At 49.9% G+C, this 71455-nt stretch overlaps 1 protein-coding gene, 1 long non-coding RNA gene and 1 pseudogene across 2 annotated transcripts; 1 reads left to right on the forward strand and 2 right to left on the reverse strand.

Annotated features, from left to right (window-relative positions):
* The first annotated feature begins 6551 nt into the window (after nucleotides 1–6551).
* LOC149367167 (uncharacterized) lies at nucleotides 6552–7891 on the forward strand. The gene is made up of 2 exons (XR_016284534.1): nucleotides 6552–6820; nucleotides 7307–7891. It is a non-coding gene; the product is annotated as an uncharacterized LOC149367167 (long non-coding RNA).
* Nucleotides 7892–17584: 9693 nt separating this feature from the next.
* Nucleotides 17585–46476, reverse strand: LOC149367168 (acetylcholinesterase-like). The gene is made up of 4 exons (XM_089554431.1): nucleotides 46358–46476; nucleotides 22491–22765; nucleotides 19372–20588; nucleotides 17585–17831 (listed from the first exon to the last, which is right to left on the reverse strand). Exons 2-4 carry the CDS (start codon nucleotides 22755–22757, stop codon nucleotides 17690–17692), a joined length of 1626 nt encoding a protein of 541 aa, XP_089410557.1. The 5' UTR covers nucleotides 22758–22765; nucleotides 46358–46476; the 3' UTR covers nucleotides 17585–17689.
* Nucleotides 46477–65129: 18653 nt separating this feature from the next.
* LOC149367169 (uncharacterized) lies at nucleotides 65130–68201 on the reverse strand (annotated as a pseudogene).
* Between the last annotated feature and the right edge of the window lie 3254 nt (nucleotides 68202–71455).

Below are 71455 nucleotides of genomic sequence, written 5' to 3' on the forward strand. Positions count from 1 at the left end.
TCGCCGGTGTGGTGGACTGAGTGTCCCCACTCAGGTCTTCGCGCGCGCATTTTATCGGTGCAGAGAGCTCCGCTTTTGGCGTTAGCGGGTGCTTATTCCACGACTAGCACGAGGGCGCTGCAGATTCTTCTGCACGCGCCGCCGCTAGCTCTCGACCTGGATCGGCTGAACGCGGAGTTTGAGCTTTTTGCTCTTAGCCGCAATGTCTCTTTTGGTGCGAGACAGTTCATTGCGACCGAGGTCGAGAGACCGTATGATGACTCTCTCCAGCATCCGGCGGCGGTGGTTGCTTTTCAGCACGTGCGGTTGGATGTGCGCGCTGCGGCGATGATGGCGTCGTTGCCGGGCGTTCATGTCTACACCGACGGATCTTATACGCCGACCGCCGCGGGCGCCGCATTCGCTGTTTTCGCGGCCGGGCTTTGCATTCGGGCTGTCGGTCGGTTTCGTGTTGAGGGTGCCTCTAGTGCCTATTGCACGGAGGTGGTTGCCTTCAGGGAGGCGCTTGGGCATGTGCGTGAGTTGCCTGGAGAGTCTGCCGTTTATGTTTACACGGACTCTCTCTCTCTCCTTGCGGCACTCTCGGTTTATCACACCACTGATTGCCGGGTGGCCGACCTGAAGGATTCTTTGGCCACCATTGCACGGAGGCGCCCCATCAAAAATTTTCACGTCCCGGCTCATTCGGGAGTCTTGGGCAACGAGGTTGCTGACATGGTTGCGTCGCGGGCCAATCGTTCGCCGCGGGTGAGGTTGGCGCTGCGTTCAAGGGCAACAGTTCGTCGTGCTTTTCGTGAAGTCGTTAATTTGCGGTGGTCAGTGTGGTGGCGAGAATCTAATGCAGGCACGGGCATTTCTGAATGGGTGCCCGACGTCCTTCATTTGCCTGCATCTTTTCCTCCTCCTAGACCACTTGTGACTTTGCTTACCGGTCATGGCCGTTTTCCAGCTTACTTTCATCGTTTTGGTCTGGCACCTTCGGTAGAGTGTCCTTGTGGTCACTCTGTTGGGGATGTCAGCCATTATCTATCCTCATGTCCAATCACAAGGGATTTGGTGCAGCAGCTCCCGGGTTTTGCGGATCAGAATGCTGGTCGCCACACTGTTTGGCGGCGGTGGTTAGATGATCGCCGTGCGTCGGCAATTCTGATCCGTATTGTCTGAAATCAGTCGCGCTCTACCAGACCGAGTGCGGGCGTCTCGAGCGCGACCCAGTCGAGACCCAGTATTAGTAATCCCTGTCGTTTATCTTCAAATTTTGTTTTTTTATTATTTTTCCGTTTACCTTTTCTTTTTCCACTTTCTTATCTCTAAAATATATTTTTTTTTTGCTCGGGTCTCGGCTTATTCTGTTCCTTCATTATTCCTTTATTGTATACAGTTTTTACTTTTTCCATACCTTGTTCTGTTTTGTTTTTTTTTTTCAGGCAAAGTCTACTGTCTTGTCTCCTTTGCCTTTAACAGGTGTTTTTGGCGCGCGTCCTGCAGAGTGGGATGTGTTTTCTTTTTAGTCGTTTTGGGAAAAACGGCGCGCCTTTAGTTGCCACAGTTTCGTGCCTGCTCGGGGGGGCCTTTCTGGCCATACGAGGTGGACATTTCTATGTCCGTCCTTCTGGCAGGTGCGTGCTGTGGTTTGCTGGGTGTGAATGTGTGTGTGATTGGTTATCTTTTCTTTGTGTGTTTCTTGTTTCTCGTTTTCTCTTTTCTTATTTTTTCTTCTTCTTTTTCCTTCTTTTCTTTTCTTTTCCCTCTCTTTCTCTTTTTTTTTATTTATCTTTCTTTTTAGCTCGTCTTGTCCTTTTGTTTTCATTTCTAGTTTTTTTCTTTTCCGTTTTATATATTTTCTTTATTTCCTTGCTGTAGATATCATATTCCTTCTTGTTTTTTGTGCACGTAAGGGATTTCATTTCTTTTTATTCTTGGTATTGCTCTTTTTCTGTTTCTCTGCTGTTTACCTGGGATTATTATTATTAATTTTTTATTTTATTTTTTTTCCGTTTTTTCTTTCTTTTCTCTCCTTCTTTTCCTTTTCCCTGTCCTTCCTGTTTTCTTCTAGTTGTCTGTTTTTTGTTTTGTATTTCATTTTCACTTCCATTTCTTTGTAGTTTTTTAAGCTTTTTTACACTCATTTCTTTGTTTGTAATTAATGGACGGGGTGGTTCTGCATTGCTTTTGGTCTGTCTTCGATTCTGTTTCTGTTCCTGTTTTTTGTTTTTCCATTTCAGGTTGACTGCTTCCTTTTGTCTTTCCCAGTTCATTATCAAGCATTTTATTGACCGACGGATTAGATACCTCATGCTCATTCTTTACTTTTTCTTGTGTTTTTTTATATATATTTTTGGGCACCTTCATATCTCAATAAATTTTGTTCATTCATCAATAAATCAGCTCACGCGGGGATCCTTCATCCCTCTGTGCTCGTTGCGCCCTTAGGACACCCATTCAGTTACCGTGCCCACATTTTATTTTTTCGATTGGCTTTTTGCACGAAATTACTCTTTTTTGCCACATGGGTCCTGTTCGTTTATTTTCGATTGGTTTAAGCCTGATTAATGCTTCACAGCAGGTTAGGCTCTTTCTCATTCCGCTTTACTGTTGCCTTTACTTTCGATTTGAGCATGGAATGAGACTCCGATTGGGGCAGTACGCTCTGAGCCGCTCGGAGCGAATGTGTGCGGGAGCGGGAGCTCCGACGTGCCTGTCGGAGCTCCCGCTGGCCCGAGCTGAACTGTGACCTCCCCCCCCCCCCCCCCCGAGCCCCACCCATCTGGCCCCTGGGCCCCCTGCTGGGGTTTCGGGGCTGCATTTTGCAGCCCTAACTCCATCGACGTCCCTCCCATCGAGGTCCTTCACGACTGCGAGCGGTTTTTTAACCGCTTTTTGCGGTTTTTACCGCAATTTTGTGGTTTTCTACTCAACCGCGGTCGTTCTTCACCGCGGTCGTGAAGGAGGAAGAAGTCATTCCACCGGCTCCTTCGAGGCTTCCAGTGAACGGAAGACCAGCGACCACCTGTGCGAGGACAATAGCTGCCGTAGAAGCCGTTCTACGATCAGCGACAGCGTTCTTGTGTCCTTCTTCGCCGGAGTCCTGCTGTTCGCTCTCCTCCCCGTTCGTGCTGCTGTTCCACGGCCTGCCTCTGCGTCTTCTGGCCTGTCTTCAAATTTTGGTGAGGCCGTTCCGCGAGTGGAGGATTTGGCCTCGTCTTTCGCCCTTTGGATCTAGGTTCGAAGGCTCTGTAGGTTTTCCGCCATGGCTATGTCTTGGTTGCCCGGACGGCGCCGGGCCGAGGGCCGTGCCGGATGGCTCGGGTGCCTCTGCCGAGGAACCTGCGGGCGCGGGAGCCAGGCTCGACCTGGCATTCACCCCAATGCCCGACTCTGCGGTCGTCAGAGCTTTTCAGGAGCGCCTCACGGCGTTCCTGAGCTCTGACAAGAACAAAGTCCCGGTTCACGCTCGGACGAACATCTCTGAGATGTTCGGAGAGCTGGAGCTTCGCTGCACCGAATACTGGGCGCTGGCTTCCGATGCCAGGGGCCGGGCGGAGGTCCTCTGCACCATGTGGAGTGCGGAGCGCCGCGACGCTGTGGAGGCCAGGTCCCGGGCGTCGATGGTGCAGACCAGGTTGCGTGCTGGCCCGGTTCCACCCGCTGCGCCGACGTTCGTCGGCGCAGCGGAGGACAGGACATCATCCGAGCACACCGGCCCCTCGCCTCGACGGTGACCGCGGAGTCTTCCCCATCGCCATCCACAGTCACCAACCAGAGACCGCAATCTGTGAGCCACGTCGCTTTTCTTACACCCATAACACCTGCAACAACATCGGCTCAGCTGACACAAACCATCAAGTCCAACATCATCCCTGAGGACGAGGGCATAGGCCCCGTTCAGTTCAAACAGTGAACGGCGTGACGGTCATTGCAAAAAACCGCGACACGTTACAGAATTTAACAACAGCGGTTAGGAATAACGCGGTCACCAACAATGCCATGGCGGTACGGGCGGCGAAGGGACGTCGGCCCCACATTCCCGTGTTGAGCGTTGATCCCGACGTCGCTGACGATGCCGTCGTGGCGCAGATAGCGGCTGAAAACAGGGACCTTGGCATCGACGCATTAACGATGATGCTAAGGCGCTACACGTTCCGGGCCAGGAACGGCACAAAGACAGACGTGCTGTCTGTAACCCCGGAAACATTCATGAAAATCACAGCTAGGGGGCGACTGACCATAGGTTGGTCCTCGGCCCATGTCGAGGAGGATCTGCACGTGCCCCTCTGCACCTTTTGCGCGCAGTACGGGCACTCCCCGCCGAAACTGCCGCCTCGCGTCGGACGCGACGAGGGCTGTGTGCACGAACTGCGTTGGCGCACACACGTATCGGCGTGTGCCGCCTCTGGTGGCGCTACCGGCGTGGCTTGCGCCGTGTGCAGGCGTGCGGGGTGGAAGGGTCCTCACAGCGCCGGGGCGAAGGAGTGCCCCATCCTTGTCGAGAGGATAGCAAGGACGCGGCTTCAGACTGACTACGACACAAATTGAACACTCGCACTTTTCGCGGGGCGGAGGACCGTGCTATTCCTAACGAAAGTACTGGAATTTACACGATACCCAGCTTTCATAACAATCCCAAAACGCTTCCTCCGCCGAAGCCTCTCACCACTACGGGACACGGCAGATTTCTGTCGTACTTCCATCGTTCGGCGCGCCATGTGGTCAACGGAGAGGCGAGAGTCCGCTGACGCCCCAGGAGCGTGCATTTTCTGCCGAGGCGCGCCACTACGTCGCCGGACCGCCCACAGCGAGGCCGACCTTTCCGGACGTACTCAGGGGCTCCCGGGGGTCCTCCGGCGCTCGGTCAGGTCCTGTGGCCGGGACCGACGACTCCGGCGGCCAGCGGCCACCTGCGCCGGCTGATCGGCAAGTAGCCAACCACGTCGCTTTCTTAACTGCGACCACACCCGAAACCACCACATCGGCAGCGATAATTCAAACGATCAAGTCCAACATCGTCCCGGAGGAAGAGGGGATAGGTCCCGTTACACTGCGAACCACGGCCGCCGGGGTCACGGTGCTCGCGCGGGTCCGTGACACTTAACCAACCTCCGCGCGGCGGTCCCACAGAACGACGTCACGCGCGCCGCGGTAACCATACGAGTGAGCGTCGCCGTCCGCACCTGCGGGTTTGATGCCTAGACCCCGAAGTTGCGAACGACGACTTGTTCAGGAATATCAATGTTAAAAATCCGGCTATTCACTCTGACCGCCAGACAACCGTCCGGCTCTACTCCTACCGCGCTCGCGACGGCACAAAGCCGCACATCATTTCGATGCCGGCTGTGGCTGGCCCGTTTGCGCTCCCGCACAGATTATGGCGCCGCCTAGTCGCGCGACTTTCGGAGGAGACACGGAAGGAGTCGGTTCTTTCCGTCCTATAATTTCGTTCCGTGCGCCGTGTCCCGTTTCGCGACGCGGGCACCGCACCGTCACGTTGCATTTTCATTCCATTACACTATCATGCACATCACGAGCCATTCTTTCATTCCAACGCTCTTTCGCCAACACCAAGCGTCCCACCACATTCACTTCTTTTTCGTGTTTCTTCGTTCTCACCGTCGGGCCTCGCTCATCCTTCGAGCCCGGCTCCCCCCACACGCCTCTTTCTCCAATCTCGTGCCCGTTGTTGGCCCAAAGCCTGCGCCGACTTCTGCGCCCTAGCCTACGACGTGCGCATCCGCGCGGAGTCCTTCGGGACATCTGGGATGGATCGAAACACGCGGTCATCCTCCGCGGGCGGAGGCGCGGCTCGAGGTTACGGGCCGGACGCCGGCCTCCATGTTCGCGAACGGTAAGCGTGGCTCGGCAGTGCCATCTTCTGTGACTGAAAACCTGATGCCCCGGCAAGTTCAACCGAATCGATTCGCATTTCTCACGTTAGCGCCCGCCTCGCAGATCTCGCCGCGAGACTTGGTCGCAACATTAAAGCAGAATTTAATCCGGACGATGCGGGCGGCCCGATCGTGTTGCGGCTTACCGCTAGGCGCGTTACTGCTGTCATGGCGCGGGATCGCGCATCGGTCGACAGTCTCCGCGCCGCGGTTCAATCCAATGACGTCTTGTGTTGGATCATATCTGTGTGTGTCGCCGAGCGCCGAGGGCCGCACATCAGGAGCTACGGCACTGATCCTGACGTTGCGGACGATGCGGTCGTAGCTTAAGTAAACGCGAAAAATCGCGGCGTGGACTTGTGGACCCCGCAACGACGACGCGACACACTACGCCTTCAGAGAGTGCGACGGCGCGAAGACACCAGTTGCCTTTCGCGCTCGATGCGTTTCAGCGCTTATAATTGCGAGGCCGCGTGGCGATAGGCTGGTCCTCAGCCTCGTTCGTGAAGACATCCACGATCATACCAAGTGTGTCAAGTGATCGAGCATGCAGTGGTACCGAAATGCTTGCGCACTCACGTCGTCACGCTGGCAGCGCATGAGTGCACTCTCCGGCTCTAAGGGTATACGTGAAAATACAGCCAGTGTATTAAAGATCTTATTGGCGCGGGGTAACCAGACTGACTGTCCCGTCTTGTGATGCGTCAACGAACCATGCCAAATGTGAGCATCCCTTCATTAGGCTGGATGCCTCTCATCTCTACATCATTTCAGCAGCTCAGGGTGGCGGTCGACATTATCAGGCCTTCCTTTATGCCTATCCTCTCTCGCAGGACGATATGGTGCATCTCCAGTGCGCAGCCACGGGAACCCGAATGTGCCTAGCGGCCGAGGGATTCGGCGATCGACACTGCTACCTCGAAAACATTGCCGACAAGGTAGGCGTGCACTCCGCTGTCCTTGCTACCAAGCAATAGCAAATGCGGCAGTCTCAAGTGCGAATTTCTTTACACCAGTATACATTTGCCTCAAACAATACCTGTTCACCGCGCTTGTGGCATGCTTTGGAGACGCGATTTGGCTCGTGCTGTGCAGGAAGCTCTGGAGCGTTTCATTATGAGTCGGCAGGAAAAGCTATTATTTCTGTCCCTCTCAGTGATCAAATGTTTTGGTGATTTTAATTGCAGGGCTAATAAAGCAAGGAATCAACAATTAATGATCTTTTCAGGCTGCAGTATGTACTAAATGAAAAAAGGAGCAGACTTGCAACTACCGTGGCATAATGAAAAAGATTTCAGCTGATTTTATGCGACTTTTAAATGTCTGACCTTTACGCCTGAGGAGCCCAATACAGAATTTCTACAGTTTTTTTAGATAAAAATGTTTCTCTCTGAAAAGCATTTGTGTTGGACGTGTCATCCCAGGGCTGCGAACGATTCGTCAGGACGCAGCCGCCCGGCCCAGAGCAAATCTCGGGAATCTGGAGCTGCCAGAAAGCGCCCGGCAAGCCGCAACAAACTGTCGCGAAGCAGCGGAGGAAAAAAAGGGCGCTACCGTTCTTGATGCCGATCGCGATCCAGGTTCTCCGTTCCCAGCACCGCAAGCAAGCCTGCTGGGAATAGGCGTCACCGATCGCGCTCGATGTCCTCAAGGCGCAGCACCAGTCAAAAACGCGGCTACTCAAAAGCCTCGGAAAGCGCTAAGGCAGCCAAAAAGTAGCAAAGCAAGGAAGGCACCGGGGAGAGCGATTCCAACTGATAGGCAGAACCTCAATTGGACAAACCATCCCACAGCGACCATCAACCGCTCAAGTATCCTTTCAACAGCCGCGCGTTGCACTGGAGCCCCATTCTCCAAGAATCATGAGCCGAATACAGTGACAAGCTGAGGAATTACAAGCTGAGGAATCCGAATACAGTTCGACTCAGCAAGCCCATCCACGTGGGGGAGCTAAAAAGGTACTTCAAAAGGGAGGTCGAAGTGCCGGGGGAAAATCCGACCACGCGAAATCGCGGGAAAAGGGCCTCGCACGGGCCCCCGCCGCTAGCACGGGGGCCCGTGCGAGACCGCCCGGTCGACCATCTGCGGCAAAGGGATCGCGGGCACTGGCCAAGGAGACGACAGAACCAGCCGGCGCTGCGGACCCAAAAAGCACCACGGCCGCGGCAACACGGAGGCCCCAGTGCAGCAGGGCAGCAGCCGGCGCCGCGGCCCCATGCAGGACCACGGCCGCGGCAGCACGGAGGCCCCAGTGCAGCAGGGCAGCAGCCGGCGCCGCGGCCGCACGCAGGACCACGGCCGCGGCAGCACGGAGGCCCCAGTGCAGCAGGGCAGCAGCCGGCGCCGCGGCCCCACGCAGGACCACGGCCGCGGCAGCACGGAGGCCCCAGTGCAGCAGGGCAGCAGCCGGCGCCGCGGCCCCCCACGCAGGACCACGGCCGCGGCAGCACGGAGGCCCCAGTGCAGCAGGGCAGCAGCCGGCGCCGCGGCCCCATGCAGGACCACGGCCGCGGCAGCACGGAAGCCCCAGTGCAGCAGGGCAGTAGCCGGCGCCGCGGCCCCACGCAGGACCACGGCCGCGGCAGCACGGAGGCCCCAGTGCAGCAGGGCAGCAGCCGGCGCCGCGGCCCCACGCAGGACCACGGCCGCGGCAGCACGGAGGCCCCAGTGCAGCAGGGCAGCAGCCGGCGCCGCGGCCCCACACAGGACCACGGCCGCGGCAGCACGGAGGCCCCAGTGCAGCAGGGCAGCAGCCGGCGCCGCGGCCCCCCACGCAGGACCACGGCCGCGGCAGCACGGAGGCCCCAGTGCAGCAGGGCAGCAGCCGGCGCCGCGGCCCCATGCAGGACCACGGCCGCGGCAGCACGGAAGCCCCAGTGCAGCAGGGCAGTAGCCGGCGCCGCGGCCCCACGCAGGACCACGGCCGCGGCAGCGCGGAGGCCGCGGGCCAGCGGGGCAGCACGCTGGCTGGCCGCAACGGCCTAACCCCCGCCGCTAGCCTACGGGGGCCGCGCCCGCATCTCTCCCCCTGAATCCGGCGGCTGAGCGCCGAGTCCCAGCTCCGGCCGGAGCAGCCGGACCCCGTAGTCATTCCGTCTCCACGTGGACACATCAGGCCGCCGAGGCGCCACCACGCTCCTTTGTGAATGTGGTGCGGTGGGACCGGCAGCTGCAAGTGGAGGCGGGCCTGGTGCTGGCGCGGGTGCCCGCGATATTTCGCAGGTGCACCCCTCGGACCACCTGGCGGCACACCCGGCCGCCGGAACGCCACCACACCCGGTGGCCACGTACTGTCCAGAGTGCGGAGGCCTGGAGGCGACCCGGAGCGCCCTCATCGCCTCCCGCTACCACCGGCCGTACCAGGGAGGAGGCGACCTAGACGCCGAAGTGGAACGCGCATGGATGGCTCGGGACCCCGTGTTCGCTGCCAGGGTGCTTCGGATGGAGAGCGTCCCATCTGCCCCTGAGCCCTGAGCCGTGGTCGCACAGCCCGCGCCGAAAAACGAGCCTCCACCTGTGCCCCCTTCCCCGGAGCACCACCCCTACAGGACGACGACATAGGGGTCATGGTGGTCGACGTAGATAATAAATAAATAAATAAAAATGATTTATTTGAAAAATTACATTGTGCAAATACGAGCCTTCCCAAGCCAACAATGGGCTAGTGGGGCAGTGCTCGGCAGAATGGAGGAATCCAGAGAACAGTACAGTCAATCAATACTGCATAAGAATCAGAATAAAACTAAGGAAAGGCAGTAAGAAAGGACGGGGAAAAAAGGAAAAAAAGAAGACAAGAAACAAAATTGCACATACAAATCAAAGATAGCAGCTTTCACTTCTTTCCGTGTGCTGAAAGATAAAATATTATCTGGCAGGTCGTTCAACACATCTGGTACATAAAAGGTTCATACTTTCAACTGCGCAAAAAAACGGACACAAGGTAGAAGGCACGACACGAGCGCAGTGCCTTCTACCTTGTGTCCGTGTTTTTTTGCGCAGTTGAAAGTATGAATCCCCACCAACTCGCCCAGTTTTTCGTCCTTATTACATAAAAGGCACGGACACGTTTACCATATTTTGTCCGTACTCTGGGCAAGGTAAAGCGGTCGCGTGGACGTAATGCTCAGCAGAAACATACGGGAGGCACAACTCATTGCATGAAAAAAGATTGGAATTTTTAGTAATGTGCACACCATACATCACAGCCCGAATTGTAAGTAAAGAATTAACTTTGTTGCGCCAAAACACTGAACAGAAATAAAAAGAACAGATTCCATATCGCAGCACACTGTACGCCAATGCATGTGCTGTTTCCTTATGTAAATTGGGCATAGTGCTTTAATAGAATATAAGCAGGCAGGCTATTTTGCGCAGCCTTTCACAAACGTTAGCCAAATGAGTGTTCCAGGACATGTTAGAATCGAAATGGACACCGAGATAATTGACACTTGAGAGGTATGGAATAGGAGAGCAAGAGCAATTGTTACACAGAGGAGAATGAAGAAACACTGGAGTGATGACAGAAACAGATTTCAGCGGATCGTGAAAACAGGCTAATTTAGTTTTATTTTGGTTAAAGGAAATTATAGTGTCTGTAATTAAGCTACGGCTTGATGGTAATTAGTATGACGAGATACTAAAAGCGTGTCATCTGCGTATTAAAACACCCGACAGTGAAAAATTGCTTGACTGAGATCATTAACGTACAAGTTGAATAAAAGGGGAGCTAAAATCTACCCCTGGGGAACTCCAGTGGTCAGCTCTTTAGGTTTGCTTTTAAGATTTCCGAAAACTAATACTTGGATTCGACCGTGCAAATAATTCTTAAGGAAAGTTAGGAAGGGCCCTCGGAAGCCATAGCTATGAAGTTTACGAAGCAATATTTCATGGTTTACGGAGTCAAAAGCTTTTCACACAGCTAGAAACAATGCACAAGCGAATGCACTACTTTCGAGAGTACTATTAAAGAAATCGGTTAATTCATCTAATGCTAACCTAGTGCCACGCCCGCAAGTAAATCCATATTGATTAGGCGACCGTATGTTGTGAAAAATCTTTTTCAAGTATGAGAGCAATGCAGGAAAGTATCGAAATGGGTCTGTAGTTTGTGACAACATTAACCTGTCCGCTTTTGAAAAGAGGAACTACAAGCGCTTCCTTTAGGCCAGGCAGTATTACTTGCGTGGCTAAGATGTTATTAAGCATGAAATGCTTTTAGCTCCCGTTGTCGGCAGTGTGGTGACGTCACGCCGAGACCGAGAGCCATCATCCGGGCACTGAAATCCACTCATCCGGGCACTGAATTCGAGTCATCCGGGCACTGAAATCCACTCATCCGGGCACTGAAATCCACTCATCCGGGCACTGAATTCCAGTCATCCGGGCACTGAATTCCAGTCATCCGGGCTCTGAAGCGAGAACATCCGGGCACCGTACGAGACTTAACGAGATTTAATGAGACTCTCTAAGCCCTCCTACGCGACCGGCATGCAAGCGCCGGTTGGTCTCCAAACGAGACAAAAAATAACTGCTGCCAGTGCTTCTCAATGTTTATCAAGATATCAGTGGAGCTGTGGGTTTTGATAATGCACGGAATTATAATTTCCGATTTCTAATAACGCGTGCAAAAAGCACATAAATGCCACGTTACACTTCGTTGTCATACGTGATCTCTTAGGGGCTTCGAGCATCGAAGCAAAGGCGCACAGGGGCCCGGGGGAGAAGCGCTGCGTTCAAAGGGCAAGGCATCGCGCCGAACGGGTGGTTGCGTTCCTCCCTTCCTTTACGGTGCGGTTCGGGTGTCCACCGAGATGGCAGAGAATTACTGCGCCATTTCCTTTCCTCAAAAAACCTTGCGTTCAAATGGCAAGGCATCGCGCTGAACGGGTGGTGGCGTTCCTCCATTCCTGTACGGTGCGGTTCGGGTGTCCACCGAGATGACATTAGGCCCGTAAACATTTCATGCTTACTCTACTCTCGTTTACGGGAGAGGCAGAGTTTTTTTATAATTGCTAAAAGAACATTCTTCAGGTCCTCGAAATTTCTGCGAAGAACGTTCACAGACGCACCATCTAATCCAACCGACTTGCGCTGTTTGAAGTTGAATAAGATATGACGAATATCATCTTCAGTACACTCAGGCAGGAAGGCAGACTCAACCACCGATTGTGGCATACAATAACTAGCCGTATTACCGGACCAGCTTGCTGCAGTAGACGAGAAAAAGGAATTAAATTGGTCTGCTAACGTTATAGATGGTGGACCGATATTCTTAGCAATAGTTTGGTATGCGCCTTTCCGGGGACGACCCCTTAATTCGTTAACCACAGACCAAGCCTTGGACGGGTTATTTCTAAATTCAGAAAATTTACCTTGGAAGCCCTTTCGCCTGGCACCTCTAAGCACAGCAGTGACAGATGCTGATTATTAGGGGAGCGACGACAACGCGCCCAGGCCAGTTCTTTTTCAGTTCTCGCGGTTAGAGCCTTTCCATTTATCCACGGGCATCCCGGCTTTCGTTGCTTTAAGACGACTACGTTTTTGCAAGAGTGCACTGTCTGCGTATAAACGGTAATAAAAGATTCATACAGGTGACTGGCAGGAACTTTTGCAAGGAAAGGTTTCCAATCATAGCGTTGCAACAACAAGTCCAACAAGTCCAGATCTCCTGGGAGATATTCAGTCTACCGCCCGCTGAACTCAGGAGACGTTCAGTCTTTAGGGAAGAGGAGTGTGGGCATTTCGGAACGCGGTACCCTTCCCTGGCAGGCGAGGCGCGCCGTGGAGACGGGGGAAAGCGGACTCTTTTTCCCCCCTCCTAATGGGTGAGCAACCAGTGGTCCAATCGAGAGCGCTGCGCTCCCCTTTTGCCCAAACTGGCCACAAGCGCGCACCGCCAGGCGCCACCGAAGCGGTCGCTGATTGGCCGAAAGTGACAACGGGCAAGTCAGCCGAGGTCGGCGGGGGCCGGCTGCGGCCGGAGAGCCGCGACAGCGAGAGGCCGTCAGGTGAATACCTTCCATTTTTCCCTCTTTGTTGTCGTCATCTTGCCCAGTCAACCGCACGACCAAGCCAGACGCAAGGGTCGACCATCAAGCATCCAGCTGCCAGCGATTAAGGAGAACCCTAGTAAACGTTTGGCTCCGGGCAAATCGTCCTGTTCTGTAGTGTGTGTCCTCATTCGCATCGCTCCATTATCCATTAAAGTCTTTTTCCTCCTCCTCATTCGCATCGCGCGTGGTGTGCGATACCTGGAGCTCGGAGTTCATGGCCTATAAGACCTTAAAGGAGGCTCAATGGCCTAGTAAGAACCCCCACAAGTGGCAGCTGAAGGCGCAGGCCGGTGCTGCCAAGGAAGTCAAGGACGAAGACCACAAGAAGCTAGCCGCATTTGTCGCCACCCGAAGTGGCAGCTGAATTCGTAAGCCTGAGGGCGGAGGCCGGTGCGGCCAAGGAAGCCAAGGACAAAGGGTAAAAGAAGCCAGCCAAACTTGCCACCAAAAGTGACAGTTGGAGGTGGAAGCATGAGGGTGGAAGCCGTTGCTGCCAAGGAAACACAGGACAAAGAGTACAGGAAGCGAGCCGCACTTGTTGCCGCCCGAAGTGGCAGTTTAAGGCGTAAGCCTGAGGGCGGTGACCGGTGCGGCCAAAGCAAAACGCTCTAAGTACTGCGCAAGCGCGACGCTACAGGTAAAGCTGCACAAATTTTTGCTGCCCTATCGCAATTCGCCTCAAGGAACTACTTAAGAATCGCCAGCCGAATTATTTTTGAGGCGACCTTTTCGCAGTCGTGTTGTTGCTGCGAAGTCTTCAGTGGGGAAGAGAGTAGCCCCCAAACAGTTTAATCAGGCAATAACTCGAGCGTTTCGCGACCATCTTTTTGTTGTGGGTGAAAAAGTACTGACTCGTAATAACTCGGGAAAGCATAAGTGGGTCCCCGAAGTGATGGCTACCCATACAGAAGCAATCTCAAAGTTCGTGCAACCACTGCAAGAGGCACCTTCACTTTGCGCCGTCAAAACGACAGCAGTTGCAATTTCCTGCAGATGGCACCCCTCCTGCTTATGGAACCGCTGACGAAGCTGATGCCAGTGAGCTCCTGGCTTTTTCTGCAAATGGCACCGCATGTGCACCTGGGAGGTCACCACTGTCTACGAGTACTTCGGCCATGCCTGGAGTAACTCCAGAATCAGGGACAAGACGTTATCCCACACGAGATCGGCATCCACCGGAGAGGTAGCAAGCGGGATTCTAATTACAGCAGGGTGCAACTAGGACAGGATGTGCAGTGTCTGCGCGCTGCTGATAGAATACAAAGAGCAGAAGAGGCTAGCCACACCAGTCGCCAACCGAAGTTTCAGCTGAAGGCGTTTGCCATAGGGCGGAAGCCGGTGCGGCCAAGGACAAAGAGTAGAAGCCAGCCACACCTGTCGCCACTCCGAGTGGCAGGCGCAGGCATAAGCGGAGGCCGGTGCTGCCAAGGAAGCTAAGGACGAAGATTAGAAGGAGCTAGCCGCACTTGTCGCCAACCGAACTGGCAGCAGAAGGCGTCAGCCTGAAAGCAGAAGCCGGTGCAGCCAAGGAAGCCAAGGAGAAAGGGTGGAAGTAGCTTGCCGCACTTGGGAGGCGATGTAGCAAAGGAAGCCAAGGACCGAGAGTAGAAGAATTTAGCCGCACTTGTCACTACACGAAGTGGTAGCTGGAGGTGTAAGCCTGAGGGGGAGCCGGTGCTGCCAAGGACAAAGAAGGACAAAGAGTAGAAGCTTGCCACACTAATCGCCAACCGAAGCGGACGCTGAAGGCTAAGCCTGAGGGCGGAGGCCGGTGCTGCCAAGGAAGCTAAGGACGAAGATTAGAAGGAGCTAGCCGCACTTGTCGCCAACCGAACTGGCAGCTGAAGGCGTCAGCCTGAAAGCAGGAGCCGGTGCAGCCAAGGAAGCCAAGGAGAAAGGGTTGAAGTAGCTTGCCGCACTTGGGAGGAGATGTGGCCAAGGAAGCCAAGGACAAAGAGTAGAAGAATCTAGCCGCACTTGTCACTACACGAAGTGGTAGCTGGAGGTGTAAGCCTGAGGGGGAGCCGGTGCTGCCAAGGACAAAGAGTAGAAGCTTGCCACACTAATCGTCAACCGAAGCGGACGCTGAAGGCTAAGCCTGAGGGCGGAGGCCGGTGCTGCCAAGGAAGCTAAGGACGAAGATTAGAAGGAGCTAGCCGCACTTGTCGCCAACCGAACTGGCAGCTGAAGGCGTCAGCCTGAAAGCAGGAGCCGGTGCAGCCAAGGAAGGCAAGGAGAAAGGGTTGAAGCCGGTGCTGCCAAGGAAACTAAGGACGAAGATTAAAAGGAGCCAGCCGCACTTGTCGCCACCCGAAGTGGCAGCTGAAGGCGTAAGCCTGAAAGTAAAAGCCGATGCAACCAAGGAAGCCACGGACAAGGAGTTGAAGCTTGCCGCACTTGTAAGGTGGTGTGGCCAAGAAAGCCAAGGGCAAAGAGTAGAAGAATCTAGCCGCACTGTCGCTACACGAAGTGGTAGCTGGGGGCGTAAGCCTGAGGGAGAGGCCGGTGCTGCCAAGGAAGCCAAGGACGAAGATTAGAAGGAGCCAGCCGCACTTGCCGCCACCCGAAGTGGATGCTGAAGGCTAAGCCTGATGGTGGAGACCGGTTCGACCATGGAAGCCAAGGGCCGAAACCGGTGTGGACAAGGAAGCCAAGGACTAAGAGCAGAAGCTGGCCACACTTGTCGCCGACCGAAGTGGCATCTGTAGGCGTAAGCCTGAGGACAGGCGCCGCGGTCAAGGAAGAACGCCCTACGTAAGGACTGCGCAGGCGAGACGCTGCAGGTAAAGATGCATAAATATTTGCTGTTCTGTACATTCGAGGGGGAAATCCGACTGTGTGGCCTGCCCGTGCCCCCCACCCCCCGCCACCGGATACGGGCTGGAGTAGTTGCGGCTTCAGCAGGCTGTCGCGTTCCACTCCTAAATGCCAAGCTTAAGCGCCATTATTTAGCAGTTAATTAGTATTTAATCATTAATTAGTAATTTGTCATCACTTAGTAGTTAGTCATTTAGTGGTGACGTCACCAGTGCCACAGAGGAAAAGTGGTGCGGAGGAGGAGGAGGAGGAGGATAAACTTTATTTTCGTCGACAGATGTATCTGACGGTGTGGGGTTATAGCCGCATCAAGTGGCCATGAGCCCGTGGCGTTCGGCGACTTCTAGGGCTCTTGTCACAACCCGGATCTGTGTGTCCGAGTCGGAGCTGAGCAATGCGGCCTCCCACTGGTCTGGATTCGAGAGCTGCAAGCCTCTAGGGGGTAGTCCCGAGGGCAAGCCCAGAGTATGTGGGATAGAGTGGCATGTTGGCCACACATTTGACAGGAAGGGGAGTAGACCCCAGGGTATATGCGGGCATATATCGCGGGGTTGGGGAAGGTGTTCGTTTGGAGTTGCCTCCACGCAACTTCTTGGGGTTTTGTGAGAGAACTATGTGCGGGGGGATATAGAAGTCACCTAAGCGGTAGTGCATGGTTTAGTCATGAAATGTGACCATACGATCTCTCGCCGTCCGCAGGACGGGCGACACCACAACCCGGTCGACGAATCCTCGGGCATAATTGTGGGCCGCCTCGTTGCCTGGATGCGACGAGTGCGCAGGGACCCAGATCAATTGGATCGGGCGGAGTTGAAGTTTGGTGGAGTGGAGGAGAGAGAGGGTGACAGGGGAGACCCGGCCTTTGGCGAAACTACGAATCGCCGATTTAGAGTCGCTGAAGATGGTTTCTGCAGAGGTGGAGACCATCGCCAAGGCTATGGCCGCCTCCTTGGCCTCTTCAGGCAATCTGACGGGAATGGAGCACGCAACTAGCGGCCGTCCACAGTAGTTTACAACCGCGAGCGAAAAAGCTTCGCGGTCGGGATATTCAGCGGCGTCGACATAGACTGCTGTCTGATCTGTTAAATATTTTTTGTGCAGAGACTTAGCCCTATGCTTGCGGCGAGCGACATGATACTCTGGGTGCATATTTTTAGGAAGAGGGGTAACGATAAGGTTACTGTGGATATGGTGTGGAAGCTGGACCCTGTCGGGTGCGGTTGTTTCGAAGCGTATTCCAAGCTTGTCGAGTATGTGACGTCCCGTGGAGGTGTGAGTGAGACGCTCGTACTGAGAAGTGAGATGAGCTTCCGAGAGCTCCGTCACAGTGTTGTAGACCCCTAATGCCAGTAGTTTATACGTGGGGGTCCGGTGGGGGAGATGAAGAGCCGCCTTGTAAGCCTGTCGAATACGGCAGTCAACGCGGTCCTGTTCCTGGTAGCTAAGGTATAGGTAAGGGAGGGTATATGTGAGGCGACTGATAACAAACGCCTGAACAAGACGTCGGAGGTCAGCCTCTCGCATGCCTCTATGTTTATTAGCAATGCGACGATTTAGACGAATGGTCTGCGATACAGAGACTGTAAGTTTAGCTAGAGTGTCGGTGTTTTTCCGATTGCTCTGGATGAGGAGCCCCAATACCCTAATGGTGGATACTTCGCGTATGGGCTGACCACTAGCAGTAATGCAGATGGGAGGATGGCCGTGGAGGCCGGGTTGAGCTCGGAAAGTGGTGCGGAAAACGCTTTCGCCTCTACGCACGTTAAACCGCCCCCTGATTTTTTTTTACTGTGTGTGTGCGCGGCTCGCGCTCCCGTTCCATCCCTTCGGTTGTCGGTGAAAATAGTTCTCTACGCCTTTTTTTTATTTGCAAAGGTTTTGCAGGCATCACGACATCAGACAACAAGAACAAACAGCAGCAGGTACAGTTTCGATTGCTTAGAAGAGATACTTCCACCGTTCGCATTGGCTCTTGCGGAATCCCTGAGTCTCGTTAAACTGGCCGTGGCCCATCACGATCATGACAGGCGCTTGCTTTTTGTACCTTGGCCACTTCTGTTTTTCAGGAAGCTCCGGGACGCTGGGAAAAAAAAGAGCAGATCACAGTTAGCCGCAATTATAGCGCAGCGCAGTTAAAGGGCAGCTGCACCACTTTTTGAGAACTTTGCGATATCCAAGGATTAAAATCTATACAGGCTGCAGGTAAAGCGTGCCAAGTGTTTTTGCACTAGCATTTAATATAGTAATGTAATCGACGATTCAATTTTGCGCTTCTCTGAGTCCTCAAAGCACTGGAAGAAAGCGGGGAAGTTTAGTGTGACGTCGTGGAAGGTGTGATTTGAAATTACCACTGCCGTCAGCCACACCCAGCACTGCCTTGTTGGAGGCTGCCAAACAACGTTTGGCGGCTTTGCCTTCGGTGGTGGTGGTTTTTTTCATTCAAAGCAGGCGTTTATGCTTTGGAAATGTACCGATACCTTCGATGACGTCATCATGCGTCCCCCCCCCCCCCCCCCACTTGGCGTTGTGCGCTGCGGAGAAGCTTGAAGTCCGTCGCGATTTTAACCGGCTATTACGTCACCATTTCAAATGCTAGCCCAAAAGGACTTCGCCTGCTTTACCTGGAAGTTTCACACATTCGACCCTTTTAAGCTCATCGCTTTCTAAAACCTATGCGGTTGCCCTTTAAGCGACACGGCAGTATCGAGTGCTCCATTTGCATCCTCCGGGTGAAATATGCAAATGGAGCACCGTGACACCGCTGTCACCTGCTCCCTGAACAACTTACCAGAAAGGTGATCATTGCGAAACGGAAGAACTTTCAGATTACTGCGGCTACCCGCACTGGAGCGATGCGAAAGCAAGACGTCCACACGCTATATCGACGTCCGTGACTGTTCTCACGTCCATGTAATGTATCGACGTCCGTGGCTATTTTGACGTCTCAGTCTATTTTTTCGTGCTTTTTCTCTGCACTCCAATATGGTCCTCAATCATCTGGTTTACAATTTGGTTTTTAGCACTTTTTGGCTTCTCAGTGAGTACCATGTTTGTGGGACGCTTATATTAGGGAAGCTAAAGTGAGAATAGTTTAGTTCACACAAAATCAACTCAGTTAAATTAATGGAAGGAAGTGTTTAGTTGACATCAACGCATGCTTCTAACTGCGCACATCCTAGTGTCCCTTAAGCAAAATATGAGGTTCTGGATGAATCCTTGGGGCCCAAGTGTTTAGGACATAAATATTGAAAAGGAGCAATGGCTATCATCCGAGTTATAAATGAAAACAGAAATCATCCTTTAGTATGTCAAAAGCCAGTGCCAGACCATCGGAACGCCAGATTACTGGTCACAGCGACAGCATTCACTTCGATATTTCACCGCCACTATAGTCGGCATCGCCGTTATTCTGGTTGAATTAAGCAAATTCTTGCCGCTGAGATAAAGCCACCTCAGTAGCGATGCCAAAAGACCGAGCGAGACTGCGGGAAATGCTTCCGGTAGGTCAACTAACGAATACCTCTTTACACGAAACATATAGGTTCCACAATGAAACGAATTCGTTCTAACGAAGGGAACACTTTCTGACCGCTATTTTTTCAATTAATCATTTCTCTTACCCTTTTTCTGCGAAGGTGGCGAGTGCACGCACAAATGCCTCGCTCATGCGGCCGTCCGGCGAATCTGGGTCTTCAGCGTACTTATGACCGAAGAGGAACGCCAGCTCGGCTGCGTGCGGCACGCCAGTCCATCCCGGGTATGGTGCCGTTGACGACTTGTGGTCAAAGACGTAGGCGAAAACTCTGTTTCCGCGTTCACTGTGCTTCTCCGCGAAGAACTGCAGCGGGCAGTAGAACATCCTGTCGGCCCCGTAGTCCAGGTACTGCCTTCTCAGGGCGTTGCCGTCCCCTTTGGGAGCGTCGGCGATGTACTTGTCCAGCACGTCCGGCACGTCTTCCTTCAGCCAAGTCGACACCAAGGCGTGGAGGGCGTCTCCGAGCTTTTCAGACACTTCGAGGTCCTCCGCCATAAGTTCTGGCTTTGGCGGGAACATTGGCATCAGAGCCCCTTCGTCCGACGTGACGCCCGCTATGACGTCGATGGATCCGAAGAAGCCGCGATTCATTGCGACAAGCGGCATTTTCGGCAGGAACGAGTCATGGTAGATGGGGAAGAAGGGGGCTACCTTTGGCGCGACGCTCTCCAGAGACGCCTTGATCAACTCATCGGCAGACTTGCGGCGGAAGCACCTTATGACATCCTCGGCGTTGGCCGAGAGGTCGATGGTTCCCTTCTTGGAGCAGCCCACAATATCGGCCACCTTGTTTCCTTTTACCATGCTTTCGTGGATCATGTCCCACATGTCAATGTTGTACATGGTGCCGCTCAGGAGGATGGCCCTCTTGAAGAGGCCTTCGCTCATGGGCGACATGACATGGCAGTGCACACTTGCCGCACCCGCGCTCTCGCCGAATATGGTCACTCGCTCCGGATCACCTCCGAATGAAGCGATGTTGCGCTGCGCCCACTTGAGGACTTCAAGCTGGTCTAGGAGGCCCACATTTCCGGGGGCTTCGGGGGAGTTGGCGCTCATGAAGCCTAATATGCCGAGGCGGTAGTTCATGGTTACCACGAGCACGTCCCCGAGTGTGGCCAGGGTGGCGCCATTGTAGGCAGGCTCATTGGCGCTGCCGAACGTGAAGCCTCCCCCGTGGATCCAGACCAGCACAGGCCGATTGGAGCCCGGCTCCCTGGCACTCTGGGGCACCCACACGTTGAGATGAAGGCAGTCCTCCGTGAAGGCCACGTCACCCATCGTTATCAGCGGCATCTCCACCTGAGCGACGGTGCAGCCGAAGAATGAGAATATTCCGTAAAGCGTGGCATTTGTTCTGGCCCCGTAGGTGCCGTCTTTGTCAAAAGTAACCAGGCTGCATGGTTTGCTTCTAGCTTGTATAGTGGAGCCCTTGTGACTTTTCTAAAGATCAAAAGGTGTTGGAAGGTAAAAAGACCCCTAGTACTTCCCTTTAACGACCACTTCAGCTTCAGGGAAGCTGTAAGGGCTCCACTTTACGAGCTAGAAGCAAACCATATGCAGCCTGGTTACTCTTGACAAAGACTAGATATGAAGCATCATTTCATACGAAAGCATGGTGCACTCGTAAAAGCAAGCCTGTAATTGTCTACGATAATAGTGTGAGTTTAATCGGTTCTGGAACCCATAGCGCAGATATTGTAAAGAGGTCATGGCACAGCCGTCGAGTCTGACACTATAAAGTACAGCATTTAAGAACGAATAGAAGCTAGAAAGCTTTAAATAACACGGATTTTTAACCACTATGTACGACCGCTTGCACAAAAAAGGGCCAGATAAATGAAGATAAATGAAATTCTATGGCATTTCTACTTTTCTGGATGTTTATAACTAATAGTGAGCTCAGAGTACAGATAGCCTATCTAGTAGCCACTAAATTACGGTTTAAAGCCTTGATTATTCATTGATTTTCCTAATCACAGGTTATACGAATAATTGTGGACATCTGCTTTGAGCTACTTCTGGAGCTATTACTAAAGCTTCTACGTACTGTATTAGTTGATCTCTTTTTTCCCTGCCTTGGTGTGTGGGATTACACTACTGCTCGTTTTTCCATCTATTCATGAATCTAGCGTAACATTTCTTTTTTCATCGTGTTAGCGCTGCATAGGTTTCTATTGCGTGCGAAATAATAAAGTATGGTAAAGTACAATAACGTATGGTAGCTGTTTAGACGTCAATGCAAACATGAAAGAAAAACATTAAAATCCGAGTTGAGTCAGCCGCTAAAGCCGTTGTTGAGCATTTCATCGTTACTTTTTGCTAAATTTGAGTAGTTTCGTCTGCCTGCCTGTCTGCCTGTTTTTCTGTCTGTTTTTCGGCCGGTCTTTTTCTCTAATGCCTTTCTAGCTTTCTTTCTTCATTCCTTTCTTCCTTGCTTTATTTGTTTCATTTTTGGGCGCAGTGAGCGTCATTAATAGGCGTCTACCTCCCGCAATTTTTCCGCTAAGAGACACGGAAGGTAAGGTCAGCGCATGTTCTCGCCAGGCCTGGTGACGTCCTTCTATTATTAAAATTTAGTGAAAGTCTAGCCTTTGCGTCGTCTCTGTCTCCCAGTATTTGTCCTCTCTACAGCCGGGAAATGCCTCCTTAGGCTCCTTAGACACGAAAACATTTTGCAAAGAATTCAGGGGGCACTTTGGCTCTCTAAAGTGATGCAAGGTGAAAGCCTTTCCTGGCGCACTGTTTGGCATTGACTGCGAGACTGTTCGTGCTTTACTAGTGCTTTATGTGACTACACACTTTGACTAGACATTACAACTACACACTTTGACTGCTGACTTTGACTGTTTCTTTAGCACGACTCTCTCGCTGTTTCGATAAGCTCGGTTGTATCCATGGCTCTTTTCGCAGTAATAAAGTATGTAATGGGGTCACCCACGGACGCCTTACGCCCCCTGTCGGAGCGGACGACACCTATATTAGTTGTCGTCTGCTCTAAAGGGGGGCGTCAGGCATCCGTGGGTGACCTCATTACTTCGAATCCGCGCACTCTGATGTCATAACCATTTCGACCAACCGAAAAGCGTGACACCTGTGCTGAGAACCTTCTGTCGACAACGATGGGGCATTAAAGGCGTTCGCCTTAATACAGCTGTGACTGCGAAAGAAGGAAGCAGCGCCACTGCCACCGCAGGACAGCACCTGTGGGCATGCCGTGAGTTTAAGGGTGGTAGTGTCCAGGGTTCCCTCCCATGGAGCCTTGCGCACGGGAGGCCGGAACCGCAGCTTTCCCACCGGTGGCTCGGCAAACGGGATGCCGCGGTACTCTTCCACGTCCCGGCCTATGGCACGCACAAGCCTGCCGCGGACCTTGCCCTCCGTGGTGTCCCTCTCCACGTAGGACTCATCACTAGCCGCGGCGACCCACAGCAACAGGGCTGCCAGGAACACGGATACCGTGTACGCCATCGTCGTGGCTGAAAATGTAAAGAAAGAAGCACAAGTAGTTTGCCGTCCTTGAAGTAGCAACGAAAGGTTAGGGAGCATGCGATAGCATAGATTCACGCATCAACAGTGAATATAATCCCTCTACATAGACAACCCGGAAGGTAGACCAGATTAAGCGCCACCGATATTACCGCAGTAACTTCCACGACGAACCAATCCTAACTCACGCACTTGGCGACGCCTATGACTACGTGTACGTGGGCTGCTTTCAAGATACGTAGAAGGAGCGGATAAACAAAGCGATTTTCGATGGAGGTGAAATTCTAGAGGCCCGTGTGCTACGCGATATGAGTGCCGGTTGAAGAAGCCCAGGTGGTCGAAATTTCCGGAGCCCTTCACAACGGCGACCTCATAGCCTGAGTCGCTTTGGGACTTTAAACTTCCTTAAACCAAACCTAAACCAACCCTAAACGAAACGATTCATTACAGCGCGCAGTACCCCGTCTTCGCTGAACCTTCCATCGAAACGCGCTCAACGCGGACAAGAACCCCACCCGGGAACTTGTCTTAAAGAACGAAACTCAGTCGCAGGGCCATTCGATTCGCTCTTCTGTGCTCGCAGTGCACTGTCATCTGGGCTGGTTAAATTTTGGGCAGCCTCTGTCGCAATATCAGCCGATTAGCTGCGTTTTGCTGCGAAAGCAATACTACGCGAGTCACCGAGCTATTTCGGAGAGCTGACGAAAGGTCATACTGCGCATGAGCGAGGAGCAGTGACGTCACAGGGCGCACAGCTGGCGCGCCGCCGCCGTCGCTGCGCGGGTGACTCAGATGCCGCCGCCGCGCTCGCCAGTTGCGCATGCGCAGTAGCAGCGCATAGCTCGCGTGCCGGGGCAGCCGCCGCTTCACCGCCCTCTCCATCGCCTCTCTCTCTCTCTCTCCTCGTTGCTTTCGCAATCCTCCAGGTTTAACCGGAGCTAAATCACTGCCAATTTTTTTGTCAGAATCAGATACCCACATTCCCCACAACTTAAATAACGAGCGTCGTGCCTGCCTACTTTTCGGCACAAATTCAGTTTGCATCAGTGAACAGAGAATGACTACGGGGCATTCTCTAGTCGGGCGTCAAAGAAAATGTCCACAGCGGCAGGTTGTATCTCATCCCCGGAATTGCTGGCAGCAGACGTACCATGCTCGTAACCTTTAGTCTTGTATTTGACACAATACGGCCTGGGCGAAATCGCTTGGAAAACAAAACAGTACTGCATTTGTTTCGCCGCCTGGGCTCCGTTAAACAAGAAAGTTACAAAAAAAAATAGGGGCGACTAATTGGATTACAACAGCCGTACCTTACCGGTACAGACCTATAGGGCAGAAACGTGGAGGCTAAAAAAAAGGTTCTGCTTAAGTTAAGAACAACGCAGCGAGCTATAGAAAGAAAAATGATATGTGTGACGTTAAGAGATCAGAAGCGGACAGAGTGAGTTAGGGAACAAACGCTGGTTAATGACATCCTAGTTGAAATCAAGAGTTGAAATCAACATGTACTAGGACACTTCGCTTGCCATTCCTGTGTACTCTGTCACGTTGTTGTTTACCCTGACCGTACCGCTTGTCTGTATTCACTTTGACTTGAATTTTATTTGAAGCAAAAATGTGCTTAATTTATCTGTTACTTTCGCTAAACTCATTGCCATCGCACATGAATGTTTCATTGCTTTTGTAAGTGCATTCTAACTTCATTCTAACACATTTCCTGTATAATTTTATATAGTTCTTATGAGTGATTGTAATTGCAGATGTTTTTCATGTTTTGCGTTCTATTTTGTTTTTGGATGAGACATGCCGTTTCATTGCGCCTATGATGCTGTCAAGTGTATAGGGGGGCCTCCGGCTTTGTCAAGCTGTCGCTTGTGACAGCTTTTACTGCGGGTCTACCGCGCCATGTATTCATTAGGCGCAAATAAAACCATTATTATTATTAAAGAGGAAGAAATGAGCTTGGGCAGGGCATGTAATGCGAAGGCAAGATAACCGCTGGCCCTTAAGGGTAACGGAGTGTATTCCAAGAGAAGGCAAACGTAGCAGGGGGCGGCAGAAAGTTAGATGGGCGGATGAGATTAAGAAGTTTGCAGGGATACGGCCGCAACTGGCGAAGGACACGGTTAATTGGAGATAGGATAGGATAGGATAGATAACTTTATTTGGCTCTAGGACAAGTGTTTTTTTTTTTATGTGGTCAGATGAGTCCATCCGCAACGGTCGGTTGCCCCTATTCCAGGGCTCCGCTGGATGCTGCCGTCAGCTGAGCTCGCCGTATCAAACCGATCTGGTCATCGCGGCAGTCGCTGGAGAGCAGACCCTCCCATTGCTCCACACTTGGGTTTTGTATAACTGGGACGATGTCGACTTTTTGACATGCCCATGTGATGTGATACAGTGTAGGTTTTTCATGGCACCACGGACAATTGTGTGCGTAAAGTGTGGGGTGAATTTTACTTAGTGTGTTTAGATTTGGATATGACCCCGTTTGAAGTTGTCTCCATGTGACAGCCTCTTCTTTGTTTAAAGATTTGTGCGGTGGTGGGTACCGCATCCTGCTGCCTTTGTAGTTGTTGAGTATGGCCGAGTATTCCTGAGGTACTGGCAGGGATTCCTCAAGGTCGTTGACGTTGGATGCTCGGTAGTTAGTATATCCTCGAGCTATCTGCTCGTCAGTTACTGATAACGCCTACAAGAAGATGAGTACGGTAACACGTGAAACATGGAAGTGTCCTTCATGCAAGGATGATTCGGTGGCGCAACCTGACGTAGCATCCAACCCCGATGGTGGTTCGTTCTCGCAGCAACTGTCTGCTCTGAATGTGAAGCTGGATACTTTGACTACCACTGTATCAGCACTGATGGGGAAAATGGAAGAACTGTTGTTGGTCAAGGAAGCTAGTGAAAAGGTTGCTTCAGCAGTCGAGGACATACAGTCAGCTATTGACTTCCTTTCGTCACGGTATGACTCTGTGCTTGCTGGAGTGACCACTAATCAGGCTGAGCTTGCAGATCTTCGGTCACAAGTTCAATCACTGTCTTCAACAGTAGTTTCCCAGAAAGAAGTGATTGACAGGATGAGTGGAGAGATAAATGATCTCGAACAATACAGCAGACGATGTAACTTCGAGATTCACGGCCTTCCGGTCAAATCTGATGAAAACTTGCACACTTTCTTAAGTACCTTAGCAGGCAAACTAAACATTACCGATTTTCAACCAGCAGATATCTCAGCAGTCCATCGGCTACCGTCCAGAGGCGAATATATCCCACCGATCCTAGTACAGACTCAGTCGGTTTCTGTTAAGCAGAAATGGCTCGGAGCTCGGAAGGGCCTTCTTGATTTGGTGCAAGACGACCAGTCTCCTCGGCTGTTTTTTAACGATAACCTGTCTCGGGTTAATCGCGAGCTGTTCCGACTAGCAAGGTCTCGGGGCAAACAAAAGGGTTTTGAGTTCGTCTGGACCAAAAATGGGAAGGTCCTTGCAAAGCGGTCCGAAGGCGCACCTCTCATTCGCATCAACAAGTTTTCGGATCTTGAGAAACTAACATAACCATGTCTGATACAGGTTTCGTGAAGTGTTCCGATTTTTCTGAAGTCCGGAAGTTCTTTCAGTATCAAACAGGCAATTCATTTCAGTTTACTCATGTTAATATTCGCAGTATACGGAAACACTGGGACCATTTTTGTGCGTTAATTCACCCTTTTCACTTAAGTTTTGACGTCATTGCTCTCACGGAAGTGAACGCTTCGTCAGACGTGTTACTACAGTTCTCGCTGCCAGGCTACCAGTTATATTCTTACACTCGTTTACAAAGAATGGGAGGAGGAATCGCAGTTTTTGTTAAGGATTCTTGGTCCGTTTCTGAAATTAGTGTTCCTTTCACTCAAGCAGAAGTAGTTGCGCTCCGCCTAAGTACACCTTGGTTGTCGCTGGTTCTTCTCACAATTTACCGCCCTCCGTGTTGTAACGGTCGAATCTTTTTAGCTGAGCTAGATTTTGCATTATCATCGTTCTCCCGCGAAGAACACGTGTGCATTATCGGTGATATGAATATCGATATTTTACGCCCCACTGTGTCAACGGTCGCAGATTATCTGGACACTTTATCAAAGTGGGGGCTAGCGACTACAATCCACAGCCCTACACGTGAGGAATACTTAGCTGGGCAGCTGGTCGCGTCTTGCATCGACCACATCAACGTGCGTTCTCAAAACCTGTCGGTGCGGTCTGCTGTGGTTGAGGTCAAGCTTGCAGACCACTATTTCATTTGTTGCTCGTTAACAGATAGTTCCAGCCATCCTGCATCTATGCACAGCCAGCAAAAGGTCTCAGTACTTGATTATAAGCGTCTTGACGAAAGAATAGCAAAGCATGATTGGGATTCTTTTATACACAGTGTGTCCCCTGCGGACCTATATGATCGGTTCGTCGATGTTTTTCGTTCACACAAAGCAGAATCTTCCCGCATGGTGAATGTTAAACAACGAAATTTAGACAATAAGTGGATGTCTCCCGCAATATTGGCAGCCATTAAAGAGAAGGATCTGCTCTGGGCTCGATCAAGACGTGCCCCAAACTGTTCTCAGCTACGACTGCAGTTTAAACATGAACGAAACCGTGTCAACGCCATGATCCGTCTGGCCAAGCGCAACCACTTTAGGTCTCAGTTTAATGACGCACGTTTTAACAGCAAGAAAACATGGTCATTGGTGAATAGTCTGAAAGGAGGGAGCGCTGCTATCTACAATGATACATATTTCATCTCGCATTTTCATAAAGATGGACAGAGCATTGCGAATGACTTCAACAATTTTTTTTCTCTGGTCTCTGGTGCATCTCGAACCCCTCCTACCGACTGTCCTATGCCTCTCAGTGTGATGGAATCTGCTTTCCTTCCTGATATTACTGAAAGTGATTTAAGGTGTATACTTTTCAGTCTTAAACGTAGCAAATCTCCTGGTCATGACGGCCTCACGATTTCTGAATTGTGCAGAAATTTTGAAGTAATTAAAGGTGTTCTACTAGTTATCCTTAACACTATCATTTCTACTGGTATAATACCTGCTTCAATGAAAACTGCTAAAGTTATACCTTTGTACAAGGGTGGCTCCAGAAACATTATGAGTAATTACCGACCTATCTCTATTCTACCATGTATTGGCCAAATTTTTGAGAAGCATCTATTACTCACCATGACGAATTTTTTGAATACGCACAGTGTTCTATCACCTTGTCAGTACGGCTTTATAGCAGGAAAAGGAACAACGGTTCTTCTTGAAGAATTCTCTGACGTGCTAAATTCAGCTTTTGATAAGAATCAAGTCGCATGTTCTCTTTTTCTGGACGTTAGCAAGGCTTTTGATAGCATCTGCCACGTTCTTTTGCTTGATAAACTTTCTGCGCTGGGATTTCGAGGTTCGTTTTTGGAACTGCTTACTAACTTTTTACAAGATAGGCGCCAATATGTGTCGATTTCAAGATTCCATAGCGATTTCACGGCAATTGCCTCTGGAGTCCCGCAAGGTTCTATATTAAGTCCTTTATTATTCAATCTATACGTTAACGACCTTGCTAACAGTGTGCCATCTTTGCTGTTTCAGTATGCTGATGACACTGTTATTGTTGCATGTGCAAAGAAATACACTGATGCTGTTACAGCATTACAGATAGCTGCTATTAAAGCCATGGACTGGTTTAAGTTTAATCTTATTAATGTTAATACTTCTAAAACAAAACTGATCTGTTTTCATAACCCATTAAAACAAGTTGAATTAACTGACCTTGTTTATTTGCATACTTCCTCTTGTCTTAATTGCAACTGTGTACCAGTTGAATATGCGCATTCGGTCAAATATCTTGGCCTGACCTTCGACAGTGATCTCTCTTGGAAATCGCACCTTTCTTTTGTTTGCCAAAGGCTTCGTGCTGTATCGTGTGTCCTGTATAACATTAGATATTTTATGCCTTTTTCTGTCCGTAAATGTGTTGTACATGCTCTAGCCTATAGTGTACTTAGGTACGGAATTACTGTTTATGGTCACTGCACGGTTCGCTGGCAACATAGGGTGAATTCGCTTTTGCGTTTGCTTCTAAAGAATATTGCTTACGACCTGTCCATTGGTAATGACATTGATATTTTTAGAAGACTAAAGCTTCCAAGTTTTAACTCTTTATTAACAGAAACTATTGTGCTAAAACACTTCTGGTACAGTCAGTTCACCGTTCCATATGTCCCTGCTCGGGATTTAAGACCAAAATACCGCTACTGCATTCCTCGCTCCTCAACCCGGTACGGTAAGCGCACACGTCATTACTATGTACCTGCCTGTTTCAATAGCTTGCCTCCTACTGTACTCCGCATGAAAACTAAATACACCCTGAAAAAAACTTTGCGGTATGTCTCCGTGTTGCTTCCTGCCCCGTAGTTATTTCAGCTATTTACTGTATTAATTTGAAATCACTGTAATCTTTCTTGATGCTGTAATAGTTATATATTTGTTTCATTCTGTTTGGTGACCATTTTCTTTTTTTGCAAAGTTCATTGCAACGTCTCTATTTTCCTTTGTTTTGCCAATGTTAGCTGTCTGCCAGGCGCGGCCACTCAAGCCCTTTGAGGCTTTGGTAGGCCTGATTTATGTTGTCTGGCAATTGACGTGAATAAAAGTTCTATCTATCTATCTATCTATCTATCCTGTCTGCCTCTTGGTTTCCTGCCACCCCCGTGTGCCCCGGTACCCAGATGATCTTATGTTTGATCGGCTTGTGTGATTTTGCATGTGTTTGTTGCGTCTTGCAGTCTACAGAGCGGAGTATGCGGAGCGCTCTGTGACCGACTCTGCCGCAAAGATAGTTGCGGCAGGCTGCTTGTGAATCAGTAAGAATTGTCAGTGACCGCCCAGTCCGATAGCCCTCCGCTGCCGCTAGAGCGACGGCCGCTTCTTCAGCCTCAGCTATCGTGCAGTCTTGCAGGGAGGCGCTGGTAATCTCGTGTAATTCCGAGTTGACTACAGTTGACACTGCGTTGTTGGTGCCTTGTCCCCTAGTCATGGCATATGTGGCAGCGTCGACATACACTGTTGTATCCTGGGATGCGTGTGTTTTCTGTAAGCGGTCGGCCCTTGCCTCTCTTCGGTCTTTGTGGAGGTTCGGGTCCATATTTCTTGGTATTGGTGCCACCCTGAGCGTGCTGCGGTACTCATCGGGGATCGTTTTAGTTCTCAATATTTCTCGAATTTGTTCGGTGTAGCCCAGTTTCTTTAAAAGAACTCTGCCTGTGGGGGTCTGCTGTAGTCTGCGCATTTGAGCAACATGCTGCGCTTCCCGTAATTCCTCGAACGTGTTGTGCAGTCCCAAGGCTAAGAGCTTTTCAGTTGAGGTGTTACGGGGTAGTCGAAGCGCGGTTTTATACGCTTTGCGTAAAATCGCGTCCGCCTGTTGTATTTCACTTTTGATATGATTGTAGTATGGGAGACTGTATGTCGCCCGGCTGACCACTAGGCTCCTGACCAGCTTGAGTGTGTCTTCTTCTCGCATGCCATGACGTCTGTGTGAGATGCGCGTAATCATGCGGGCCACTTGGAGTGTAGATGCCTTTAATAGCGCAAGGGTGTGAGTACAGCGTTGATTTGACTGTGTCCACATCCCTAGTACCCGTATGAGTGTCTTCTCTGGTATTGGTTCTCCTTCGAGGTAAACTTGTAGTCGAAGTTCTTTACTGGTAGGGACTGTTCGGTTCCGTTTTCCTCTCCAAACCCGTAAGAGCTCAGATTTTTCGGTCGAGCATGCTAGCCCTCTTGCTTTGACATAGTTTTCAACGCAGGTGGCCGCTTCTTGTAGCCTATCCTCTTTCTCGCCGAGTGAGCCAGTGTTAGTCCATATTGTGATGTCGTCGGCATAAATGGCATGGTGGATGTCGTCAATTTCTTTTAGTTGCTTCGCCAGTCCGATCATGGCCACGTTGAATAGCGTGGGTGAAATGACCGACCCTTGAGGTGTTCCCTTGTTAGGCGTTCGAAACTTCTCGGACCGAAGTTCTCCTATACCGATGGTTGCAGTTCTGTTGGATAGAAATGCTTTGACGAAGCTGTGAATCCTGCGCCCGCAGTTCAGGTTGTCCAGGCCCGTAAGGATTGCTTCGTGGCTCACATTGTCAAAAGCCCCTTTGATGTCTAGGGCCATTATCACGTTTTCTCCGTCCCGAGGAACGTTCCGAAGTACACCTTCATATAATTGGAGGAGTACGTCTTGAGCAGATAATTTTGCTCTAAAGCCGAACATGCTGTGAGGGATCAGTTCGTTGTCTTCCATGTAGTTTTGAAGTCTCTGCGTTACCACTCGCTCGTATAGTTTTCCCAGGCATGACGTAAGCGAGATCGGCCTGAGGTTTTCTATCTGCAGTTTCTTGCCTGGCTTGGGTATCATCACCACTTCAGCATGTTTCCACTCCTCGGGGACAGTTTCAGCTTCCCAATGTTTGTTGAGGAAGTCTGTCAGTTCAGCGACCAGCGCATCGCTGAGGTTGCGGATGAGTGCGTTGTTTATTTTATCCGCTCCCGCGGCCGTATTTCTGGTGGTGTTTCGAATGGCCGCGTAGACCTCTTCTCGTGTGATGGGTCTGTCCAGATTAGCGTTATCGTCTCCCCGGTACTCCCCTGTATAGGTCGGCGGGTTCGTGCTGCCAAAGCATTTGGCGCGCAATCTGTCGAGGAGTTCCGAGTCAGTGCCCTCGAACTGGTGAATGAACCGGTATATGGATTTATTGTTTTCAGCTTTTGTCTTAGTCGGATCGAGGAGCGCTCTAAGGATACGCCAAGTCCGTGTCGTGCTTAGCGTCCCACTAAGAGAATCGCTGAATTGTTGCCAATTTTGTTTTGCCAGCTGTGTGGCGTATTCCTCTGCTTTCGCTGTAATTTCGGCGATTTTAAGCTTGAGTTTCCTGTTATGTTTTTGTTTTTTCCATCTCCTGGTGAGACTGCGCCTAGCATCCCAAAGCTTGAGCAGCCGACCGTCCACCTCGGGTGTTTCCGCTGTTCGGTTTATGGTTTTGGTGTACTTGACTTGCGTATCCCTTAGCATGCTTCCCCATTCCTCTAGCGACTGTATGCCATTCTCGGTAAGGTTGCTGTCGCATGCTTCGCGGAACGCATTCCAGTCCGTTATTTTTGCCGCGCCCAACTGGCGTCTCAGCCTGTCTGAGGTTACTTGTGTCTTGAGTATGTAGTGGTCGCTGCCTAAATTTTCCAATAGGTTCTCCCATTGTGTTTGTCCGAGTCCTCTTACGAATGTGAGGTCGGGGCAGGTGTCGATGCTGACGCTATTTCCAATTCTGGTAGGGGTTGCTGGGTCCGTGAGTAGGTTGCAGTTGAAGTTATCTGCAACCTCGGCTAGCGTTTTGCCTTTAATGGTGGCCTTTTGGTACCTCCAGCTCTTGTCCATGGCGTTGAAATCCCCCAAGATGATTAGCGTGTTGTTTTTCGCTAGTCTGTGGACACCGCGAAAAAGTTCAAAAAATTTTGCTTTTCTTTGCTTCGGTGGGCTGTACACGTTGACGATGAATACACTTCCCCCTTTCCTTTTCTTTTTCTTTACGATCTCTACAATCACATGCTCAATGTCAGTGTCGGGTATGCTGTCGTGATTGATGGCTATGACTGCCTTGCTCACTAAGATGGCTGTCTTTCCCGTCACGTGGCTGTCGTAGCATGTGTATCCCGTGAGAGTGGGTGCCGCGCCCGTTTCTTGAAGTGCGATAACATCAGGTGGTGTTAGCTGCGTCTGAAGGAATTGTTTGATGAGGCCTTGTTTCTTGCGATAGCCTCTGCAGTTCCATTGCCGTATGTCTAAGATGTCTTGTTTGCTGTGGTTCGTGTTAGCCATGATTTAGGTTCTTGAGCTTGTGCAATTGCCCGTTCCCTGGGATGTAGATGGATTGGCGAGAGATGCTAACGCAGGGCGGTCGTAGGCCTTTTCCTTAATGTTCTCTGTGTGTTTTTGTTTGCGGAAGGCACTCCGTAGCTCTGCTAGTTGTCCTTGTACCTGATGCATCGTCTGTTGCATCATTTGTTGCATCATTTGTTGCATCAACTGTTGTATTTCCACTTTGAAGTTTGAGCGTTCCTCATCGCTCATCTGCAGCGAGGAGTTCGTTTGTGTAGCGTTCGACAGCGGGTGGCAGTTGGATTTTAGGTCTTGAACTATCTTTGTGAGTTCCGCAATTTGGCGTTCCAACTCATTCTGTTTAACGCGAGCAAATTCTAGTTCGCGCTTAAGTGCTGCTTTCTCTGCGTCTCCATGTTCAAGGTCACGGCTGTTTACGTTGTTTGTATTGGTGTTGAGTTTGTTACCAATCCCACCCGAATGTGGAGCAAACCCGGGAGCATCGGCTCTCCAGCTCACCTTGTTGCTGCTTTTCTGGGCGGACCCGGCGTCTTCGTTCTTCCGGTGCTGGTTCCCGGCATTCGTCCCCGCAGGGGGTGGCAGGGGGGGAAACGAATGGGACCGCGAGCGATGCCGAGATGAGCGGGATCCCGAGCGGCTCCGTGATGTCTCTCCCTCCGAGCTGAACCACCGCGGCCGTCTGCTGCGGTCACCGCGGCTGCGGCGTCTGCTGTCGCGTCCGCCGCTGTTGCTGGCGTTTTCACCTGTAGCGTTGCTGAGGGCGGTCTTGGTTTGCTGCCTTCTGACTTTCTTGAGTCGTTCGCGGCAGTCCTTGGACCCGGTAGGGTGGGCCTCACCACAAATCACGCACTTTGGAGTGCAGGAATGTCCAGTCGGCGGGTTTTGCGTTCCGCACTGGCTACACGCGCGCACATTAGGTGTGGGGCACACGTCGGAGCAGTGGCCTTGCTGGAAACACACATAACACATTTGTCTCGTGGGGTGGTACGGGTAGCATGCCGTCTCGCCCCCGTAGTAGATAACATATTTTGGGACAATGGGACCGTCAAAGGTGATGACGGCCGTCTTGGTTTTTCCTAACATCCGGGCGCTGAGTATGGTGACTCCTTGGGTACGCACTCGTAAATGGGCCTTGAGTTCTTCCGGTGTCGTCCCGGGATCAATTCCATGTATCACGCCACGTTGGACATCGTCCGGCGCGGCCACGTAGGTGTTCATCTCAAATGCGCGTCCCGCAAAGGTGAGGCTGGTAATGCGTCTCACGAGTTGGGCAGCTGATTCATGTGGGGTGCTTACGATAATGATGTTAGATCCTGGCCTGAGCCGTATGATGAAATCTTCGTCTTTGCATTGTTGGTTGCACGCTGCGACTACAGCGCGGGCTACCTGGTGGGTGTGAAGCTGTCTGACAGCAAGTCCTTTCTTCGGTCGAATGATAATTTTGAAATCGTTCTTAGGGAGCGGAGGCAGCCTGCGCCTTGGCTGGTGTCCTGTTCCTTGTCCGTTTGCGTTTCTGCCGGCGGCGGCTGGCCCTCCGTCGGTCGCGGTGAGTTGAGTTGAGTTGTGTTCGCCGGGGTTGTTTTGGGTGGTCGAATTGTTCCCCGCAGCGATCCGTCTGCTTTTCCTCTGGAGTTTCTTCTGGCGTTTGGACAATGCCATTTCCCAGCTGGCGTCGTTGTTGTAAGGGTTGGGCGGCTCCTGCGTGGCGGACGCCGCGTCAGCGTTGCTCACCGGGCTCTCGGAGTCAGTGGTGCTGGGGTCGTCCTCATCCATCTCCTGGGCGTCCGGCAAGTTTTGGGGCAATCCTTCCATGGTCTGATCGAATGTGTAGTTCGCAGAGCGGGGTCGATTTCAGGCCGCACCACCGCTGCCTTGTCAGGCCTAGCGGCCCACGTATTCCCGTAGTCGAAGATGTCCTGCCGGTAGGCTCGGCGAGACGCCGTCCGAATCGCAGAGTCCAAGTCCGATGAGGAGCCAAAATTTGGTCCTACCGTTCGGAACCTGGTGTCCAGGTGGGGCAGCTTGTGAGTTCTTTCAGCTCCAAATAAAATCTGGTGGCGCTGTGGATTGGTACGGTTCGGAATGGTCAAAAACTGCGGAGGCGATGCGACACACGTCCGCACCTCTCGGCAGCCATGACGGATCTCGTTAATTGGAGAGACATGCGAGAGGCCTTCGCCCTGCAGTGGGCGCAGTCAGGCTGATGATGAATTGGATTGATGCGGAGTTCTTCTTTGAGTCGCCAGACTATTCCAGTAATGATTCTATTCCAGTTCTGAGTATATTGCCTTTCACTCACAAATGTACTCCAAGTCTCGTTCTAATCCAATTCCTACTAAGCAACTGCGCAAAATGTGTCACATTACTAGATCAGAGCCAGTGTTCATGCCATTATCTGAGAATGGTATGATTAGCGATTCTATGATTAGCAGCGGAGTGGCGATGCGCAACTGCACCGCCTGGTGGCTGTTTCAAACACGGACACCAGTAGAGCTTGTGAGGCCCAGTTTGCTCTTCACGAGCCGTGCTAGAAGGAATAGCTTCCGCAAGCCTCATACATAGTTCTGCAGAAGACTGTATATTTTCCACTTAGGCCTGCTGTTGTCTATTTTATGAAGCGTTATTTATTGCGTCCGGGCATAAATAAGCATGTAATGATGGTTGAAAGAAAAGGATGGCCAAATGAACAAAAAAAAATTGTCAGTGGTTTAGCTCTGGTTAAACCTGGAGGATTGCGAAAGCAATGAGGAGATAGAGAGAGGCGATGAAGAGCGCGCGGCAGCGGCGGCGGCCCCGGCACGCTAGCTATGCGCAGCTACTACGCATGCGCAACTGGCGAGCGCGGCGGCGGCACCTCTGAGTCACCACCCGCGCAGCGACGGCTGTGCGCCGTGTGACGTCACTGCTCCTCGCGCATGCGCAGTATGGCCTTTCGTCAGCTCCGCAAAATGGCTCGGAGACTCGCGCAGTGTTGCTTTAGCAACAAAAGGTTGGCCGGTCTAATGATATCGAGGAGTGAGCGATGATGCAGTCCTTACGTCCAAGCAATATATGATGGTGGATTGATCGGCGAGATCTACTGACGTCAGGGGCCAGATTTTCGCCGGCTTCAGCGCCGGGCAAACCTGATGCAGATGTAGATATCGGCTTCCATATTCCGGCATTTGCAGATTGAACACCCGGTGCGGGGATACAAGTATCCAAATTGGGGCCACTTTCGAGTTACGGCAAGAGATGAGGGCGACCCCGACCCGAATACTCCGAAGCGCAACCTCCTCTGCACGGCTAAGTCCGCGGGGAGATTTGCCACAGAGACAGGGATGACACCACGTGCGCGGCGTTGGAAGTGGTCCTTTCTTCTTTAAAAAAAGTCTGTGGTTTAGCTCTGGTTAACCCTAGTTGACTTGCGAAAGCAATGGAGCGCGCTGTCTCTTCCTCGCTTCGTTCTATAGTTGTTGCCTCTCTTTCGATCTCTCCATAACGACTAGAATCCACTGAGGCGAAGCGCATATGTATATACCCCCCGCCAGGCGGCACCTCCTCTCCCTCTACCCCAGATAGCCAGGAAGATTTACAAACTTTGGTTAATTGCTGTGGAGACGAAGGAGACGCTCTAGGATTCAGTTTTAGCGCAACTAAATCAGGTGTGATGATTTTTAACGATACAACTGATCAGGTGCTTACAATACAAGGCCACGAAATACCCAAAGTGGCCGAATACAAATACCTCGGGATATGGCTAAACGAAGGGCAGATATACACGGAAAAGCATGAACAGGCTCTTAGGGCAAAAGGACGAAGAGACGCCGGGATAATGAAACATAGGGCATTATGGGGGTACAACAAATATGAAGTACTAAGAGGTATTTGGAAAGGAATAATGGTGCCGGGACTTACTTTCGGCAATGCGGTTCTGTGCTTAAGGGCAGAAGTTCAGTCGAGATTAGACGTAAATCAGAGAGCTGTTGGAAGATTAGCACTAGGTGCCCACGGCAAAACCACAAACGAGGCAGTACAAGGGGATATGGGTTGGGCATCATTCGAGGCACGGGAAGCTAAGAGTAAAATACTATATGAGGAACGCCTGAGGAAATTGGACGATAACAGATGGGCAGCTAAGGTATTTAAATATTTATACAGAAAGAACGTTGACTCACAGTGGCGGAAAAGAACTAGAAAACTAACCAGTAAGTATGCCGGTCATGAGGACGGAGAAAGAAAGAGCATTAAACGACAGGTTAAAAACGCGGAAGTTAAAAATTGGATGAATTCAATGGAAAAGAAACATAGTGTAGAACTATATCGATTCTGGAAAAGGCAGATCAGGAAAGAATTTTTCTATGATAACTCAAGAGGCAGTGCCCTACTTTTTGAAGCTAGATCAGGGTGTCTTAGAACGCGCAGCTACAAAAAGAAATTTAACGAAGAAGATGACACATGTGCAGTGTGTGGTAGATCTGTGGAAACAATTGAACACCTCATAATCAAATGTGATGGTATCCATCCGGATGTCGATGCAGGCACAGTCACTCTTTCTGAGGCCCTAGGGTTTAAAGATAACAATGGTCATGTAAATAAATCTGCAGTGGAAGTCAGCAAAAAGCGATTGGAGGATTGGTGGCTGAAAAGCAGAGATGTGGCATAAGGTTAGAATAGTAGGAAACCGTAGGCAAAGTTGATGGAGAATCTTAATGAGAATTGCCAACACAGTAAACAAAAAAATAATAAATAAAGAAAAGCTGAGCATGGTGGCAATTGCCACCACCCCGTTTCAAAGGGGGCGCTCCTATCCATCCATCCATCCATCCATCCATCCCCAGCGGAGCACATGTGGTGGAGCGAGCGGCGATGGCGGCGCCATCTGTTGGAGCGCGGCTGCGGCGTTGCTAGGCAACAGCGGCTCAAGGTCGTTCGTGGGCCACGGCATACGGATGAAGTGCGACCACGCGACGAGCCGAGCTGGCTGGCGTAGTGTTGCTTTCGCAACAAAAGAAGGTGGCATCATTCAGATTTAGAAGCCGAGGCAATGATGCCGTTGTTATCGCTTGGCGTGTCGCCGTATCCGCACATCTTTTGGAGCTCAGGAAGTCACGTGGGATCCACTTTATATGAATTGGCTGCGGGATGCGCGCTGCCAGACGACGGATGGTTTTGGCAAATTCTTGACTGAAAATGACGCATCACCGTATACATGTTACCTGATGGGCGTCGGTGCTGATGACAACGCTGGTCCTAGGGAGCGCGGGAAAGGCGGCAGACAGCAAAGTGCCTTTTGAACATCAATTAGCTCAGCACAGAAGGAGGGAGGAGGTTCCGGAAGGAGGAGGAGCAGGCTTGCAATCACAGCAAACTGCAGTTGTCGCTTCGCAGGCCTGGATGCTTCCCGAATATACATTCGTTCGCGAAGACACGACACCGCATGAGTTGATGTTTGTCGACGTATATCCGTTTGTTTGCTGTCGTTCAGTTATACAAAATGCCGAGGAGAAAGAAATGGTGGTGGCGGCTGCAGAAAGGAGCGCGAAAAAATTTAGGGGGCACTTTGTTGACCTAAACTGCGGTGAGGCGAAAGCTTGAAGCCCGGTTTTGCTGCTGCTGTCACTGATGTGTTGTTAAGATGTTAAGCTTCGCCTGTAAGAGTGAAACGCGACAGCGTCTGGCAACGCTGCCAGGGAGTCCACAGAACGCCATCCTTGCTCGTCGGTAAATTGATTTTTGAAGAAAGGAAATGTATCTGTCTCGCATACTTCGCTGGACACCTGAACCTCGCCTTAACGATACCTTTTTCTGGGCTAGTTGGTGTGACATTGTGTTCAGGAAAGAAAAAAACAGCGCTAAATTGTAAGCAAACCACACAGAAAGACGGACAGCGCCCGTTGTGTCCGTCTTTCTGTGTGGTTTGTGTACAATTTAGAGCTGTTTTTTCTTTCCTGAACACAAACTCGCCGTAACGGGAAGGGAGGAAGATGGGAGTGAACGAAGACACCGTATTCACGACGCGCCTTTGTTGATTCTAAACCATCGAGTTGGCATGGCGGAGTGGTTAGCATGCTCGTCTGTCACTCCGGAGACCGGGGTTCCATTCCCGAACTCGACCACTTTCCTACTCGGTTTTATTTATTTATGTGGCCTGATTACAAAGGTTAATTAGGCTAATTGGGTAATTAAGCAATTAACTAAACTCTTTCCCACTTACCTGGAGTATCACTATACGATCCCTTTAAGTGGTAGCATGGTTACTAGGCAAAATAGAATTGGCCCCGTTTGAAATTCGCGCACTGTGACGTCACGACCGTTTCGACCAATAGAAAAACGTGACATTTCTGTCGAAAACTCCTGCTTACAACGATGAAGCATTAAAGGCTTCCGCCTGAAAAGAACAAGCCCTGGGAGCACCCTCATTGCCTCTCTATTTACATCTTCAAGGCGATCCCATTGTACCATTAGGAAATGCTTAGATTTTATAAAACGAGCCGCGGCCTCACCAATTGCCCTCGCCAACTGCCATGCCACATATCAGCGGGCGCCGCCCGTTTTATGAGAAATGCGTCGAAGGAAACTCAACGTCTGAGTCGCCTGTTTTTTAGCCCGAGAAACCTGAACAGTCCCAGTTCCTGACTCATGAATCATGAAACGTAGAATTTTTACAGCGGAACATTCCTGAGGTGGAGTTCCGGATAGATGGAGACGTATTGGTGTTCGAGCAAGTTTATGGCGCCTCGAGTGGTTGGTGATGACATTTACGTAGTTTTGCTCACGGAAAGCTTGATTCCGCCTCAAGAAGCATAAGTCCATGTAATATCCAAGATATATTGTATGCAAGTGGCTTGAGCCAGCAGGTCACGGTAAGTGCTCCACACCGTGATGTCATCAGCGTACAGTAAAAGCTCAACGCCAGGGACATTAAGTAAGCGCCGTGCCAGGGGGATGCAGGCAATATTAAATAAAGTTGGTAACGATACCAATCCCTGTGTTACATGACAAAGAGCTTCGCATGACCTGACTGCCTCCCCATTGTGGCATATTGCAAATTGACTGCATCCAAAAAGGAATTTTACCAATTTTGTACCAGAAGGGAAAAATGCAGCATGTAGATTTTCAGGATGACAGCATGAATGATGATACCGTGTGCCATTTCGAAGTCCGTGGTGAGAACGGTACGTACATTGTTCCTGCGGGTTGATGATAAAACATAACCTATGAACGAACGAAAGCCAATTTGGGCGGGACGCCAGAACCAATGGTGCTGAAGCCACCGTGACAGTCTTGATGCTAGCATTTCCTCTGCCGCCTTGCACATCGTTGGCGTTAAGCATATAAATCGGAGATTGCCAAGATCTGTATGCAGCTTCCCTGCCTTTGGAATGGGGATCCCGGTAGCCTCTTTCCAACCATATGTACGACGCCATCTGGGCACACTTTGTTAATGGTGTCTAACAGTTGAGGGAGCATAGCGCCACTCAGGCTCTTGTAAACCTCATACGGAATGGAGTCCGGACCGGGCGCTGTCTTCCGATTGGCACCATCTATCGCCGGGAGCAACGCAGACATCGAGGAAAGGCTCAGAATTCGCTCGGCGTTTCGATGTTGATGGCAACTAATCGACCTGGGCTGAAATGCCTGTCATGTAAGAACCTCTGGCTGTTGGAGGCCACACATCATATGTTGCGAAAAAATTCCGCGCCGTTTTATGGCGAAATCCACAACAAGTGGAGGTTTGAGTTGGAGGGGGAGATGAGGAAAGTTACAGGTTACACGGGAAGAGAGGTTACACTTGAAGCTAGGGTACATCGCCATTTCTTTTCAGGAGGACACAGGGGCGCAAAAAAAGACACGGACATGGAAGTAGACAAGGACGAGCGCTTACCATCAACAGGCTTTATTCGACGTAGACCGTTAATATACCTTCGCTTTACCCAAGCGCCACTGTGCGAATCACAAACACGTGGGTACCAGAGAACACCAAATGAAATCCAAAGGCAGGAAACCATTTCAGATCGGCGAAGTAGCACAGATGAATCACTGATGCAGTTATCTCCTTTTTTTTCTAATGTAATAGACTTCCACCAGTTCCCGTTCAATCTGATCGCAGCTTCTCAACAAAACATCGCCATTCACGTCCAAACGGGGATCACGGAGCCCTTTTCTCTCATGACGTCGCAAGTTTCAATAGAGTGGGAGTGAAATTTGCAATCGAATTTTCTCAGCCATGAAGGCGCCTTTTGCTTCCAGACAAGCATCAACATAGCCGGATGAAGTCGCGCATTCAATCTTTACTAAAAACGAAAAGGTGTACGGAGTTACACTCAAATGTTCATTTAAAAGCACCTTCTCAGTGACACTCCTCAGAATCATTCCCGAAGTCTGGGAAGCGAACGCCATACGATATATCGCCATGTCAACACCGCCTACCGCCCAGTAAGGCCAGAAAAAAGCTACCTTAGTGCAAAACTGTCAGATCACTGCGACCACCCGCATTGGAGCAATGCGAAAGCAAAACGTCCACATACTATATCGACGTCCGTGGATCTTTGGACGTCCATGTACTATATCGACGTCATGGCTATTTTGACGTATATTTTTTCACGTTTAACTAATTAACTAATTTTACCTCATCAACCAATTTTTTCCCACGGCAACATTTGATCCCACACTATCTGCCGCAATCACACTTTCACACATTTATGTTAAGAAAACGACGTAATCGTGCAGACAAAATTGCGGACACTTTTTGCTGAAGCGACACACCCATATAATGCTCTCGCATTAATAATCATCGATGAGGAAGCAACAGGGAACCGAAGCAGAGAACGCAATCATTTGTTTGGCAAGGATGTCTTACAGGGTCCCACTCACATCGACAGAAACAAACACTATTTGCAATTTTTTGTTTCCACGTGCTCAGAGAAGGAATTATGTCATTTACATATGGCTTCTAGCCAAGCGATCGAGACGCAAGGGGCCCAAGATTATACAAAAAAAAAGGCAGGTTACGAAAGTACGCTGTGGAACCCGTTCTGCTAGCAGACGCCATCATCGACCTTCCTCCTTCAGTAGAAGGAAAACTTACTTCAAAAGAACGCGCCGTGAATAAACTTCCAGTGTTACTTGGACAGTTTTTTTTTTCCAGACGCTACACGTCACGGTGCGTCAGCGACTACGGTGCTCGGATGCTGGGCGAAGGCGCATTGGATCCTCCGTCGCGGGTGGGTTTGAATGGAAGAGAAATGCGAAAACGCCCCTATGTATTATCGACGTTATCTGTACACACTAATAGTAGTCAGGTGGCCCAAAATTATTCCGAAACGTCCAACTTCTGGCTACCTCACAGCCCAGTATCTTCCTCTGGGACATAACTATCAGTCACAACAAATTACTGCTTTTTGAAAAACTATTAACTTCAACCTTTTGTAGTCACGTCTAACGGTGCCAGTTTGCACGTCCAGCGAAAACCAGATTCGGTGCTTGATTTTTGGGGAATTGATTTTTCAGAGGCATGAATTTTAATCCAGTGCTGCCATTCAGTGCACACGGATTCTCTGTCAGGGAGTTAAAACAACAAGTGTGGACAGCGAATGCTGGAGATATGACAAGATGTCAGGCACTTCCCTTACAAAAATTTCTTTACAGAGTCTATATAGTGTCCATTCACTTTCGGTAATGAAGTCTATAGACTTCCTATAGACAAATCCTATAGTCTAGTTTACAGGCAATACAAAAACCATAGACAAGTCTATAGACAACCTGTAGAATTATGGCCGTACACTTTTAGTAGACTTTTGGCTATAAACATGTCTATGAATAGACAAAAGAAAATATCTATAAAAATGCAACAGAATATACAAGCAGCCTATATACAGTATATACACCATATTTATAAGGGTTAACGAAACTGCAATTAAGGAGAGGCGGTGTTCCAACAAATTGTGGCATCTTGTGGCAGTTTCTGGCATTTTGTTGTGGCAGTTTGTTACATCTAATCACGAACACTCTGCTGCATTGCCGTTATATCTGTGCATCAGGGGCCCGTCCTGAGGCCGCTTCTAATAATCATTTCCAATCATTTACATTACTGACGTCCTCGCAGTAGTGCCTAATATTATCAGTGCTGGCGGACAGCGGAAACCCGGTAAATTGCCTTAAGTATTAAGCTGATTAACTAATATCTGATAATTAACTTTCTAACCGTCATAACTAGACAGCTGGATGCAATTAAAGATTTGTAGCCGGTCGCTAGCAATAGCGATATCAGTTTTTAGAATAACGAAGACGCGATTATCTTCGGAGCTGTGGCTCGAGAAAATTCGGCTACGTCGTGCCAAAAGACATGTGCTCTCCAGAAGCATGCAGGCAAAGCAACCTTTCCAGTGCACGTAACTATTCAAAAAAGACAATTTTTTTACTTTGATTTATTTTTCATTATTTCGTTGCTACATGTGCATTTTTTCAAATACTACCTGTTCCTAGCCTTTTTTCTCCCTTTCTTTCATTAACTTGTACCTGGCTTCTTAACTTGTTTAGTTTTGTTTTCAGCCGTTTGTATTCTGTGTTGTATATTTGTTCAGTTTTCTTTGATGAATACCCCTCTATGTAATGCCCGCATCGGGCCTTTAGTATATTGAAATAAATAAATAAATAAAAATTTCTACGATTACAGCACCCAATCTCTTCATTATTAAGGCCGGTGCACGACGGAATATCGCAAGAGTCCGTCGTCTTTGATGCCAAACGAGTCACAGCAGGCGGTGGTAGCCTCTGCCACATTTCCTTTATTCTGTTCCGTCACAAACAGCGTAATTAGCCTGCATACATCCCACGCGGAACAGAGTCCTCGGCCATTGACCTCCAAATAACTCCATTCTGCGCCACCTGCGGCTGAGCTACGCCCAAAAACTTGCTCTCGCTTCCCTACCTCTACCCCCCCCCCCCGGGCTGCGCTTCACTTCTCTCTGAAACCCGTCAGCTGCCATAACGGAACAACGGCTACAACGGTTATCTGTTCTCCGCCACCACAACTTTTCACAACAGAAACTAAGCGAACAGTATAAGTTTCATTTCATTTCATTACCTTAATGACCCACAAGAGGTATTACATAAGGGGTGGACACATATATTTTAATGAGCAAGTGTTAACACAACGAAACATGACTTGTAACGTTATTGGCAAAGTTGGATGAGCACATGATGGCTGCGATGTCGTTGGTTAGGTCAGGGGGCACTTTGGCTGTCTAAAGTGCGTAGAGGTGAAAGCGTTTTCCGCACCACTTTGACTACCTGTGTGGCCCAGGTGACGTCACCACTGGATGACGTCACACATAAATGATGACTAATTACTGAGCAAGGAAAAATAGCTAATTAATGGATGATTACTGATTAACGACTAAATACTAATTAACTGCTAATTAATGAAACTTACGCTCCCCCTTTAGGAGTGGAACGAGACAGCGTGTTGTAGCGCTGCCAGGGAGCCCACAGAACGCAACCACCCGTTCGGCGCGATGCCTTGCCCTTTGAACGCAAAGACGCGGGTTCGATCCCGGCCGGGGCGGCTGAATTTCTTTGGAGGAGAAATTCGAGGCCCGTGCACTGCGATGTCAGTGCGCGTTAAAGAACCCCAGGTGGTCGAAATTTCCGGAGCCCTCCACTACGGCGTCTCTCATAGCCTTAGTCGCTTTGGGACGTTAAACTCCATAAACCAAACCAAACCAAACCAGCAAAGCTTTTTGAGGAAAGGAAATCAGGCAGTCATTGTCTTGAATATCTCGACGGACACCCGTCATCCGTTTGTAGAGGAAGGGAGGAAGTGGGATTGAAAGAAGAAAGAGAAAGAGGGGCCGTAATGAAAATGAAAATTGTATTTGAGGAAAGGAAATTACGCAGTACCTGTCTCACATATCTCGGTGGACACCCGTCAAAAGCGCGACACCTCTGCTTACAAGCTTCTGCTGACGGCCTTCTGTCGACAACGGTGAGGCATTAAAGGCTTTCGCCTTAAAAGTTCACACATGAACCGTAGGGTACAAACGGGCTAGCGGCTCTTCTGCCCGCTGTTCAGTATTCGAGTTTTGCACCTCTCCACGTCTACAAAACAAGGAAAAGGAAAAGTGTCGCAATGAGGAAACGATGTGGAATCAATAGATGGCGAGCGACTGCTTTTCCTTCTCAGACCGTTTTACCGGCACGCTGAGCGGGAACTTGGCGCATATAGAAGCAGCATTTAGTTTTCATTCCGTTCTGTACTTAAGTTCCAGAACTTCGCTTATTCTTCAAAAGCCGCAGAGCGGATTTGAGCAAAATACCAACCTTACGTGAACCACAGAACTAAAAAACGGGAAAAAAATACTCCCAAATTTTACCTAGCGTAATAAAAGTAAATCTATAATAATAATAATAATAATAATAATAATAATAATAATAATAATAATAATAATAATAATAATAATAATAATAATAATAATAATAATAATAATAATAATTTGTTTTTTGGAAAGGAAAATGGCGCAGTATCTGTCTCACATATCTCGGCGGACACCTGAACCGCGCCGTGAGGGAAGGGAGGAAGGTGGGAGTGAAAGAAGAAAGAGATAAAGAGGTGCCATAGTGGAGGTGTCCGGATTCATTTCGACCACCTGGGGATCTTTAACGTGCACTGACATCGTACAGCACACGGGCGCTAGTGACAAGTGAAAACGAAACGTGTAATGGTCTTTACAGAACAGGGAATTAAAGAAAATAAATATAAAAGAATAAAAACGACCGCCCAGTAAAGATGAATGCTAATAGGTGCAACTCTGAAACATGCTCTTCCTAGTGTCGTCGTCTCCATGCGCTTTTTTCCACCATGCATATTAATCAACTTCCTCAACTGTCTGCTATATAATCAGTGCGAAACAGAAGCGGCTCTTAACATCGACAAAGCGCAGCACGATGCTTCTGAAGCAAAGGTTTGGTCTGGCCCTGGATGCTGCGTTTCGACTCAACCCCAAAGCGAAAGAGCACATTAGGAACTGTAGGTAGTAACGTGAACGGCGCATTACGACCTGTAATGTGCCGTAATTTGTGTTGACTAGTCTTTCAACACCGCTAACCGATTGAAAGGTAAACAGCGCAAACACGAATACCGCAGTAGAAGAAACACAGTACGAGCGCTGTTTTATTGACGTCAGTAGAGCCGTGTTATCCAGAAATGACGCTCGTCCTGTGTTTCTTCCACTGCGCTCTTCGTCATTGCGCTGTTTACTTTTCAGTATGTATAGTCTTTGTCAAAAGTAACCACGCTACACGGTTTGCTTCTCATTCGTATAACAGAGCCCTCACGGCTTAAGTAAAGATCAAAAAGTTCTTTGAAGGTGAGAAGAGGGGTCCTCCTTACCATACAAAGATTTGGACCTTGAGGGCTGGCATAATAGCTTTAATAATATACGGCTGAGAAGAAAAACGTGCAGCCTGGTTACTTTTGACAAAGACTATACCAACAACTCACCCGTTTATCTTGTTTTTGTTTTTCCCGCTTGACATCGCTCATAAAACTATCGAAGCTGGGCTATCGTTACAGCGATGAAAGTGAAGCAATAGAAAGAACACGAGTGCGCTTCCTTATCAAGCATAATCTGCCTCCGTCTCAAACGCTGCAGCGCTCCGTCCGTCGCCCGTTCGGCGGTCGCCGTCGAGACTCACCGCCGCTCAAGATCACGCTCCGGGAAGCCAAGGCCAGGAAACCGGCGGTTAGTCCGTCCTGGCGGGCGCGCCGTGTTTGCTGCTGGTGCGGCCGGGTGCCACAGACGCCCTCCGCCACTCTGGAGAGGAGGAAAATGCGGACGATTAAAACCGAGGGGGAGAGAAAGAGAGGAAAGAGAGAGAGCGAGAGAGGCGCACCCACAAGCCCTCCCTTACCACCGCCACCGGTGTCGCAAGTGTGTCACGGTCGGCGGGAGATGCGCAACGACTTTCCCGGTGCTCGCAAGAGTTGATCGTAAACGAAGAAAGGGAAGGACAAGGCAAAGGGGGGAGAGAGCAGAGGTGTATAGGAAGGTTGTCGTGTGTCGCGATAGGTGGCGCTGTTTTCTCTGGGGTGAAAAAAAGAAGTGTCGGACTAGTATCAATCAATCAATCAATTCAATTTTATTTTCACCCAAATAAAATATACAGCGAAAAAGGGGGTAGGAAAAAAAGCTACGCAATAGCAGCTTTGACAATTTATCCACCCACCCTGGCAACAATGACAGCACTGTAACGGTTCAATTTTTTGTTCACTTTACAAGGAAAGGAGAAAATAAAAGAAATCACAGTGAAAAAGAAAGCATAAAAGAGTAGCCTATAGTTACTCTAATGGTCGTTAACAAACAACTGCATTGTGTCATCGTTGTTAAGTGCCGTAATGTCTATATCTTGCTTCGCGAAGTCATTGAGTGTGTGAGGGAGTGTGTATTTAACGCGTTGGCGGTTATAACTTCTCCGCGTGACAAGAATTTTCCAAGGCAGTTTATGGCGATGAGGGTACACGTATACATGTTTGTGGAGATTAGCGAGTGAGAGTAGTTACGTGAGCTTGTTAATAACTTCCTGGGGAGAGTTTGGCGTAATAAGTCGCTAGGAAAAATTCCAGCCATCACCTACTGTGTCCAACGCGAAGGATATCCAAGGCAGCCCTCGGGCCATTAATGTTATTTGGGTCAAAATGGCGGTACTTCCTCGTCATCTCATGTATGCAGGCCGAGGGGCAGCTAAAATTGTTTGCGCCGGTGAGGTTGGATGGAGGGAAGGGAAAGGAAGGTGTCAGACAGCAGTTATCACGAAGGACGCGGTATCACAACGAACAGTTGTGCATCGATTCTTGCAATACCTGTGATATGGAGTCAGTGGGAAGATGCATTTGGAGGCATAAGCTGCTAACGCGAAGCTGTTAACACATGTATCTAGTTAGTAATGTGTAACAAATATCAAAATCAAAAATCACAGGTTTAAATGTTTGGTTTATTGGTTTATTGGGGTTTAACGTCCCGAAGCAACTCAGGCTATGAGGGACGCCGTAGTGGAGGGCTCCGGAAATTTCTACCACCTGGGGTTCCTTAACGTGCACTGACATCGCACAGTACACGGGCCTCTAGAATTTCGCCTCCATTGAAATTCAGCCGCCGCGGCCGGGATCGAACCCGCGTCTTTCGGGTCAGCAGCCGAGCGCCGTAACCACTGAGCCACCGCGGCGGGGTCGTTTAAATGTGATTTCAAGATATGTTGTAATAACTGGAGAGTTGCTATACAAGCAAGCATATGTATTTCTGTAACGGAAAGACGGTACGCGATAAAATCCCGAAAACTCTGTCAGCTGGAACAATTGCAGATATGTACTGAGCCTTAGAAAGTGTTACATGTAGAATGCAGTCACGCGAAAAGTTTTCGGCCTAACATGAAAAACAGGCGAAGACGTAGCTACTAGAGCAGAATATTTCGTTACTGAGCGTCGCTAACATTTAACTACGCAGCCGTATTAACTAAATATTTGGGTGACATGACCCGCCCCATGTCACCTGCAACTGAACTTAAGGCCGACGAGATTGTTTTCTTTTTAGCAGAGAAAAGTTTGCAAAGTCAGCCAAGGTGAACGAGACAGCGGTCGAAAAGGCGCGAAATTCCCCATGCGACGTTTTTTCAAAACTGTACGTGTCAACTGACCAAACATTCTTGATTAATTTAAGTGTTTTTTATTACAATCGGTCCTTAGTTTTATTTCACGCAAATTTCAAGAATTTATGCACCTCACATTCATGCGAGAAAGGTTTTCCATAGCAGCAAACTAAACGTGGATAACTAGAAACTAACTAGAAATAACTAGAAGAATAAGAATGGGGTGTAGCGCATATGGCAGGTTTTCTCAGATCATGAATCGCAGTTTACCAATATCCCTCAAGAGAAAAGTATACAACAGCTGTATCTTACCGGTACTCACCTATGGGGCAGAAACGTGGAGGCCAACAAAGAGGGCCCAGCTTAAATTAAGGACAACGCGGCGATTTATGGAACGAAAAATGGTAGGTGTAACGTTAAGAGACCGGAAGCGGGTGGAGTGGGTGAGAGAACAAACGCGGGTTAAGGACATCCTAATCGAAATCAAGAGGAAGAAGTGGGCTTGGGCAGGGCATGTAATGCGAAGGCAAGATAACCGCTGGTCCTTAAGGGTAACGGAGTGGATTCCAAGAGAAGGCAAGCGTAGCAGGGGCGGCAGAAAGTTAGGTGGGCGGATCAGATTAAGAACTTTGCGGGGATGCGGTGGCCGCAATTGACGGATGTGGGAATCCTGGCTTTCCGCCGTCGCCTTTGCGCGGCTGTGCCGGCCTCCCGCGTTGTTTCTCCTCTCTCCCTTGCTCCCGCCTCAGGCGGTGGAGAGGCGGCTGGGTGACTAATCACTTTCATTTAGCCACAGCTCCGCCCCGGCTCCCCAGGGGCCTTTGCCATTGGCGCCTTTTGGCGGGAATTCGGGACCCGCTTTGGGCGGCCGCGCGCCGCGCGACCGTCCGAGCGGGGCCCAGAGAGATCCCTCCGAGACGGCGTAAGGTGCGTACGCTACTGTTTGTCCGTGCCGGCCTTTGCCGTTCGGACCAGTGCTTACTCGAGCTCGCCCGCACGTGTCCTCTGACCTGCAGCGGCTCGAGCCTGTCCAGCGGGGTCCAGCGACCTCCGACAGGCGTACCTTGCGTTTATTGCCCACTCTCTCTCGCAACCGGCCCAACGGTCGACACGAGAGGGAGATCACAGCACTGCCGCGGGGACATTCTCCTGCAGCGGCGTGCTAACGGCGCGCATTGCTCGAGTCGCTTCGTGCGCGCAGCGGAGCCTTGCTCCTCGCGCGCCCCCGGGACGGGGTGACGATTGAGTGTGTGTACTGCTGAAGGATGACGTGAATAAACGTCTCCTTTGTGAACTTGGAGGCCTATTTCTTTGCGGCGAATCGATCTCCTCCCAGCGGAGGTTGAGTGCGCCGCATTGGTGTCCCAGTGTGTGTGTGGTGACGGCTGATCGGGGCCCTTGGCTCGCGCGAAGCTCGAACCCGCGGTGGGTGGTGGCCTGTGTCCACGTAGAAACCCACACGGAGGATAGGGTTAATTGGAGACACATGGGAGAGGCATTTGCCCTGCAGTGGACGTAGTCAGGCTGATGATGATGATGATCAAACTTGGTGGAAAACAAGACATTGAGGCTTTCTTTCGGGTCTCAAGTAATGAGAATGGCTTTATTGCTTCCTCCAAAGCTCTGCCCTTGTTCTTTATCACTCTGTACGGTGGAATCATCCCATAAAGGGAAAGCGTAGATTGCCCAGCGGCGCCATGAAGACATGAACAAAGTAAAGCATCGATCAGCTTCGTATCTTTTTCGTATCTACCTTTGTGCGTTGTTGCTTTCTTATTCGATTTTTATTCTGTATTTCGGTATTATATTTTCCCGGCTGCGGCGGTCGAATTTCGATGGAGGCGAAATCCTAGGGGCCCGTGTACTGTGCGATGTCAGTGCACGTTAAAGAACCCCAGGTGGTCGAAATTATCCGGAGCTCCTCACTACGGCGTCCCTCGTAGCCTCAGTATCTTTGGTACGTTAAACCCCCATAACCATAAACGAAAACCCTTTGTATATCCCTGTACTGATCATTTTCAGTCTTAGCTCTGTAATCTATAATCTCAATAAATAAACGATAAAAAATGGCACAGTTGCCTATATATCAATTTCAGTCATCTCTGCGTGCCGTCTGCTGTACATCGTACCGCACATTGTTCGTTTTGTTTGCTATCTTGTTTTATTCCCACGCTACTGTTGTATGTATACAAGTTGTAGTCAAGGGTTCAAAACACCGACTGGTTAGGGTAAAGCATGGTATGAAAGGCACACAGAAAAGTCACTGATCAAATTGAAACAAGAACTTTTAGCGCAACCTGAATCAGAAAAGCGAAAGTCTTAATCAGACCGAGGCCAAACCAGTGCGGCAAATTCTGACGACTATATTAGCCGCGAGAGACAAAGGAATTTTAATGATAGGAAAACTCGGCCGGTGGTAACATGGCCCTTTGGCCGGAAAGCTATGATATGAACAACAATTAATTCCGTCGGGAACCCGAAACGCCTATTGTTTTTGTTTGACTTTAATCAGTGAGCTTTATCTGCGATATCGATACTTTTAAGAGTAAATAGCAAGATAGTGCGCACCACGTGTAACGGATCAATTTACCTGTGCAGACTGCCACTTTAAGACTGCATCGATATGTGCCTCAGGTGAACTGCGAAACAGGAGAAAAGGTTAGTCTCCGTGTCCTCTTTACATGAAAGGAATTTAAACGCTCTTAAAGCTACAGATGACTTCAACTCTATTTTTTAAGGCGAAAGCCTTTAATGCCTCATCGTTGTCCACAGAAGTTTGGCAGAAAAGGTGTCACGCTTTTTCTAGTCAGACCAGAAAAAAAAAACCTTTGTGCATGATGGGATTCGAACCACCGTCCATCCGTTCCGCAGCCGAGCGTGCTAATGGCTACGCTACTTCCTTTTCTTTTTATTGCATTTTCGCAACGGGTACAAAGAAGTAAACCATATCAGCAACACTTGCTACGCTACTTCCTACCAACGTACATGCAGTTCTCCTTGTCTAGGAGGCTGGAGAGTGTTTGCAGAAAGGCGTCTAATCAGACGGATGCCTCCCAAACGCCCTACAGTATCTCCAGCATTTTATATTCACAAACAAATGTGTACTTAATTAACATCTTAACCACACATCAGTGACACATCTTAACCACACATCAGGCTTTCGACTCACCGCACTTTAGGTCAGCAAAGTGCCCCCCTGTATTTTTTTTTGTTCACATGATGGTGCGTAACCAGTGAACAAAACTCAGTGACTGCCGAATCAGATCATTTTGTTCGAGGTTTTTATTATTCCTATTCTAGGGAATACGCATGCACCCTGCGTAGACGTATATTCAGTATCTGCCACTCACTTCATTGACGTGAACAGCACTCTTGCCTCTCATTAACTTGTGCGTACCTGTTTTGTTTTTTTCGCTTCTGTACCACCAAGTCACCCACTGAGTTTCACATAACGCCTAACTCGGCCGTTATGTTGTAGTAGAACCTTCAAGGACCTAGAAAGAACTGAACTGTATGGATGTGTTGGATGACATGCCTATATGACGCGATAGGATTGACTCATGCAAAAGCCTGTCACGTCGACTGTTGTACAACAGATTGGTGGCTCAGCGGTTATGGTGCTCGGCTGCTGACCCGAAAGACGCGGGTTCGATCCCGGCCGCGGCGGTTGAATTTCTGTGGAGGAGAAATTCTAGAGGCCCGTGTACTGTGCGATGTCAGTGCACGTTAAAGAACCCCAGGTGCATGAAATTTCCGGAGCCCTCCACTACGGCGTCGCTCATAGCCTGAGTCGCTTTGGGACGTTAAACCCCATAAACCAAACCAAACCAAATCAGATTTCCTCCGCAGCACAAGCGTTGCGTCATGGTCATCGTTGTCGCACCATTTCCTAACAGAAACCTCTTGTGTTGTCTTGATTCCGAAAGGCAACATTGCCTTGGTGAGCCGGAGCCATGGGACACATGCTGGGAATGGAAGGGGCCTCTTGGACGCTGCTTCAATAGGACCATACATGCGGGACAGGTTGAGAGATAGTATAGTTTAGTTTATTGAGATTTAACGTCCGAAAGCAACTCAGGCTATGAGAGACGCCGTAGTGAAGGGCTCGGGAAATTTCGACCACCTGGGGTTCTTTGACGTGCACTGACATCGCACAGCACACGGGCCTCTAGGATCTTGCCTCCTTCGAAATTCAGCCGCCGCAGGCGGTATCGAACCTGCGTCTTTCGGGTCAGCAGCCGAGCGCCGTAACCACTGAGCCACCGCGGCGGGGCAGGATAGGTTGTGAGAGTTTTTCACCACTACCTAAGGGGAAAATAAGAGCTTCGGTCTGTCATCCACCATGGATAGCTGCAGGAATGCAGTAATGTGCACTCCTTATCTTGCTTTGATGGTATCTGGCACGAAGCTTGCAAGTCATTGGCAGCGATGGAAATTTTTGGGAGGCAGACCTTTAAGAAGCACACTGCTCATTTTTATACGGGCTGATATGCGGCCTCGGGGATCGGGACCGTGGGCTTCAGCGCATGAGGATGAAGGGGCAGACTACGAAGGGAAGCCTTCAGGAGGAATAGCAAGCTTGAAGGTTTATTTACATTTTTTACAAAATAGCAACGAGACCAAAAGTCAGAAAAAGGGTGCTCTGACACACCACAGATTGCGGCTTAAATAGTGTTGATATTCCCCAAGCACCTAGCTAGGGAATCCGCTGGTTGAGCGTCCAATGGGCCGTTAGCTTCTTCTTAGGCTCCGCCCTCACCACGACCGCGCACACCGCACAGACGCACACACTGGCAAGGAGGAACTTGGCGCTTGCAGTCGCGAACTGTTCGGTTTGCCGCGGGCCGCCCAGGCCCAAGGGTCGTTGGCTGCTGTGTGGCGATCTTGATCGTGGAAGACGCGAGTGCTGACGGCTCTGATTCTCACAGCCGGTCTCCTCTCCGGCACGGCGGCGACGGAGCCGGGAACCGCGGCCGCAACGGAACGGATTTGTGTTCTAATCGAAAGAGGCGCCGGACACCGGCAGACCAGTTTGGGCGCGCGCTCGCTGCTCCCACGTGACTCTACGTTAGTGCCTTTTTTTTTCTTCCGCGCGAAAAAAAAATGGCTGAGGCTTAGCTAAGGTTAAGCCTAGTCAGATGAGAAGCATATTGATGGCTAGGCTTGGTAATACATGGCTTTCCTTGGTTGAATACTTGGTCATTTTAATACAACCACTAGAAGCCTTCGTCGTGGGGGAAGACAACGGCATGCCTACAGCGGAACGCCGACTAACCCCGAGACGCGCGTTGGGTGAGCGCCTGGATTGCCACGGAAGCCGCGTCCGCCTGCCCGGTGGAGCGAGCGTTTCACCTACACCGAGTGTGAACGCGTGTTCGAAATGCGCGGGAGTGTGACGTCACCATACCACGTGATTCACACGGCGTGCAACCGCAGCGACGGCACAAGTTGGAGCCCCGTCTCTCATCGGTCGTCACGTCATTGTCTCACGTGGTGTGACGTCACCATACCACGTGGTCTGCACGGCGTGCAACCGCAGCGACGGCACGAGTTGGAGCCCCGTCTCTCATCTGTCGTGACGTCATTGTGTCACGTGGTGTGCAGGGCGTCTAACCGTCACGAAGGGCTTGGGTTACCAATTGTAATATGCATCGCATAAAAAAAAACGCTGCTCGGCGGTGTCCGAAGGACATGCCGAAGTAGCGGTGAAAGTCGTCTCTCGTCTGCTTGAGCTTTGGTTCGCTTGGCTCTTATCGCAGAAAAAAAAAAAGATGCGATCTCGCAAGCGGTGGAAAAAGTTTAAAGTTAGTTTCGAGATGAGAGTGATCTTGTTCATCCGGTGCCTTGAAAAGGTACCGTTTGTGAATGTTGCATGCAATGACAGAGTATCATGATGGCACCGGACACGTACCCTCTCCCGTGCGAAATCAGTAGCAGTGTTTCTTTTGAATTGAAAAGCCTGTCAATACTTAAATGTTTTCATCTAAACGCCAGGTCAGTCAGGAACAAGCGAGATGACTTCTCTATTTTGTTGAGTAGCTTTGGCTTTCCTTTTGATGTAATTATGATCTCGGAGACCTGGCTGACCGACAGCGATGCCTTTGAATTGCCTTCATTCTCAACGTTTTCTTTAAATCGAAAAACCTCTCGTGGCGGTGGTGTGTGCATGCTTGTTAATGCCAACTTACGGTGCGAAATTTTAAACGATTTGTGTTACCTGTTGGATGACGTTGAAATCCTTTCAGTTAAATCAGGAAACATTGTAATGTCTGTGGTGTACAGGCCACCGTCTGGTGATATGGGTATGTTTCTTGAAACAATGGAATCTTATTTGGGTTTTGTATATAAGAACAAATACGATGTAATCATTGGAGGAGATTTTAACATAGATATGTCATGTTCAACGAGCAGCAGTGTGGATTTTGAGGTCTTACTTAGATGTTATAGCGCTACAAATATGATAACCAAAGCAACCCGTATAACTCCCAATTCCCAAACATGCATAGATCTCTTCTTAACAAATATTGATTCTGCGCTTATTCACTCAGGAGTTACATGCTGTGACATAAGTGATCATATGGGCATCTATTTGTTTTGCCAGAAGGAGGTTCCGAAGCGTGACCCTCGTGAGAAAGTTATGTGTCAATGTATTACAGAAGTAGCTTTAGAAAGATTTCGAGCGCATATTCAAGGTGTGGACTGGTCCGATATATACAAAGAGGCCAACGCGGAGAGCGCTTATGACTTATTCCTCGAGAACTTTACTCATGCTTACAGCATACACTTTGTTTCAAAATTAAAGAGGCTACCAAAAACAATAAGAAAACCATGGATATCACGCGAACTGCATACGCGTATTAAAGAAAAGCACAAACTATATCAGCTATTTGTTCACACCAAAGATATTCTTATTTTTGACCGCTTTAAGAAGTACAGAAATAAATTAAACTCTGACATACGAGTAGCAAAACTGAGGTACTACGAGAACTACTTTGCAGATACATCTAATCGCCCTGATAAACTCTGGCGTAAAATCCGGTCACTTGACTCTGGCGTTTCACAGGCTGGTAATCCCGATATAATTACTGACAATGGCATAGAATACACAGGTAACCGTCTCGCAGAAGAGTTTAACAAGCATTTTACTCCTGCGTTGAGCCCCTCACCTGATACTTCTCACATATCCATTGACAGGCGCCCCCCTTCTTTGTTCCTTGAACCTGTCTCTACCAGAGAAATCTTGTCAACTTTTAGTGACCTTAAAAACAGCACCTCGTGTGATGCGGATAATATCCAGATGCGTCCAGTTAAGTATGTTATCGACATCATCGCTGCGCCATTGGAGCACATATACAACCTATGCATAGAAACTTCCACTTTCCCCGCAAGAATGCAGATTGCTAGAGTAGCAGTTATATACAAGAAGGGAAACAAAAACAGCTTTGGAAACTATCGACCAATTAGTATTTTGCCCGTCTTCTCCAAAGCTTTCGAGAAACTGATTCTTAAACGAGTTGAAAGCTTTTTAAGTAAACACGCCATAATTACCGACTGCCAGTATGGCTTCAGAAAAAACCGGTCAACAGAACTTGCTCTTTTACACCAGAAGGAATATATACTGAGGAATTTTGAAGATAGGAACCTGGTCTTGGGAATTTTCTTAGATTACAGTAAAGCATTTGACTGCATAAACCATAGCATCTTGATGAAAAAACTTGAATGTTATGGAATTAGAGGCGCAGCTTTACTCTTACTTAAATCTTACTTGTCCAACAGAAAACAATATGTCCAAATAAATGAATACAAGTCAACTCTTCGAACAGTTACCCGCGGAGTGCCCCAAGGAAGTATCCTTGGACCACTGCTATTCAACCTTTACATTAACGACATCACTAGTGTGGATAATAACGCTCGTTTCATAATTTATGCTGACGACACCAGTTTGTTTTTATCCGACGCTACTGGTAGTAAGTTACTGGAAAATGCAAACATACTCCTGGAAAAAATAAAGACATGGTCCGATAACAATCTTCTTTCAGTTAATGCAACAAAATCTAAGGCAATACTTTTTCATCCAAAAAACAAAATTTGCAGTGAATTTGGTGAGCTACATTACAACCGAGACCCGATTGAGTTAGTAAAATCATTCAAATCGCTTGGCGTAATATTCACTGAAGACATGCAATGGGACGACCACATAAGTCATATAGCATTAAAGACATCTCGAGCCATAGGATTTATGACACGTTTCAAATGTTGTCTCCCACAAAAGGTAAAACTTCTGTTATATCGTGCATTATTTCGCTCTCATCTAAACTACTGTTCATTGTTATGGGCTACTGCTACAAAAAATCAGTCTGAAATAACTTGCTGTTCTTGAACATAGAACACTCAGAATTGTTCATAACCTGCCATATAGATACTCAACTAAAAACTTATTTTCCAAGCACAAGATTATTAACGTTTTCAACCTTTATGCATATCAGCTATTGCGCACCTATAAAATAGAACAAAGAAAATGCATTACAAACTTATCTGACTTAGCCCCAATTCAGTTATTTCAGTGCGCATACCCACGCCGTCGCAAACCACACTGTGTATTCATGATGAAGTTTAGCGCCAAAAACGAGGACAAAGAAGGAGTGAAGACACAACACGAGCGCTTTTTTCGCAACTAAAACTTTAATGGAAGAACACATAACATATATACCCATCTCGTGAAGTAAATCAAAAAGAAGAAACAAACATGATATGGTCAAGATAAACCTTAGAGGGCGATACATCTGAAGAGTGCTGAGGGTGCAAAAGGTACATAAAGGGTGCAAAAACAGGAAACTTCATGGTCACAATCACAATCACAATCTTTTCCTTTCCCCCTCTTTTTTTTGCCTTTTTTTTGTTTTTTTTTTTTGTTTTTTTGTTTTTTGCTTTTTTTTTTGTTTTTTTGGTATTTTGGTTTCGCCTTCGTGATTGTGATTGTGACCATGAAGTTTCCTGTTTTTGCACCCTTTATGTACCTTTTGCACCCTCAGCACTCTTCAGATGTATCGCCCTCTAAGGTTTATCTTGACCATATCATGTTTGTTTCTTCTTTTTGATTTACTTCACGAGATGGGTATATATGTTATGTGTTCTTCCATTAAAGTTTTAGTTGCGAAAAAAGCGCTCGTGTTGTGTCTTCACTCCTTCTTTGTCCTCGTTTTTGGCGCTAAACTTCATCATGAATAAGATTCAACTCGCCCAACTTTCCACCTTACCACACTGTGTAGTTCCTTTAGTCAGAACAAACTATGGACGCCAAATGGTAACATTCGAACTTCCCTCACTCCTCAATAGATTAATTACTGCAAACATTGACATAGGAAACATTAGCTGCTCTGACCTTCTCAACTACTTTATTTCCGAAGCCACATTTTTCTAGCTTTCACACTTTGAACTTGTATTTCATTATTGGTTGCTGTTATAATCTTTATAACAGTTTTTTTTTGTTATTGTTGTTGCTTTTGTTGTTATTTCTTAAAGCCGCATTGATTTTCTGCACACGCTGGTGATTGTGTATGTCTGTTGTCTTTTTTTTTCTCTCTCTTATTTTCTCAGAAGTGCCGTCGCATGCCACTGCCTACTTGCTGTACAGGGGGTGGGAACCTTGTCAAGCGATAACCGCTTTTATTCCCATCCCCTCCAACACTGTATGGTGATGGAAATAAATCATTATTATTATTATTATTATTATTATTATTAACTCTACGCAACTCCAATTGTTTTTACAACGAAACACCACGCGTACAGCACCAAAACAAATATATATGAGTATAACAAGCTACTTTTAAAGCCGCTGCAGAAATGAGTACTGCAGTCACAGTATTCAGGCCAATATGCACAAAATTGAACATATGTAGGGTGGTAATGAACTCTGTTATCAATGGCTTGAGAGATTGGCCTTTATACAACCATACAAGAATTAAGCTAGCAAAACAATTTAAACGGCTAATAAAAACAACGAGGCCTCAAGAGCTAGCAACGGGTAAACGGAATTTTATTTGTTCTGCTCTTTTCGTTATCTCCGCAGTTACCCCTCTCGCCCCTTTCTCCTTTCTTCACCTGGATGGTTCCCCTTTGCATCAGCCATCCCCTTCACTTCGCTTTAAACCTGACAACAGTCTTTTCGTCCCCCACTTCGTTACCCTCCCGAAAAAAAACAAATCATTTATCGTATATCCCACGCCTAGTTCAAACACAATGCTCATTGGTTCGAACACCTCGTATATTGCCATATGAAATAAAACTGTCATCCGCTCTCTGTTCCTCGACAGCGGGCGCTTTTCGGGGCGCAAGACGCGTGCATCTCCAGACGGAGAGTACAAAAAAAGAGCAGGCTTTTTGTCTTTTCTCCTTGCCCGCGCACCCGCGCATCGCCGCCGACGACGCTCGCCAGCGCCATCTCTTGGTCGCAGCAAGCAAGCCGCGGGTGACGTTAGGCGAGGTCGCGCTATGACTGGTGCATTTTCCGTGGGGCGGGGCTCCGTCGCCGCCGCTCGACGGAAACGTAGAGCCACGGCCCCTCAATGGAGGCGCACAGTGCGCTCTCCATTGAGCGGCCGTGGTAGAGCAGGACCCGGCATAACCGGCCACCCGATTTGGGGGGGGGGGGGGGGAAACGGTCCAAAACCAGCCCCCTCCGTCGGCTCCCGGCGTGACGGAGGCGACGGAGCAAGGGAAAAAAAGCCACATTCTCACAGCCGGTTTTTCCCGTTTTGGACCGTTTTTGGTTTTGGACCGTTTTCCCCCCCAAATCGGGTGGCCGGTGCCGCCGGTTCCTGCTCTACGTTTCCGTCGAGCGGCGGCGACGGAGCCCCGCCCCACGGAAAACGCACCAGTCTTAGCGCGAGCTCGCCTCACGTCACACGCGGCTTGCTTGCTGCGACCAAGAGATGGCGCTGGCGAGCGTCGGCGGCGGCGGCGATGGGCGGGTGCGCGGGCAGGGTGAAAATAAAAAAGCTTGCTCATTTTTGTACTCTCCGTCGGAAGATGCGATGCACACGTCTCGGGCCCCGAAAAGCGCCCGCTGTCGTGGAACAGAGAGCGGATGACAGTTTTATTTTACGAGGTGTTCGAGCCAAAACGGGTCTGCAAATGAGCATTGTGTTTACACTAGGCATGGGATATACGATAAATGATTTTTTTTTCGGGAGGGTAACGAAGCGGGGGACGAAAAGACTTGCCAGGCTTAAAGCGAAGTGAAGGGGATGGCTGATGCAAAGGGGAACCATGCAGGTGAAGAAAGGAGAAAGGGGGCGAGAGCGGTAACTGCAGAGATAATGAAAAGAGCAGAAAAACAAAATTCCGTTCACCCGCTGCTAGCTCTTGAGGCCCCATCGTTTTTATCAGCCGTTTAAATTGTTTTGCTAGCTTAATTCTTGAATGGTTGTATAAAGACCAATCTCTCAAGCCATTGATAAGAGTTCATTACCGCCCTACATATGTTCAATTTCGTGCATATTGGCCTGAATACTGTGAGTGCAGCACTCATTTCTGGCTTTAAAACTAGCTTGCTATACTCATATATATTTGTTTTGGTGCTGTACGCGTGGTGTTTCGCTGCGAAAACAGGGGAGTTGCGTAGAGTTAATAAACTAACTTCAAACTTTTTTCACCGCTCGCGAGATCGCATCGTTTTTTTTTCTCCGATAAGAGCCCAGTGAACCAAAGCGCAAGCAGACGGCAGACGACGTTCACCGCTACTTCGGCATGTCCTACGAACACCACCGAGCAGCGTTGCGGAAGAAAAAAAAAAGGCACTGATGTAGAGTCACGTGGGAGCAGCGAGCGCCCGCCCAAACTGGTTTGCCGGTGTCCGGCGCCTCTTTCGATGAGACAAAAATCCGTTCCGTTGCGGCCGCGATTCCCGGCTCCGTCGCCGCCGCGACGGAGAGGAGACCGGCTGTGAGAATCAGGGGTGACCTCTTCAGGCGGGTGGAAGGGACAAATCAGCCGTGTCCCCCGCACTTTGTCGGGTTGCCCAGGGGCAAGCGGGCGATGGGTTGGCGCCGCCACCGCTCGCTGTCTCCTCTGGTAGTCCACACAAAAGCGCAGTTCGGCACCAGAGCCGCATTCAGCATCGCCAGCGAAGGGGATTGGACGCCTTTGTTCACGCCGACGCCGTCGCCAGTAGCCGCCCCACGTCAGCGTTTCTTGCGTCTTTACCGAACAGCAGCGCTTTCTGTCGTGGTAGCTTGATGGCGCCTGCCTGGCTCACCTGTTTCCCCTGGTTGGGCCGGGAATCACAACAGGGCCAAGTATCTGCCATTTATTTTCACTAAATTTATTAAAGAAGGCAAAAGCACACAAAAGCTATGGGGACGCTTATATCACCTTAAGAGTGGAATGCGATAGCGTTATTTCATATATTTTGCAGCTTCTGTGTGTGTTTGCGTCAGTCTCTTTGCGATTTCCAGTGCATCAATTGCCATATTCGGACTGCTAGGCCCCGCCGCGGTGGCTCAATGGTTACGGCGCTCGGCTGCTCACTCGAAAGACGCGAGTTCGATCCCGGCCACGGCAGCCGAATTTCGATGGAGGCGAAATTCTAGAGGACCGTGTACTGTGCGATGTCAGTGCACGTTAAGGAACCCCAGGTGATCGAAATTTCCGGAGCCCTTCATTAAGGCGTCCCTCATAGCCTGAGTCGCTTTGGGGCGTTGAACTCCAATACACCAAACCAAAGTCATAGTCATAATTGAACACTGTTTTTCATGTTTTCCTGTCGTCTCATAAAAGAAACACGAAACTCTGTACAACTCAAAATGACTTTATCAGTTGCTTTTATCTTGCTTTTGTGTCGTTTCGAACCGTATTATGAAGTTTTCCCTGGCTATTTAAAAAGTGCATTATGTATCTATGTATTATTTTGTACAGCAGCTATTTGTGCTGATTCATGTTATTTGTGTAACGTCCTATTATGTGTGACTTGTTGTTTGTGTGTGCACCTGTACACGCAATACGTTTATGTACAGGTGTCAAATGTTGCGTTTTTTTATCTTTTGTGACTACAGCTGGGAGGCAGAATTTATTCTTTTGTTTATAAGATGCGTATTGTGTCTGTACCGCTGTGAGCTGTGTAGGGTCAGAAGCCTCGTCAGGCACCATTAGCCTTTAGCTTCTGTCCCTGCATCAGGCTCTGTGTTTCGTCTGATGCTGAAATAAAGTCTGAAAAAAACAAAAAATAGGAATTCTAGCCGCGGTGGAAAGTATCCGCTATGCTTCAACGGTGCCTAAATTTGCATATTTTACATCTTTTATTATTTTTATTAAGACTCTTTATCTCGGTCGCTCTTTATCTAGGTTGTGATGACGTCACAAAGTCACGTGACCTCTCTAAACCAATCAGCGAATTTCGTCTCAGACACCGGCGGGGTTTTGGTGGGACAACTCTAATGTTATCGCATTAAAACAATGAATTAATTCGCGCCCAGTAGCGTAGCTTTTATTCCGCCCCAGAAGGATGCACAAGTACAGCCGAGTATGAGCTGCACACTTTCGGACGTTCCTGCGTTGGATAAATTATTGCTGTAGGTGGTGGTGGTGAAAATATTTTAATGAAACTGTTTAGGAGGTGGAGCTCTCAGTCCTGAACCCCATTGACGTAGGCTGCGGTCCGCGCTCTTTCAATGAGTTACTTTTTAATCGTTTCGTTCGAGCTTGTCAGAGCTGCCTCCCACCCCTCCTGCGTTGGCTGGTTATTGACAGTGACCGCCTGATTTCGTTGGCAGGCCCATACCATATGGTACAGGTCCGCCTTCTCCCCGCAGAATTTGCAGTGTGAGTCAAATGACTCCAGGTCTATTGCGTGTAGTCTTCGTGGGTTGTCGTAAGCGTTAGTCTGTAGCTTTCGGAGGTGCAGTTCCTCCCCTTTGTCCAGTGTCTTAGCCGGCGGAGGGTAGACCCGACGGGATAATCTTAAGTGCTGAAGTAAGTCGTTGCAAGTTAGTAGTGGGGTAGGAGGTTCCACGGCATCCGCACTGGGTGCCCGAGGGAGAAATGCTCGGGCTGAGGCATGTGCGCTCTCGTTCCCTGGGATGCCCTGGTGACCTGGTACCCATATTACTTGTTTGTGTGTGGGTTGGTAGCCACGGGTGTAGCTATCTTGCAGGATTTTAACTGCTAGCGATGCGACCCTGCCCCTGAGGTAATTGCGATACGCTGTCTGTGAATCTGTGAGAATATATTCCGAGCTAGTGTCTGTTGCAGCTAAAGCAATCGCCACTTCTTCCGCAGCCAGTATGTCCTGGCTAGCCAGTACTAGTCCGTCCATTGTTTTGTTTTGGTGCACTACCGCGACGGCCGTCATTCCCTGCTGGGGACCCGCAGCATCAACATAGAGCACGCCCTCGCGCCCGCCGTAGTGCCTTTTCATAGCTTCGGCTCGTGCTTGTCGTCTTGACTGGTGAAAATCGGGGTGCATATTCATGGGTAGTGGAGCTGCCTTGAATGGCCCTCTCCATGAAGCTGGAATGTCGTTTTTAGGAGCTCGCATAGGCGGTGGCGTAGCAACGTAATTTAAAAACAAAAAAATTCGGGGACACTTTGTTGAGCTAAGGTGCGGTGAGGCGAAAGCCTTAAGCGCAGTGTTGCTGCTTGTGTCACTGATATGTTGTTGAGATGTTAAGCTTCGCCTCTGAGAGTGGAACGCGACAGCGTCTTGCAACGCTGCCAGGGAGTCCACAGAACGCCATCGCCCGTTCGGCTCTATGCCTTGCTCGTCGGTAAATTGATTTTTGAGGAAAGGAAATGTATCTGTCTCGCATATCTCGGTGGACACCTCAACCTCGCCGTAACGGGAAGGGAGGAAGATGGAAGTGAACGAAGACACCGTATTCACTAGACGCGCCTTTGTTCATTCCAAACCGTCGAGCTGGCATGGCGGAGTGGTTAGTGTGCTTGTCTCCCACTCTGGAGGCTACGGTTCGATTCCCCAACTCGACCAATTTCTTTCTTATTTATTTGGTCTGACTAGAAAGGTTATTAGGCAAGTTGGTTAATTAAGCAATTAACTAAACTCAGTCCCACTTACTTGGAGCATCACTATACGATGGCTTTAATTGGTTGCATGCTTACTAGCTAAAGTACAATTGTCCCCGTTTGAAATTCGCGCACTGTGACGTCACGACCATTCTGACCAATTGAAACAAGGTAAGCGTAGCTACGGTGATCACCTGAGCTCTCACTTTGCCTGTCGGAGTGTCGCTTTCGCAACAAAACATTTCGTCCCGGTTAGCTTCGAAATGGGTGCACTCAATTGGTGACAGAACCACGTGTGGGGCTCCTATCGTCACTGTCGTGAAGGGTAAAGCCAGATATTGACGTTGCCGCGCGTTCGAGCTGGTGCTGCTCAGGCAGACTGAACGAACCAGGACGCCGGGTTTGGCATAAACACAGACTTGATGCACTCGAATCCAGGGATCCAATCACAAAAAAGTAAACGCAGACACTCAGCCCCGCAGTCGTAGATACGACTTGACTCAAATCTGGGTGCCAGTCGTCTTCAAAGAAGCTCACCACGTTTCTGAAACTTTTCTTGATTTCAAGCGTTAGAGGCAGGGGCGGGAAATGGTGGTTGCTATATGGGCACGCCGTGCAGTCATCGGCAATGGCCAAATGGCGTTAAATAAAGCAGCGATGTGGACCATCGAAACGCCCGTGACTATACACGATGACCATTTGACGCGCCCAAGTCGCTATGTAGAAAGCACGACAAAAGCTGACTGTAATCAGCAAGGACAGGAAAGTCGGCAGCTGCAAGTGAAACTCTCCGATTTCTTCGCGTTTGCTAAGGCTGGAGTGCACTGGTCTATGGACGGCTTCGGGGCGGCTGGAATCAACCCAACCCAAAACTTCCTCATAATCTCTCCGACCTCCGACCTCCCCCCTCCCCACCCCCCTCCCCCAAAGAAAATAAGATATGTACACCGCCTTCAGAGCCATATTTCATGGGTGCAACCTGAGTATGAACGGAGGCTGACCTCCGCCTGGCATCAGAATTAATTAGCGCAAATGCCCCCCCCCCCCCCCGACTTGCATGAAAATCGCTACAGCCTCTCATACGGGTCCTAGCCATGTATCCATCCCCGCCACCCGCGTTGGAATTCTATAGGCCCACGTGGCCGAAGCCCCCCCCCCCCCCCCCCTCGTCAATCCAGCTAGCCCGGCGGACGTCATGCACGTGCAAATCGGAGTTTTCCCCCAAGACAGATAGGGAGCGGGCGTTACAGAGAAACAATTAAAGAGACACAAAAAATCAGGATGCACGCCACTTGAGCCACGATAAAAGAAGTTGAAAACCTCACTTGAAGAGGAGGAAGAAGCTGTCAGAAGAGTCGAAAATAGGTCAGCGCGGCAATTTTTGTCCATGAAAAAAATTTATCACAAAAAACTCTCTTTGCACCCCACTTCTTGGCCGATCCCCTTGTGTCGGCATGCGCCATTATACGAGGCTACAACCACCACCTCGCACAGCTCCACGAATAGCTGGATCGTCTACGCTAGAAGTTGGCGAGCGCAAAGAAGCGGCAAACATCTTATAGAATGCTGTCACCGGCATGAAGTCCAGTCAAGTCATTATGGCGCGCTTGGACATTCAAGCCGCGGAGAATGAGGTTTCATTTGAAGTAGACGTTGGCCACTGGTCGCTGTCCTGGGCGAAGGAATGAAAAAAAGCCATCGAAGCATGTGCATAAACGCGTTTCATGTCAAGAACGCACATGCACACACACGCACACATAAAACAAACAAGATCACAGTAGTCCTCCAATCTCCTCGCAATCGGTCATCAAACCACATCACTCAATTTCAGGTACTGCGCTATGGAACGCCAGCAGTCAACATTAAGTGCATCAAACTGCGTGCTGCCATCGCCAGCTTCGCAGAGAACTCTCACGCGCACAACACCAGCATAGATCATGTAGTTGTCATACAGATGGCACCTTGCCTTCTTCAAGTCCATGGACACCCGGTGCTCGGATTTTCCAGAGAGGGACACCAGGTGTTCCTGTAGCGATGCGGTGCCGCACAGTTCGTCGAAGGCAGTTTCCCAGGGATGTTTGGCAGAAGGTGCAGACCTTGCGTCAGAACTCATCACGAATGTCGCTGCCTTGTTCAGCAGGTCCCGGTTCTGCTCTTTAGCATCGTCGATGCCTGCAGAATCCCACACCACGTGATTCCAGGCAGAGCACCTTACAGTGACCCTCGAAAGGAAGACATTCCTGGTGATCATCCCTTGTAGCACGACAAGAACCGCGTCAGATATGTTACCGGTGCTCTCGACGCGCAGTTCAACCAAGCTTCCCTTGAATTTGCCAACCAGCACCGACAGCAACTGAGCAGTATTTAAGGTTAGCCGAGAGGTTACAAACTCAAATTTCCCTAGGCGTCGGTTGTATATCAGGGTGTCAAAGATCTTGGTCATTAGTGGGGCCGTTTCCTCTCTCTCACTGTAAGCGCTGCGCACGTCTAAGTGAAAGCTCCGTAGGCTTCCACATCCCTTGAGTACCGCACAGAGCGCAGTGGTGAGAGCTCCTTGTGTTGTGTCATCATGGACAGTGGCGCCGCCTTCGTATTCGACGTGTAGTGAACGGAATGAGTGATTCGAGGCCAACGAGGCATACACGGAGCACAGGTCGTTGACGGCATGCCCTCGATGGCAGATCTTCACCTTTGCAGCGCATCCGAGGGCCTGTGCCAGGGTTTCGGACACCAACGAGGGATGGTGTACAAACACGCAAAGTTGGACGCAGCCAGGACACTCCAGCTTGAGCAGCTCAAGAGTGGACTTTTTCTGCTTCAGAATTCGCGATGTGCTGCTGATGTGCGGCAGAACGAGGCTTCTTAAGTTCGTGTTGAAAGGAACTGCCGCGCACAACTTGCTGACAGTTCTCGCTTCAAGAGATCAGTTGTGAAAATTGAGGTGCTCGAAAGGGCAGTTCGCAGATTATACCTCCGCAATACATGTAGCACCTCTCCTATGAAAGCTGCAGTTCAGCAGCAACAGTGTTTGAAGTGAGTGATGGCTCATCAAGAACTTTGCCAATGCCTCTTCCACTCTGTCACTAATTGGTGCCTTTTCCAGAGCCAGGTGCTGAAGTGATAGAGTCCCTTCTAACGCACCAAACATACTTGTCAAACATTAATGATAACATCCATTATTACAGCGCAACGACGGCACATCACAAGAGGGGGACACAACAGCGCTGACTGTCAACTAAATTTTATTCGAGACCAGTGTGGTTTTTATACCACCTGGCGATAGAACAGGAAAAAAACATACAAGAATAGCTACAGGCATGCGTAAGGGTACAAGAACGGCGGTTAACCGGCATGTGTCAGATTTCACATTCTAGATATTTGATCTCTTTCTGGGACAATGCCACTGATGGTGCGCTTATGCACTCGTCCTGCAGTCTTATAATGATACAAGCTTCTATTATTTCTCATGTTAACGTGTCTCGGTGTTTCTGTATGACACTGCATTGCCTGCACATCGGTTCACATTTATCGTCGCTGTTATCTTCTGCGCTGCAGTCCCTGCAATGTTTGGCTACGTGGCCTGAGGTAGCAACACGTGCGACATTGTCACTGTGCTCTTTTAGCATTTTGTTGAGACAGCGGCCAGTCTGCCCGATGTATTTTTTCCAGAAGATGACGCAGAAGATAACAGCGACGATAAATGTGAACCGATGTGCAGGCAATGCAGTTTCATAGGGAAACACCGAGACACATTAACAAGAGAAATAATAGAAGCTTTTATGATTATAAGATTGCAGGACGAGTGCATAGGCGCACCATCAGTGGCATTGTCCCAGAAAGAGATCAAATATCTAGAATGTGAAATCTGACACGTGCCGGTTAACCGCCGTTCTTGTACCCTTGCGCATGCCTGCAGCTATTCTTGTATGTTTTTTTTCCCCTGTTCTGATCGCCAGGTGGTATAAAAACCTTATTGGTCTCGAATAAAATTTAGTTGACAGTCAGCGCTGTTGTGTGCCCCTCTTGTTCTGTGCCGTCGTTGCGCTGTAATAATGAATGTAGGTAACCAACTCGCCCAAAATTTTGTATTATGGTATAACCTCGTCCTCCATTTAAGTGCTCGCAGCTCATACCTGCTTCGCATAGACCCACCAAGGAGAGCTTCTGCAGAAGCTTATTGCTCCTGAAGGCTCCTGCAATGGCGTCGCAGGCTGAAGACTCTCTACTGTCCTGGAAGGCCAAGTCCTCTAGCCGTTCAGACGCGACTAGGGCAAGGAGCAGGGTCCATGCAGATTCCCGAGACAGATTGTTGCCGACCAGCTTCACGCTGGAGAGTCTGCCAGTTTACCTTCAGCCTATCAGACATATTGGGCGCCAGGGCGTCGTTCAGGTGAATGTTGGGGACGTCAAGCAGGCACTTCGGAGGGCCAAAGGCTTAGAGAAATATGCAATCAGGCACAAGACTACAGCTGGCATGAGGCACAACACTTTGCGGCTTATTCGCCAGTCCAACGATGGCGGACGAAATGAAGGAGAGCCGGATAATGTTTGTTCGATCGTGCACACGGACCTCACGGATGCAGGGGTGTTGTCTAGGAAGCCAGGCGATGAGGAACGCATTATCGTTTTCATTGCCGGAACTATGTTGCCTCGCCCACAGGTGAATTCGCTCGTCGTGAGAGCGCAAGCAGAGCTTGCCCGGTTCGAGCTCTGTCAACACAAGCCTCGTCGCCCGCAAAGCCTTGTTCCACGAGGCTATACCTTCCATGAGCCAGCATCGTTTGAGCTCGTCCGCAGCGCAGGAGCGTTCGGTGCAATGCCCGCGTAGCAAGTGTTCCAGTCTCCAACGCCAAGGGCAGTAGCTGCCAGCACCGTCCATGCTGGTATCGCCCTTTCAACTCGCCGAAAAAACTCCGTCGGAGGTATATCACTTCCACAGCGGCCTAAGCTGCGCTTGGACGAAGCGTTGGTGCTCACGGTCCCATACACAAAGCGGGCGAGGTCATTCACGGAACACGTGTTCTTGCTCTCTGCCAGGATCGTAGGATCTTCAGATGCAGCCGTGGGGATTTCACTGACGGATGAAGCACGCCTGTTGCGCTCCTGAGCGCGACGTGCGTCATCGGAACCTTAGAAGACCGCGAGTTTCCCTTCGAATGCACCGGCGGAAGTCAAGGGCAGACGCAAGCGTCTGGGCCAGCCGCACATTCCTGCGAACTTCGCTGCGACTCGGGTTTACGTGAGAGCGGATGTGGCTGAGCGCGCCTTGCAGTTCGTCTGTGCCGGCAGAGCTTCCTGCGAACCTTGGAGCGTTGGCGGCGTCGGCAGGCATGTGTGAGGTGCATCAAGTTCACCTTGCTGCGGCCCTTCCCGCTCTTCGACGCAACGTGCGCTGCGCGGGCGTAGAGCGACGCCGCTCTCTCCGCGCGGCGGCAAGTGTGATCAACAACAGCTTCCGACGGCGGGACATCGCACGTGAGATGAGCGGCGGGTAACAAGAACCCCGTTCCTTGGGGTGCGACACTCGCGCGTATCCGCCACTGGTGCGCGTGATGCAAGCCGTGGACTCCGAACACCGCGTAGCGCGTGACAACCACGGGAGTGTAAGCAGACAGTTGTGATTGGTGCAGTGCGTGCGAATGCGAGGAGAAACCGTGATGAAACGGCTTGTTCCGCGCAGAGACATGAAAATCGCCCCTGATTAGCGAGATTGGTTGTTCTTTGTATGACGAGGCTATTTGATGACTGCTCTTGGTTTTTTTGGGGGGGGAGATCGAGATGGAAGAAAACGAGTGAAAACTGTTGGTCGAGCATCCTAGCCTTCCTCGACGGTGCCCGGCAGGTGCACCCTAACCGACCGCCGGTCAGCGAGTTCGGGCACGGCGGTTGAGTGGAGGACCTCTTCGAAGGCCTGAAGCTCAAAAGACCACCGCCTCCTCAGACGAGCACGGCGGGTGAAAGCTGGGAAGCGGCTTCGAAATTTAACTCACGCCTGTCTTGTACCTTTCCAGGGTATTCAGTGGATGATATGATATGTAATGGCCATGGCCGAAAGTTTTCTTTCCTGACAGTACACGATTACTTCTGCAAGGATGTCATAGCAAAACAAAGCACACACGTCATATTTGTCGAAGAACATCGATCGAGTGTGGCGCTTCGTTTCTCAGTGTTCAAAGAAGGATCGCTCTTTAGAGCGCAGCTCTTAGGCGCCCGTTTCTACGCTCCGCGGCGTCGCCGTCGCCGTTGTCCGTTGTAACCAGGAGAGGGCAAAAGCGCAACCTCCTCCCCTCCTTAGCAAGAAACAAAATAAAACAGCGTCGCGCGGACTGCTCTCGCCGGTGCGCGTGCGCGTGCGCCGGTGCGCATTATAGCCGCAGCTAAAGTGCCACAGCATTAAACGCACGTCCCAGGCAGGGGACGCCGCTCACCACCCGCCTCACTGCAACAGCACATCTCCCGCACACCGGACCGAGACGCGGACCGCACCGACGTGCGTCGGTCCAGCAAGTCGCGTTCATCATCTCGCCGCCGCCAAGACCAACAGGCTCGTCAACTTTCCTGGGCGGACAGAGTGGCCGGCAGAGTCAACAATGCCAGCAAGTCCCCGGCCCCTCCGCCCACACAGGTGGATCCCCGTGACCGGGAGCTCCAGGCCCTGCGAGACGAGGTGAGTCGTCTTACCTCTCTTATCCAGACCCCCACCTCCGTCCTTCCACAGCTTACACCAACCGTCCCTCCCGCCCAGCACACTCCACTACCTCAAACAACAACAGAAAACGTGGAAGAGTCCGTCTCCCAATCCCCACCCTCACCCCCACCCAAGAAAAAACGAACAACAGAGCCCACATCCGTTACCCAGACCGACCTGACATCCCTCGAGGCCCGCCTGGATGCTAAACTCGCTGAGATGGACGCGCGTCTAGAGGCAAAATTCAATCACCTCATCGACCACCTCTCCCAGCGGTTCGAGCAACAAATTGAAGCGGCATTTACGCGCATGGTGCACACCCTAGAGATGAGCCTTGCACAGTACGACGCCCGCCTCCAAACAATAGAGCAGGCCCTTCCCTCGCTACACCTCAATCCGCCGCATCAATACAGCCCACCTACCCCACAGAACTCCCCAACCAACCCACTTGCCCTCACCCCACCAAAGCTCCAGTATGGCGGGGCTCCCTCCTAATTCCTTATCAATTCTTCAGTGGAACTGCCGCCGCTTCCGGGGCAAGCGCGCACCCCTCCAACTCCTCCTCCCCACACTTCCCACGCCCCACATCCTTCTCCTTCAGGACACACATAGCCCTGCCACACTTCCTAGCTACACATCTGTTCACTCGGACGCCACGAATACACCCAGGGCGTCCACACTCATACATCGCTCCATTACACACCAAACCCATTACATCACCTCCGAGACGCCCTGTGTAATTACAGAAATCATACAAGATACACACTCACTACCATCGATGTTTGTCGCCAATATATACCACCCACCATCTCACCCGATGGTTTCATTGGAAACGCTACTGCGAGATCTCCACCGTCTTGCAGGCAAGCATCCATTGATTATCGGAGGAGACTTCAACAGTCAGCATACTGACTGGGGCTACCGCACCACCACTGGACGAGGCCGGCGTCTCTGGCCCTTGGTACAAGAGCTCCGCCTCACAATACACAACAACTTTAACACCCCCACGAGGATTGGTAACAGTGTCAGCGCGGACACCAGCCCGGATTTGACACTGAGCCGCAACCTTGTTGGTATTACGTGGGCCACAACGCGTCATACATTAGGAGCGATCATTGCATCCTCTCCGTTACAGTACCGTACAAGCAAAGACAGGCCCGTCACCTAACACACAAAATCACCAACTGGGATGCTGTACGCTCCGCACGGGCGGCCCTCCCTGACGCTTCCATTATAGACATCGACCAGTGGGTGGCATCACTCATGAACGATGTCTCCACACACACGCGAACCCTTGTCACAACAACAGATACGCCCACCCTCGACACTCGCCTGGCCCACCTTTGGGAGGCCCACCATAGCATCCTAGAGCGCTGGAAGGGGCAAAAGCTCAATCGGACCCTTAAAAAGCGGCTGGCCGCGCTGCAAACACAAATTACTGAGCA

This window comes from Amblyomma mixtum, chromosome 1, assembly GCF_055824585.1.
Source record: "Amblyomma mixtum isolate Tamu chromosome 1, ASM5582458v1, whole genome shotgun sequence".
Lineage (NCBI taxonomy): Eukaryota > Metazoa > Arthropoda > Arachnida > Ixodida > Ixodidae > Amblyomma > Amblyomma mixtum.

What these genes read in the sequence shown, in the direction of transcription:
- LOC149367168 (XM_089554431.1), bottom strand. Translation starts at nt 22,757, where the DNA reads ATGGCGTACACGGTATCCGTGTTCCTGGCAGCCCTGTTGCTGTGGGTC. An exon ending in AACTCACGGCATGCCCACAG is followed by an intron (nt 20,589 to 22,490) that starts GTGCTGTCCTGC and finishes ACCGTCGCTCAG; the next exon opens with GTGGAGATGCCGCTGATAAC. An exon ending in GCCACCTTCGCAGAAAAAGG is followed by an intron (nt 17,832 to 19,371) that starts GTAAGAGAAATG and finishes TTTTTTTCCCAG; the next exon opens with CGTCCCGGAGCTTCCTGAAA.